At 41.6% G+C, this 69,978-nt stretch overlaps 4 protein-coding genes and 13 non-coding genes across 19 annotated transcripts in view; 13 read left to right on the forward strand and 4 right to left on the reverse strand.

The window, feature by feature from the left end:
• Positions 1 to 2,820, forward strand: part of BTN1A1 (butyrophilin subfamily 1 member A1) — a 6,899-nt gene extending 4,079 nt beyond the window's left edge. Inside the window, exons 5-7 of the mRNA XM_029242763.1 lie at positions 380 to 400; positions 499 to 525; positions 947 to 2,820. Of these exons, the coding sequence (XP_029098596.1) occupies positions 380 to 400; positions 499 to 525; positions 947 to 1,620 (722 nt within the window). The 3' untranslated portion in view covers positions 1,621 to 2,820. The remainder of the gene's footprint in view (positions 1 to 379; positions 401 to 498; positions 526 to 946) is intronic.
• A 2,635-nt stretch (positions 2,821 to 5,455) lies between these two features.
• TRNAL-CAG lies at positions 5,456 to 5,538 on the forward strand. Its single transcript has one exon. It is a non-coding gene; the product is annotated as a tRNA-Leu (tRNA).
• A 5,131-nt stretch (positions 5,539 to 10,669) lies between these two features.
• TRNAT-AGU lies at positions 10,670 to 10,743 on the reverse strand. Its single transcript has one exon. It is a non-coding gene; the product is annotated as a tRNA-Thr (tRNA).
• A 4,602-nt stretch (positions 10,744 to 15,345) lies between these two features.
• On the forward strand, positions 15,346 to 15,418 carry TRNAR-ACG. Its single transcript has one exon. It is a non-coding gene; the product is annotated as a tRNA-Arg (tRNA).
• A 638-nt stretch (positions 15,419 to 16,056) lies between these two features.
• On the forward strand, positions 16,057 to 16,129 carry TRNAV-CAC. Its single transcript has one exon. It is a non-coding gene; the product is annotated as a tRNA-Val (tRNA).
• Positions 16,130 to 16,313: 184 nt separating this feature from the next.
• HMGN4 (high mobility group nucleosomal binding domain 4) lies at positions 16,314 to 25,351 on the forward strand. 2 transcript variants are annotated; one of them, XM_029242855.1, is made up of 2 exons: positions 16,314 to 16,526; positions 23,194 to 25,351. In XM_029242855.1, the coding sequence occupies exon 2, from the start codon at positions 23,272 to 23,274 to the stop codon at positions 23,542 to 23,544; it is 273 nt and encodes a 90-aa protein (XP_029098688.1). In that variant the 5' UTR covers positions 16,314 to 16,526; positions 23,194 to 23,271; the 3' UTR covers positions 23,545 to 25,351. The 2 variants fall into 2 exon arrangements, with proteins under 2 accessions (XP_029098688.1, XP_029098689.1); XM_029242856.1 differs by lacking the exon at positions 16,314 to 16,526 and adding an exon at positions 21,116 to 22,656 and having other exon boundaries at positions 23,194 to 24,969.
• Positions 25,352 to 33,246: 7,895 nt separating this feature from the next.
• TRNAK-UUU lies at positions 33,247 to 33,319 on the reverse strand. Its single transcript has one exon. It is a non-coding gene; the product is annotated as a tRNA-Lys (tRNA).
• An 839-nt stretch (positions 33,320 to 34,158) lies between these two features.
• On the forward strand, positions 34,159 to 34,230 carry TRNAA-CGC. Its single transcript has one exon. It is a non-coding gene; the product is annotated as a tRNA-Ala (tRNA).
• A 475-nt stretch (positions 34,231 to 34,705) lies between these two features.
• Positions 34,706 to 34,779, forward strand: TRNAI-AAU. Its single transcript has one exon. It is a non-coding gene; the product is annotated as a tRNA-Ile (tRNA).
• A 1,126-nt stretch (positions 34,780 to 35,905) lies between these two features.
• TRNAP-AGG lies at positions 35,906 to 35,977 on the forward strand. The gene has a single exon. It is a non-coding gene; the product is annotated as a tRNA-Pro (tRNA).
• A 1,343-nt stretch (positions 35,978 to 37,320) lies between these two features.
• TRNAK-CUU lies at positions 37,321 to 37,393 on the forward strand. The gene has a single exon. It is a non-coding gene; the product is annotated as a tRNA-Lys (tRNA).
• Positions 37,394 to 43,174: 5,781 nt separating this feature from the next.
• On the forward strand, positions 43,175 to 43,268 carry TRNAY-GUA. Its single transcript has 2 exons — positions 43,175 to 43,211; positions 43,233 to 43,268. It is a non-coding gene; the product is annotated as a tRNA-Tyr (tRNA).
• Positions 43,269 to 44,676: 1,408 nt separating this feature from the next.
• On the reverse strand, positions 44,677 to 44,749 carry TRNAA-AGC. The gene has a single exon. It is a non-coding gene; the product is annotated as a tRNA-Ala (tRNA).
• Positions 44,750 to 48,098: 3,349 nt separating this feature from the next.
• Positions 48,099 to 48,186, forward strand: TRNAY-GUA. The gene is given in 2 exon segments: positions 48,099 to 48,135; positions 48,151 to 48,186. It is a non-coding gene; the product is annotated as a tRNA-Tyr (tRNA).
• A 446-nt stretch (positions 48,187 to 48,632) lies between these two features.
• TRNAY-GUA lies at positions 48,633 to 48,722 on the forward strand. The gene is given in 2 exon segments: positions 48,633 to 48,669; positions 48,687 to 48,722. It is a non-coding gene; the product is annotated as a tRNA-Tyr (tRNA).
• A 1,127-nt stretch (positions 48,723 to 49,849) lies between these two features.
• ABT1 (activator of basal transcription 1) lies at positions 49,850 to 54,188 on the forward strand. Its single transcript, XM_029242778.1, has 3 exons — positions 49,850 to 50,107; positions 50,791 to 50,996; positions 51,153 to 54,188. Exons 1-3 carry the CDS (start codon positions 49,867 to 49,869, stop codon positions 51,531 to 51,533), a joined length of 828 nt encoding a protein of 275 aa, XP_029098611.1. The 5' UTR covers positions 49,850 to 49,866; the 3' UTR covers positions 51,534 to 54,188.
• Positions 54,189 to 65,916: 11,728 nt separating this feature from the next.
• Positions 65,917 to 69,978, reverse strand: part of ZNF322 (zinc finger protein 322) — a 13,000-nt gene continuing 8,938 nt past the window's right edge. For both annotated transcript variants that reach the window (XM_029242769.1, XM_029242768.1), the window contains one exon: positions 65,917 to 68,390. In XM_029242769.1, the coding sequence (XP_029098602.1) occupies positions 67,000 to 68,208 (1,209 nt within the window). In that variant the 5' untranslated portion in view covers positions 68,209 to 68,390 and the 3' untranslated portion in view covers positions 65,917 to 66,999. The remainder of the gene's footprint in view (positions 68,391 to 69,978) is intronic.

The raw sequence follows: 69,978 nt of genomic DNA on the forward strand, positions 1-69,978 counted from the left end.
AGGGGATTATAAGGCTCCTGAAGTCAGTGGCACCCAATATGAAGAATAACAGAGGTTTGGGGTACAAGACGAGTCAAAACCAGTTCTAACTGAGAGAATAGACCTGATGTTTATTCACTACTCACCTTCAGACTCTATCATTACTTTTAACTTGGTTTCCCAGTAACGACTAAAGATCTGATCCCAAGCCAGTAGGAACTTCCTGCATATTTCTTAGAAAACAAAACATAATCCCTGTTCTTCATTTATTGATAATGCTTCAACAATCAGGTAGTCATGAAGTAAACAGTTACTCCTTTGTGTGTTTCTTACACCTGTTTTGTCCCCTCCCTCATGCCCACTCTAGAAGGTCACTAAGGTATTTCTGTTTGTTTTCCAGAGAAACTCCTGGAAGAGCTCAGTAAGTTCTATCTTCTTCTAATTATTTCATCCACAAGGTTTTCTCTCTCTTATTATAAAACATGTCAATAACACTCTTTCCCCCCTCCCCCATTGCAGAATGGAAAAAGGCTACACTGCATGCAGGTCAGTGACTCTAAATATCTCAAGGGCTCCGAGGATCTACCTTGCAGGAATTCAAAGTCCTACAGTACTTGGAAATAAAAACCACTAACATATTTTAGTGATGAGGATATAGAGGGGATAGATGATGGCAAATGGCCTCAACGTTTTCCTTGAGGCACACAGAGGGTCCTTGGAAGATGGCTAGAAGACAAGTCCCCTCTGACAGGGTCCCATGGGGCACTGGGGACAGTCAGTTCATACATCACCCTGTGGCTGTGGATGGAAGAGGGGACTAGAGACAGCTGAGCAGGCCAGGCAGCTCTCTTCCGGAGGAGACCTGTCAACTGCTAGAGCAGTGTCCCACTTCTTTGGAGAAGAAAGGATAGTTCTCTCAACCTTTAACATTCACTGATGTTCAGACTCACTTTCTCTCTGTCTCTAGTTGATGTGACTCTGGATCCAGATACCGCCCACCCCCACCTCTTTCTGTATGAAGATTCAAAATCTGTCCGACTGGAAGATTCACGTCAGAAACTGCCTGAGAAACCAGAGAGATTTGACTCCTGGCCTTGTGTGTTGGGTCGTGAGGCCTTCACCTCGGGGAGACATTACTGGGAGGTGGAGGTGGGAGACAGGACTGACTGGGCAATTGGGGTGTGTAGGGAGAACGTGATGAAGAAAGGATTTGACCCCATGACTCCCGAGAATGGGTTCTGGGCTGTGGAGTTGTATGGAAACGGGTACTGGGCTCTCACCCCCCTGCGGACCCCTCTCCCATTGGCAGGACCCCCCCGCCGAGTTGGGATCTTCCTGGACTGTGAGTCAGGAGACATCTGCTTCTACAACATGACTGATGGATCCCATATCTATACTTTCTCTAATGCCTCTTTCTCAGGCCCCCTCCGGCCCTTCTTCTGCCTGTGGTCCTGTGGTAAAAAGCCCCTGACCATCTGCCCAATCACTAATGGGCTTGAGGGAGTCACAGTAGTTGCTGATCCCAAGGACCTTTCTAAGGACATCCCACTCTCGCCCATAGGGCAGGACTCTGCCTCTGGGGATACAGACACCCTCCATTCTAAACTGATCCCTCCCCAGCCCAGCCAATGGGTACCTTAAGGAACACCCCAGCTCAACCGCTTCCCTTCACTCTTACCCCCTTCTCTATCACCCCCTGGGGCTTCATCTGCCAGCTGTACCCAGGCCCTGTTTCTTCCTGTTGGGTAGGGGTTAATTAATCTTGAGAAGGTTGTGTTGCTGCTGATAGAGTGTGGGGTGTAGGACCTTCCTAATCTGTTTCCGTTTCTGTTTCAATATTCAGGGGGCAGAGAAGGGACTCCAACTGCTTCTCACGTTCTCCTGGCTCTTGAGGCCAAAGCCTATAGGAAGGCACTTGAAGCTCGGGGATCAAGATGGGCTTAGGCTGGCCTAGGGTTGTGACAGAAACATCTTGGTGTCCAGAATACGAATATGTACAGGAACAGGTTTTAGGCAAGCAGAAAACCCAAAGGATCCTGGGAAGGGAGGATCCGAGGCTGAAATCCCATAAGGGAACTTGCGGGGGAAGTCATGATAGAAGAAAGTGAGGTGAACCCAGGCCATTGATGGACATCTGGCCTGCCCCTAGAGTTTTAGGGCCTATATGTCAAATTTTTTAAGTCATATCCCCTGGGGTGGATCTGAGCAATTGGCAAGGAGAGTAAAGAAGAGATGAAATGAGCAGGGCTAAGGGATCAGACAGAACGTTTGATAGAGGGGAGAATTTTAGATAAAATTCAAAGGTTGTGTTCACAGCCATGCCTCGGCCCTGTTCCCCTCTCTGCACCCGCGTTTCTCCCTTGCCTGGGGCTCATCTCAACCTCACTTTGTTGACTCCACAAGTCTCAGGTTCTCTTCTTCTTTTTGATCTAGAATCTCTCCATTTCAGAGGCATTTCCAGGCATCATCGTTCAGTAAGATCACCACTTTATCAGCCATTGTCTCAGCCTCAACCCAACATTTGGTTTAGACCCTCCACCATACCTTTAATTAGCTTCGGCCACCACCCACTTCCACACTGCACCACCAATCGCTCTCTCCCCACCCAGCTTTCCTACACGCTGCTTCTGCTCAGTGTTCCCTGAAGGCTGCATCATTGTGTCCAGCACAGCTGGATCGACCGCAGTTGTCTGTATTTGCATTTTCCTATATATGTGTGTCTTGTCTTCCCAATAGACTGCATATTTACCCAGGCCCCAACCTTCCATTTCCACTGGGTTTTCCAGTTTCCAGGATAGATGTCGCCCATGGTCTTAACCTAATAAATAAGTCTGTCTGATTGCTGAAAACAGCATCTGCACCTTCCTTTCTTTATCCCAACAAGTGGAACTGAAACAAAAACAGAGGAAAGAAACCTGCGTGGGAATGCAGTGAGCCAAAGCAGTGTGGTTCTGTTTATCCAAGACCCATCCCCAGACCTGATGGCAGTGGGCTCACCAGGGAAGGGGCTATTGTCCCAGGACTGTCCAGCTACTTACAATAAGGCCACAGTGCCAATGGCTACCCGCCCTTAGCCTCTGGAGGAAATGTTTGGGAAATTTTAGTGGTGATGCCTCATAATTGGAAAAACAAACAAACTTGGGTGATCTTTAAACCACCGTTCCAGAGGAAAGGCCCTTTGGATTCCTACTCTGAAGGCCCTGATAGTTCAGTGAGATGCCCACTTTTTCCTATTTGCCCCAAGCAAGGATCAGGAATAGTCCCCCTCACAGAGGGTCTGACCTTAATGCAAATCAAGCAGTTTACGGGCTTCCCTGGTGGCGCACTGGTTGAAAGTACGCCTACCTATGCAGGAAACACAAGTTCGTGCCCCTGTCCGGGAAGATCCCACATCCCACAGAGCGGCTGGGCTCATGAGCCATGGCCGCTGAGCCTGCGCATCCGAGCCTGTGCTCCGCAACGGGAAAGGCTACAACAGTGAGAGGCCCACACACCGGAAAGAAAAAAAAAGTATTCATTTGTGTTCAAATTGTACTTTTAGAAAGTAAAAAAGTTCAAAAAACAAAGAAAGAAGTTCAAGAAACAAAGTCCGAAGTTCTTTAAAAATACTTGAGAACCTCAAGCAGTTGTTTTGCTAGTTTAATGTACAATGTGTACCCTGAAATGTATATGTAAAATCTCACTCCGAATAGATGGGACTGCCACAGGAACCCCTCTCTGAGAGTAGAAAGAGAACTCGTCATAGGTTTTAATTACTTCTGCGACTTCTCTCCCCTTCCTATTTCCTCATGATCTTCAAGGAAAATGGTTACCAAACACAGTACTGAGCTGGTAGTAGATTCTTAGGAAACATCTGTGTCCACCCCCCTCCCAGGTTTAGCCTCTTCACATGAGGCACTTATCTGATGAGCCCTGAGGCTTTCTTTCCAGCTGGCACCAGCTACCAGTGCCTGGAAGAAATGAACAGTCTTGGTCGTTCTGGCTTTATTTTCAAACCTTCCAAAAGAGAAGAAAGGTGGCCTTGCTGATGCTTTGCCAAAGCCCGTCTTAATCACCTGAAGCAGAATCGGTGATACTGTGATTTTAGAAGCACCAAAAAGGCGTCTCTTCCACCACTGCAAATAATTGTAGTATTTCCAAGGCCTGATTTTCTTTTTTAACCAGAAACAAAAACCTCTCACCCCACAGCTAAAGATCAGACCCAAAACGCAAATGCTACTGAAATGATAGTGATAGACTTCATTTCACACACCAAATGCCAACTCTGGTCAACACGTGTTTGAAAGGGCCTGCCTCTCTTTAACAGAGATTCTGTGAGATAGTTGAGCTCAGACATTCAAATTAAGAGAAAAATAACTGTACAACTTCTATCATCCCTTATCAACAACAACTGTTCCGCGCCATCTCTCTGCATATCCCAATTTATCTATCTGTCCCTTCTGCCTCCAGACCCACTCAGGTCTCCTCAAAATTCCTTCTCAAAACCTCTGAGTCCACTCCCAACTACATGCACATTTACTCTCATTTTAAAATTTAAAATGGAAATAGCCTTTTTCCTTGAATACATATGGAAGTTCATTTAAAAAAATAAAAATGATCAAAATGTCATCACTCAAATATAACCGATGTCAAAATTTGGGTTTATCCTCTCCTTAAAAAAAAAAAACAAAAAAACTATATCTCCATGGTTTAGTTCTAAGGACCTAAACTAAATTCTCTTTGAGGAGTGTTCCATACCAATTAGAAACTCTTTGTGGTACAGATCTGGTAGCCTTGCTGGACATAAACAGAGATTTAGGAAAGCCATAAGAATTAATGGAAGATAAAGCGATACACTTGTAGAAAGTGAAAGGCAGAATTGGTCTTAGTTTGAGGCCTCCTTTTGAGAACAGTATAACATCCATACAGAAAAGTCCACAAATCCTCAGTGTACAGCTAGATAACTCGGAACAAGAAGCAAGACACCCGGACACCCTTACACCGGTCCCCAGGGTAACCCCAGCGGGGAGATTTACAACAGAAAGGACAGGAGGGAGGAATGAGCGAGCGCCCGAGAGGGCTGGGCCTCGGCGAGCACCAAACTTGAATAAATAGCCTAAAACCTCCTGGGAGCAGGTGTCAATTTAAGTAAGGCAACTTCAGCAACGTGGGTGCCATTACTTGAACAAGAATTCTGTCGAGAATGGAGAAAAAGTTCCCTTACTCTTAGGTACCCAGGCCCGCGCCGCCACGCCCGCGGCAGCCTGGAATCGAATCCGCTTTCATGCAGAAGACGCCCCCCGGCGGCCCCGGCAACCCGGCACTTATCCTGCGTTTCCACCCAGGGTCGGCGTCCGGGTCCGTTCGCAAACTTGTGGTTTCGCTTTTTAACCGAAGAATTTCCACATCCTCAGGAAAAAAAAAAAAAAAAAAAAAAAGTTGACTAGCGTTGAGGTAGACACGGAAATGAAATCCGAGCGGTGCGTAGAGACAGCGAGTCAGGATGGCCGAGCGGTCTAAGGCGCTGCGTTCAGGTCGCAGTCTCCTCTGGAGGCGTGGGTTCGAATCCCACTCCTGACAGCTCACTTTTCAAACTATTCAACGATTGTATGTGTATCACATTCTTCCATGTTCACCTCGTGAATTCATCCTTTTTTTTGAAAAAAAAAATAAATTATCCGAAATAAAAAAATTAAAATATTAAAAAAAAGAATGAAAGCACTCTGTACCCAGAACACAATTTAAGATCTAGTCATTGTAATCTCATCTCCTTTCACTGTCTCTAGTTGTCTGTCCCTCTCTCTCTCCTTCACATTCAAGGAGTCGAATGAATGTTACTCCTCAATTATTTATCACTGATGTCCACAGGGCCCTTCATTTGTTTTATTTATTTATGGATTCCTTTTTAATTGCCTTTCAATTTCATTTTTCGTCTCCCACCCCCATAAGAAATCACTGGAAAGATCATCCTTTTCTTTCTTGCTATATGTTTTTGTAGAACATGTATTTTTGGTTTCGGTACATGCGTTTTTAATTTACATAAATGACACTGTGTCATATATCTCATTCTATTTTTACTTTGTCCCTTTCATGCCACAGTTTTTTTTGTGTGTGTGTGCCAGTTTTTCAATCTGTGTTGCTGTGCGTACCTCTAGACCCCATCTAGAACTATTATTTTTAATTATTGCACAGAGGTCTGCAGTGTGTGTCCTCACCCAGGGATGACTCCCAGATTAGGTCCAACGCCCTCCCACCACAAATAAGGGTGCCATCAATGAACATCTTCCTATGTATTACATTATGAAGCTGTGTAAGATTTTCTGCAGGATTGACTTGCAGGTCATGAGGGTCTGACAGTTTACAAATTTTGCAGTTCAGAACAGCACCCAGGACCCAGGACCCAGGAAGGGAGATTTAGACACACATAAATTCATGTTTAGTGACATCTCCAGAAACATCCCTCAAATTCAATTTTCCTGACGTCCAGCCCGCTTATTTTGAGCATTAATACTACAGTTACAAATATTAACCTACAGTGTTTCTATTCTGAACTCAGAACTTGGATAGTGAATATTATTTTTACATAATTTATTGCAAAGCCCCCCAAAATCAAAAACCTCAGGTGACTGGAATTTTCTCCTCTCCATTCCTTTTTTAAAAAAGAAATCTAATCTAATAACAGGTTACAAAGGCAGAAAATAGGGTGAATCTCTTATGATTATTGATATTTAGAATTGTTCTGCCCTCTCTCTCCTCTAAATTCCTCAGAACTCACAGAAAGGTTCATACATACACTGAAAGAAAAGTGAATTGGTATGTCTTAGAAAGATGGTCATTAGCAAGGCTAGAAAAGAACAAACAAATGAAGTTTCCCTTTATTGCCTAGGTGACCACATATTGTCCATTTCTGCCCATTTAGGGTCCCCACGTGGGCCCTGGAAACACGAGAAAGGAGGAAATGGCAAATAGGCACAACTCCTAGGATAATAGGAGAAGCACTCAGAAGTGCCTGGAGGGTCACTAGGTGGGTCCAACACTATTCAGGCTACCTGGGCTCTGCCACTTACGAGCTGTATGACCTTCCAGGCAAATGACTTTGTATCCCTTGCCTTGGTGACCTCCTCTTTAAAATGGAGGAAATAATTGAAACTTACCCCATATGTATGCTGTGAGATTACGTGATTTGGTATATACAAAGTGCTTGGCAAATAATAAAGGCCTGATAAATCCCAGGCATAAATGCCTAATAAATCTTTTTGTTGTTGTAATTGAGCACCCACTGTTTGCCAACGCCTGTGAACAGGACAGGTGCAGCTCCTACCCCGAGGAATAGACATGTCGGCAGCAAAAACAGGTATGGAGCAAGTAGATGAGTGTTGCTACCCAGAAAGAAATGGGAAATAAAGACCCTTTTAGCTGTACATCTCCATAGGAGAATCTCAGCAGCCCAGCTAGAGGTCCCACTTAATCCACAACTTGTAAATTCAAGTTCCATCCATAATGCTTTGGTAATGTATGGTCTTTTCAAAAGAAAACATGAAACACTTGAGACTTATCAACTGTCAAACCAAGTCCAGCTGTGGTTTTCTTGATGCCATAAATCAGCAGTTCCCAACCTTTTTGGCACCAGGGACTGGTTTCGTGGAAGACAGTTTTTCCAAGGAGGGGGGCGCGGGATGTTTTCGGGATGATTCGAGTGCATTACCTTTATTATGCACTTTATTTCTATTATTATTACATTGTAATATATAATGAAATAATGATACAACTCACCATAATGCAGAATCAGTGGGAGCCCTGAGCTTGTTTTCACTTGTCACTCACTGATAGGGTTTTGATATGAGTCTGTAAGCAATTGACTTATTATGGTGTCTGTGCAGTCAGACCTCTCTGCTAATGATGATCTGTATTTGCAGCCGTTCCCCAGCGCTGGCATCACCGCCTCAGCTCCTCCTCAGACCAACAGGCGTTAGATTCTCATGAGGAGTGCCCAACCTAGATCCCTCGCATGTGCAGTTCACAGTAGGGTTCAAGCTCCTATGAGAATCTAATGCCGCTGCTGATCTGACAGGAGGCGGAGCTCGGCAGTAATGTGAGCGATGGGGAGCTGCTGTAAATACAGATGAACTTTACTTGCTCGCCCGCCACTCACCTCTTGCTGTGCAGCCCAGTTCCTAACAGGCCACGACCGGTACTGGTCCGTGGCCCGGGGGTTGGGGACCCCTGCCACAAATTATGAGGATGCCTATGGGCCTATGGTCATCGCCAGACAAAGAAGAATATCAAGATCTGTACACCCCATTCTCTAGTTGCTTCCGCTTACCTGAACTGAGCGTCCTCTTTCTCACCTCTAGGCACACACTGTTCCCTTTGCTTGGAGCACCTCGTCCACTTCTCTCTCCAGCCCACTCTCTTGCCTCGATCTTGCCTACATCTCCTCCATGCTCAGTTTGGGTGTCACTTCTTCCATGACGTCTTCCCCACCTCCTTCTATTTCCACCCAGTCTGAGTTAAGTATCAAAGTGTGGCCTACAGTACCCTCCACTCCCAATGGTGTTATATCCCACTCTACTGTAATTGCTGTTGAACTGTTTGACTCATCCTCCCACCAGCCTCTTTAGGACGGAACTCATGAGCCATGTGAGATTAGCATGGTGCCTGCCACATGATAGGCACTGGGTGGATAAACAAGCATTTGATTGTAAACCATTTCCACTTGTACACATAAATCATTTTCACGATTGATACATGGAGAGTTCGGAAGATTTTTAGGTTTTTGGGAGAGATGGTTAGATTCCTCACCTGGAATATTCTATAACTTCAGTAGCCAGCAACACTACCTCACTGGTACAGATCAGGCAATCTATTGAGGGCCACTTGGCTGGAAGCATCCTTGTAAAGGTATTCCTAGAGCCTGATGGAGTAGAAAGGTGAAGGTTAAGGCAGGTTTGGTGACAGGATGAAGGAGTGGTCTAGTGTTGACATCTATACTGGGACACAGCTGGCCTCACCATTTGAGGGAGGTGTGTAATCCGGGCCTGGGAAAAAGACTTTTTTGAGCAGAAGATAGGAGAATGTGAAAAAGAGGGTCTGTCTTTTGATGAAATAAAATTTATATTTTAAGGCAGGGCAAGAAAAATTAAACATAATATTCTCTCTCTGTGTTTGTTTGGACCTCCTCCCTCATGTGCAGTGTGCATTTGCATTACACGTTAAACAGAGCACTTCAAAGATGGGAGTGACTGCTCCACCATAAAGATCATATTTTCCCCCTTTCTGCTGATGCTAGCGATGTAACTTCTTAAAAGAATAGCGTTCTTTACCAAATTTGTAGGGGGTCATGGTGACTTGCTGCTCCCTTTGTACATGCTTACATGGACTATGTATAGCCTTGGTGAACTTTATGTAAAATGTCAGCAAACATATCCGTACCTTTTGATGTACTATCCTTTGTCTCGAAAATGTATATGACTGTGCATTCGACTTCGAACAGGTGGAACATTTCTCAGAGCTTTCTGAGAATCTGTCTCCCGGTTATAATCCTCAGTTTAGCTCAAATAAAATCCGCTTTTTTTTCTTCTCAGCTTGATTATTAATTGAATTTTCATTGGTACTCTCCATTGCTGTGTGATGCCTATAAAGAAAAGTGGGGAATCAAGCTTCAGAGTGAGTGCAGAAAGTCTCCATAAAAGCAGAATTGTTTCCTGAACTATTCTTCAAAGTGTTGGGACATTGTGTTTCTGCAGACAGAACAGGAGATCACATTTCAACCCTTGACCATCTACATAAAATAATGTGCTCTGAAGGTAAAAGCCAGGTTGGTGGGACTTTCTGGGCCAGGTGGAGGGGGGCTTGGTCTTGGGAGATGAGTAAGAGGGTAACAGTTACAGTGAACTTCATTTCCCTGGTCTTGAGTTTCTATGTAAAGGGGCCCAGTAATGATTAAAACTCCAGACTTCTCTTCCACCTCTCATGTTTCCTTCCTCTCTCTTACAGAGAGTTTGGAAGAAGGCACCTCAGCCCTTTCTGGACTGCTTCTTCAAGTCAGCCTGCATGCTAACAGCTTCAGGTCTGTGTGTTCTAGTGGGCTATCCACTCCGTGGATATGCAATCAAAAGGATGCTTCTCCCTCACAGCTTCTTTTCTGAAATCACGGGGACAAATATTTTTCTCTTTGATTTTCCTTTCCAAAAAACTCTGACCACAAGACCACCTTGTAAAATAGTTATTTACAACTTGCATTGTATAGTTGGATTTTAGTGGCTGCTATGAACTGAGATGCTGCAACCTTCTCAACAACGCATTTATCAGTCATTCCAGAGGCTGATCCTGCTAAAAAAATAATGCCTGTAGATTATGAAAGTGCATCCATTTGGGATTTCCCCAGGAAAAATAATAGAATGACCAGAGATTATGACGTTGCTTATAGTTTAAATCTGGCGACTTTGCCTTCTGCTTTCCCTGGTTCCCTTTTTGCTTGCTGAAAAAACACTACATAAAAATGCAAGAACGTCAAGAAAGATAGAAATTCTTCTGAAAGAAAAACAAATTCATCTTTGTCTCTTCTTTTTCTTTTTTGTAAACGATAAAACTGTCCCCACCCTCAGACTCATATAACACAGTTCCGTGAAACTCCGTAGGGAAAATTTACCCTTAAGATTGATTACATTTTAATCCCCCCTACCATTTTCCAAGGCAGGAAAACCACAAAAGGCCCCGCTGGGATTCGAACCCAGGATCTCCTGTTTACTAGACAGGCGCTTTAACCAGCTAAGCCACGGAGCCAACACGTCTGCGTCGTTGCAAATAGACATAGAAAAGGAATGATCTTAGCTTTTGTTCTGAGCATCTGTTTCTTCATTATTGAGGTTCACGAGCCCCCCAAGATGGTCTCTCAGACCCTAAAGATGAACCTCTGCTTCGCCCCCAAAGACCTAAGAGACCGCGCAGCCATAGTTAAACTGAGACCCTCCGCGCGGGGGTGGGGTGAGGGAAACTCTGGCGCGAGCCTGAACCCTCAGGCGGCGCCAGAGGAGTCTTCCCGGAACTGCCAGGAAGGGCAAGAGTTCAGCAGCTGCAGCTTCCTTGGGTGAATTATGACCTGGCGCCCCTGGAGGAGAGGAAATTGGCCACATTTAGACCAGAACACTTCCAACATCAAGAACGGGTCCCTGCAGGAAGCAAGCTGTGTGTTCTTTATTTCACGGATTTTAATTAAAATTCCAGCTCTTTCTTACCCCATTTGTTTCCGTAAAATTGGGTTCCGCCTGCCTGCTTCTTGCTTAACTAAGTTGCATCTTTAAAAAATTCAAGACTTCATCATTAAAACCTTGTTTGGAAAGAGACAAAGGAGCAGTCTCCTGTCCTCTGCAGCTAGAGGAAGAGAGACGCTTTCTTGTCCGAAAACTTGTCCAAAGGATCTGCTTGACAAGCTGTCAAATTGAAAGCATTCACAAATATTTCTATATTTTCATGGGGACTTGTGTATTTGTAACTGTTCCAAATTCATTCTGTTCTCTGTGAAATAGATCCGTCCTTAGGCAAAGGGCTTTAGTGGAATTCGGAAGAGTTTACAAGTCGTTGCCATAGCTGTGAAAGTAACTTCCCAAATGAAACCTGTAATTATGATTGGCTGCTTGCTTGAAATCTGTTGCCGTTCTGAAAATGTTGAAATGAACATTTCAGTATTTCTGAACTGTATCAATATTGAAGGATTTCTGTGTCTCACTTTAAACCAGCCATTGGCACTAATCTTTGCCTACAAACATGATTTGGGGGAGAGGTTAAAAAGCCCATGACTCTGCTAGATTTCTTTTTCATAAAACGATTGAAAGTCTATGAACTCAACACACAGTCTGATTCACTCCATGAAATAAGCACCGATTTCTTTAATAGTATAAGATTAACCATTGTATTATTAATGTGCTTGGAGCCAAGATAATCATAAACAGCAGAGTCACACCTAACATGATTGACCAAACTGTGGTAGACATTCAGAAAGACAACAGAGCCAACAATATTTGGTCTGGGTTTTTCCTTAGACTGGCAGCTGTCAAAATTTGCACAGAAATTCTGGGAAGTCAAAGGAGTTTTTTAACAAGCCAGAGACAAGTCTTGGGAGAAAAATTAAGACTCAGAGCAATCACTTCCAGAAATCTGGGTGTGACCTGCAAAGACCATGGAAAGGCCCCTCACAATGGCTCTGTTCCACACAACTGAAATTGGAGAAGGTGCAGATCGTGGTGTCATAGACTGCTGACAGTGGAAATGGCTGGCAGTGCTACTATTTTCCAAATGCTTGGGAGAGAAACTGGAAGAATAGTGCACTGTGACCCAGAGGAGGAGGAGAGTCCACCGCAGTAATGACTGGTTTTACATGTCAACTTGGCTAGTCTATAGAGCCCAGTTATTCAATTAAACATTAATCTAGATGTTGCTGTGAAGGTATTTTTGCACATGTGGTTAACTTCTACAATTAGTTGACTATAAGTAAAAGAGATTATCCTCAGTAATGTGGGTGGGCCTTATCCAACAAGTTAAAGACTTTAAGAGCAAAATGGAGGTTTTCCTAAGAAAGAAGAAATTCTGTCTCAAGACTGTAGCATCAGCTCCTGTCTGAGATTTTCCAGACTGCCAGCCTACACTACAGATTTCAGACTTCCCAGGCCCCACAATCACATAAGCCAACTCCTAGAAATACATGTATATTTTCCTACTTGTTCTGTTTTTTCTGGACTCTGTTTCTCTTTCTCTGACTGGAACAACTACTGAAGAAAAGACTGGAAGCTGGAAACTGGAACTCTCAGAAAAGAAGTCCCAGTAGAAAGATATCTAAAAACAAAACGAAAGCACGCCTCAGCTCATGTCAGAGCATGAGCAGAGAAATCTGAGGCAGCCAAAAGAAGCTTTCAAAACCTTCAAGGCAAAACAAAAACAAGAAAAACCCTTCAAAACAAAGGGAGGTCTTTGCAGACATGAGGAGAGCAGATGTGAGCATGGCCTCCAGCTAGCTGGGTTGAAACCCATTTTAGAGGTGCAAGATGGGACCTATGACTTCCAGGGATGCCCTGGAATCTGGCCTTCCCATCCTGGGTATGTGATGAGGATAAAATAGAATCAAGAGGTACCTCAGTTTGCTTCTGTTGAGCTGCACCCCACAGGCCTGCAAGCCCTGTACTTGCCCCACCTCAAGACAGGAAGAAAGAGCTCAGAGTCAGCTACAGAGACATCAGTGGTTTAATGGATGGGGGATCTTACACATCTGAAGCCAGGTCCTGGAGTGACACCCCACCGTGTTCGGTACTTGGCAGTAGCCTTCGCTCCCAGGGGAAGAGGGAGGTTACCAGTTATATGGGGAATTGACATCGGGTTGGCTCATCGGTTACCAGGGAAACCAGCTGAGGAGCATACCCCTCACCACCCCTTTGATAAGCTATCTTGGTGGAGATGTTCTGATCTAAAGATTAGAACAATCAGTAGCTGGGGCCCCGGGTGGGTATGTAGGCATTTACTGATTTGGCTCTACAATTAAGAGGGAAGGTCAGTCATGTGAGTAGGGTGTAGGTGAAAGCAGGCGCTGGTAGAGCAGGGGATGTACAGAGAGCAGAGAACAGCCAGCTTGAGTGGCCTAATCATACAGCTTCATTTCCGAAAATTCAGGCGCGATTGTTCATGTTTCCAGACTCCTCTTTAGAACAGAAATCTCTTTTTCTTCTGATGGGGAGGGGATAGTCTGTAAGCTCGGATGGGAAAATAAATTTTTATTTTGACTAACTTCTTACTGAAATTTTGTATTTTCTTCCATTATGAATGTAGGCAACAAAGCACAGTATATTTCAGTCCTTTTGACTTTATCACTATTGGCAATCACAAATATTTTCACAGAAAATTACAGTTGTTGCAAGTTTCTTAAAATATTATTTATGCTCATTACTGCTTTGAAATTATAGTATTTATTAGAACTCCTGCTGGATGTTATCATTTGGTGCATTAATAAAGGAGCATAAATATTATATAAATTTTTAATAGTTTGATAACATATTTCAATATAATTGTTTTCCCCTTGAAATCTTATCTTTTTAATTTATATTTTAAAGTATTATTCTGTGATGGAGTCCATAACCACCAAAGTTCCTAGGGGTACATAATACCAAATCTGGTCAGAAGACCCCTATTTACTATCTAGGGAGAAATCCCTAACTAGATCTACCTTAATGTTTATGCAGAAACAGGAACATGTACATTTTTCTTAAGGGCTGTTGCAACCTTATGAACTGAAAACAAAGATTTTCTAAACACAATGTGTACATTCTCAACGTCAGGTAGTTTTACTCTGTTTAGTAGCCCTCAACTTAGTTCTTTTTGGGGGGCGTGAAGTAGAAATGAATAGCTTTATTGCTTTGCCAGGCAAAGGGGGCCACAGAGGGCTAATGCTCTCAAAACTGTGTGTCCCCAGCCCTCAACTTATTTACGATGCTCACCAGGCATGGAGATAATGATTCCTTCTCAGAAATATAGACGGGCTGAAAGGCACACATAAGAGATGCTTCCTGAGAAAGCAAACAAATGCTCCTTTTAAAGGTGTCAAATTCTGAAATGTATGTCCTGAGGTAGGAGCAGCATGTGGTGAGGGTGCTTAGCATAGAGTCTTGCTTAAGTAAATATTGGAAACAAAATGTTTTCAACGACCCAAGGAGAGACAAGAAAGAATGTCAGATATATTGTCACCCTACAACGGCTTCCAGTTTCCTACACAGTAACAGCCAAAGCCCATACAAGGGTGTACAAGGCCAGAGGTCATCTCCCGGAGGTCTCCTAGCCCTTGCCGCTCAGCACTGGCCTCTTCGACATTGCTGGAACATCCCATGCACGCTCCCACCTCCACGCCTTTGCCCTGGAGATTTCCCCAGTTCCAGGTCGCTCTTTTCCCTGATACCCGTATTTATTGTTCATAACCTTTCCTGCTGGGCTTTTCCATTCTCTTTCCCGTTTGTCTTTTTTCCTCTAAGTGCTTATCACCATTATTTTATTTATTTACTGCTTTATTATCGTCTTCGCTACGTCCATGCAATCTTCTTGAAAGCAAGGATCACCTGTTTTCTTCACAGTTGTATTTCCGGTGCCATATTGGTTGAATGAATGAATGCATGAACGAAGAGATGGTACTGGGGCAGAGAATGCCAGGGTCTGTACAGACAGACTGAGAAAGCAGCAAAGACGCTAGGGCCCGTGCAGGCGAACTGGCCGCCTGGGGAGTCCACGCGCTGCAGTCTGAGTTAGCCAGGAGGACGGGGCTTTCAGGGCCAGGCGCAGACCCCACAAGGTGGACCGGTTGCCGCCGCCTGGTTTCTGATGAAGGGACACCCGCCTGCTAACTGCTCAGGTGCAGGGCCAGTGGCGCAATGGATAACGCGTCTGACTACGGATCAGAAGATTCCAGGTTCGACTCCTGGCTGGCTCGGAGTACACATCACCGTTTTACTTCTTTCCTCTGCCGACCACCGAGGAACCCAATGGAGTTAGAAAATCCATTACAAGGTGAAGTTTGCCTGGAAGTCTCAGGAGCGAGAAGGCCCCGCTTTTGACCACAGCCAGGGTCATCATTCCTTTGAAGAGTAAATTCCGCGTCCGGCCATGCGGTGGCGCTAGCCAAAGCCAGACTGAGAAATGTGCGTGGGCCCCGTGTCACGCCCAGCCCCACCAACTCATTCCTGCTGGAGGATGGGTTTGAGGTAACCTGGTAAGCAGTGAGGAAGAAATTAAGATCCAGAAGTTCAGATTGAGAAGTAATAGTGAAGGGATTTAAGTCTCTTTTGTTCTCCCCCATCCGGTCATTTCCAGAATAAATTATTAAGAATTTCGCTTCACATCTATACGCTGCAGGGGCTTGGTTTGCGCATCTAATTGGCCTCTCTGATTTGGGAGAGTGGTACACGACGCACGCGCATATTAACCACGCACATTTGCTGGGACGAAGCGGCGGGGGGCGGGCGGGCGGGGCGGGTGGGAGGAAGTGAGGAAGTGGGAGGGAGGGTGGGAAGGAGGGAGGGGCGTGCTCTGTCGGGAGAACTATCAGCAGGGGTGAATAATTTTCACCGAGTTTCCGTAGTGTAGTGGTTATCACGTTCGCCTCACACGCGAAAGGTCCCCGGTTCGAAACCGGGCGGGAACAGCGTTGTTATACTTTTTTTCCCCCCCCCACCTGTGTGGATCTCCTTTAAAACTCCATTTATTTAAAAACTCTTCACGCCTCCTTTTCTTGTCTCTCTTGCCCCAGGCTGTGGTGCTGAACCGACGCTGCTCAAGGTGGGTCCGGAGCCCGCGGCCCCGGAGGCGGACACAAGCATCGCGAGGGGGAGAACCGGGCTGTCCCCGGCTCTGCAAGGCGGCCCGACGCCCGCAGCCCCGGAAGCGCATCCTCGCCTTGCCTTCCTGTTCCCGGCAGCGCCCGGCTCCGGGCGTCTCTTCGCTGGCCCACTGTCCGCGCCGGCCCTGACCCAGCCGAGAGCACCTGCGCGGCAGGCCCGCAGCTGGCAGCCTCGCGCCCTTCACACGGTCGCGAGACTCGGGTGAGTACCTTGGGGGCCTTAGCGTGCGTCTCCGGAAAATGGGGGTCGTTCCGCCGCCCTCCATAGATTTGGGACCCTCCTGCAATCTGGCCCTCGTCGCGATTAGGTGACCTCGGGCCCCCGACATTTCCACCTTGCTTTCCACTCTCCAGAACAACTGCAGTGGCTCTCCTGGGCTTCGAGTGTGAATCTCCGGGAAAAGCGGAAGCCGGGAGGTGAAGATCGCAGGCCCTTCTGGGATAAGTCCCCACAGAGACTCTAGCGCAGAAAAAAGGGAGGCGAGGAGGGGATTTGAAAGCTTTGGGCCAGCAGAGCCGTGGCCTGGAAGAGGTCGTGGCGGGTGGGCTGGGCTGCCCTGGCCTGGGTTCTTTCTCGCCTCCCCTCCCCAGCTTACGAGGTGCCCCCTCCCGAGGGGACACCGAAGGGCCGAGTCTTCCTCCGCTTTGGCCTTCTGCTCTTCCTGTCAAAAAGAAAAAAAAGATCCCAAAGTTAAGAAACGGGGCAACTGTGGATTTTGCGTATTGCCTTGAAGCAGTTAAGAAATGGGGCAACTGTGGATTTGCGTATTGCCTTAAAGCTCGAGAAAGGTCACCGGCAGCACTTGCTTAAAATCAGGACTTGTGCCCTGGTGTCTGGCCTCTTACCGCTGTTTCTGACATGACCTGCTTCCATGTTAATTGGATCTATCAAATGCTTTTCTGGGAAAGAACTCTTGATATAACACCAAACAGCCTCAGGTATATTCTCAGGATCTTCTTCTTAGATGTATTATTATTATTATTATTATTATTACTGTTTCTAAGAGTTAGCCAAGGCCTAGTCTCTCAGATCGCATTGCTCCAGATTCCCTCAAATGACTGACAGGAATGTGATGTTTTTATGGCCATAAGACAAGAATAAACTGTTTACTCTTCCTCTCTCCCTCCCTCCCTTCCTTTCTTTTTTTTTTTACAGGCAACTCGTATAGGCATCCCTTCCCCAGCCCTATTATTCCTCCATTTTCTTACCTTCTCTGAAACACCCATGCTCTTATCATCTTGTAGTTTCCCTTGTTAGCAAGACAATAAGTTTGGCAGGTGCTCAGTGCAAATTTGTCTAATACATTTTCATTTAAAATTCCCTCTATAGGGAGACGCAAGAGGGAGGAGATATGGAGACATATGTATATGTCTAGCTGATTCACTTTGTTATAAAGCAGAAACTAACACACCATTGTAAAGCAATTATACTCCAATAAAGATGTTAAAAAAATTTTTTTAAATAATAAAATTCCCTCTATACCACTCAGAAATACAGGTGAGTTAATGTGGTGCCCTGTGAGGAGCAAGGGTCTTGGGCCTAGGAGGTGATGGGGATTTGTCCTCTCCATCTTTCTATGATGCCAAGGGACAGGAATACTTTAGCTGGGAAGCTGAGTGTGCCCCACGCCAACCTGTTGCAGATGGGTGACTGTTTGAAGCTTATGGCTCTCTCCTTCTCTTTAAACCAGGTGCGTTCTGACAAGATGAAGCAGCAGTCCTACCATTTTAGACACTCTGCCCTTTCTCACCTTCTCCCACTCCCCCCCCCCCCCCCCCCCCCCCCCCCCCCCCCCCCCCCCCCCCCCCCCGTCTCCCTCATTTAACCTCAAATGGAAGCTCCGGGCTGCTCACCTTGTCTGATATTTCCTTTGAAAGGTGGAGAACAAATAGGCCCTGGGGAGTGGCTGACACTGTGTGACCTCTTGCTCCTGTATAGCGCTGCACCTTGAATAGGGTCTTTTGTTTGTTTGTTTGTTTTTACTATATCCTCTATTCTCTCTTTCCTAAGCTTGGTGTTGTAAACTTCTTCCAAGTCTTCACTCCAGCCCCAAGGCACTATCTTGCCATAAATAAGAAGCAGAGAGAAGAGGGTGGCCTCCTGGCTTTGGGGTGGGATTGAGACTAGACCCCAAGTTAGAACAAACTCCTTGGAACCCAGTTCAGTAACAGTCAAGGGAGCAAAAGGACGTTGCTAAAATGTGCCTCTGCTGGGGATGGCATGGGAGTGTGTATTGGATGAGGTGGGATTTGGTCCTTGGATACTGGAGAGAGACTCATGATGAAAGAGAAAAAAAAACATGGAAAAAATATTCTGAGAGCTGGGCAAAACATCAAAATTAATCTAATCCGAGATGCGTCATAGGTCATTGAGATCTTTATACTCTTTCCTTCTGTATTAGTTTGCTAGGACTGCCATAACAAAATGTCACAGACTGAATATCTTAAATAACAGAAATTTATATTCTCACAGTCCTGGAGGCTGGAAGTCCAAGATCAAGGTGGTGGCAGGTTTGGTTTTCTGGCTATCCTTACATGGTCCTCTCTTTCTTTGTGTTGTCTGTGTCCTAATCTCCAGTATGACATTAGTCATATTGGATTAAAACCTACCCATAAGACTTCATTTTACCTTAATCACCTCTTTAAAGGCCCCATCTCCCAGTACAGTCACAGTCTGAGGTACTGAGGGTTAGGACTTCAACTTATGAATTTGTGGGGGGGGCGGGCACGGACACAAATTCAGCCCATTTCTGGGAACAGAGATTGGTGTTTTTTGTATATTATTGAAGCAGTTTGGGGAATTCCCAGAAGTTAACTTTGCAGAAGATTTTAGCACACCTGCGTCTCCTCATCTTACTAATCATTTGCATATTTTTATTGCAGAAGAAATACATCATTTGCTTTTTATTTCTCTATTAGTCTTTTTTTTTAGGCTATTTCTGTCAGTACATTTAAATATATAGGTCTTTTTCTAAAATTAAAAAAATTCAAGTCTTCATAGGTAAGAAAAGGACTTTAAGAAATGGATGTTCCCTCTCCCCTTGAGGCTGTTAAGAGGGATACCTTTCCACATCCTAAAACCAGCAAGTTCATTAAATGAAGAGTTAAACTGAGACTTTCACAAGAATTTCAGTCCAGTTCTTTACAATATGAAGACATGTTATTCAAAAATTTCACTAACTTGTTCTGTTGTCTGTTAATATAGTTTTGCCCTGGAAAGTGTTATTTTAACAAAAGGGAATTATTAGATTCCTAAAACTTTTAAAATTGTTGCCATGTCTTGGGAAAATAACCTCAGTATCTGTCTTGATAATTTCTTGCCTCATTGATAAATCTCTGTATTCCCAAAAGTTATATTACTTAAAAGATTTATCTGCCACTCCTGAAACTAAAATAATATTGCACATCAACTATATTTCAATTTAAAAAACTATAAAATTTTTAAAATAAAAAAAAGTCTTTAAAAAAAAGATTTATCTGCCAGTTAATAATTTTTCTTTTCATTCACATGCATGATGGAATATTTGTAATCCTATGACTTATATATTTTATTACCTAACAAATTTTTTTTTTTAATTCTTAAAATGTATTTGTTTGTTTTTAGTTAGTAGACTTTATTTTTTTAGAACAGTTTCAGGTTTACAGAAAAATTGAGCAGAAAGTACAGAGTTCTCATATATTTCTCCTCCCTCTACCTCATTTTCTCCATTAACTACTTGCATTGGTGTGGTACTTTTGTTACAATAGAAGAGCCAATATTTATACATTATTATTAGCAAATTATTATTGTTAACTAATTATTATTATTATTTACATTAGGGTTCCATGCTGTGTATACAGTTCTATGGGTTTTGTCCAGTGCGTAATGTCATGTATCCACCATTACAGTCAGTAGCATACAGAATAATTTCATTGCCCTAAAAATCTTCCCTGTACTCCATCTCAAATAATTTCTTTTAAATTAACACCACTGTGTGGTGAGAGCCTCTCCCTCCCCGACCTCCTTGGCCTTCATGAAAATGAAATAGCCTTTTATCCCACCAGCCCTTTTTCATTATTTGTGCATCTGTCTCCTATATTTGTAAGGTCAGCCACCTGTTCTCCTGATAAGCTTCCTAAATGTGAGTTTCAAGGAACTAATCTATATTCATATACTCAGATCCAGATTCCAGCTAGTGGCCTCTTTTCCTTGAGTTTATCTTTATTGTCACCTGCTGTGTTTGGGCCTTTGACACGTGCCGATCATGGTTCCCCTGCTTGGGATGGACTGCAAGGGATCCAACATGAAGACTGAGCCTAGGAAACAGACTGTGAGCATTCCCAGGACAGGATATGGGCTAAGAAACACAATTTTGGAGTGAGATGGAAGGAGAATGGTATGGAGTGTCCATTGTTTAGGGAGGTGTGTCGTAGAACAGAAGCTCTCACTTTGGTTTCCTCTCTCATTCTCTGGTAACAAAAAGACCTTTAAGAATATATGCAGATTATTTAGGGTGACCTTATTTATTGTCCAAGTTGGCACACTTTTGAGAGTAAAAGGGAGCATTATTAATAATATACTAGGGCAACAGGCGCAAAACAAGTCACCCAATATTAGACCAAATGATTCTCATGCCGTAAAAAATCTCTCAATATTGCTTTCTTCATGGTAAGAACAGCTGTCTTTTCCTCCCTGTTCCTTTCTGGGCACACCATTACCATACCCAGAGTTGACCTTTGTGATCTCTGGCATCCTTCTCAATTATTTTCTTTGCACATTTTTTTCTTCATTGTGTTCGATTTTGGTAAAACAACAACAAAAAACAACACTTTTGTTCTTTAAGAATTGTCCAAACATTTCTTTAGTGGTGCATTTGGGAGAGAGTAAACTAGGCATAAATTCATGTGATGTCTAGGGAAAGATGTCCTCGGGAGCGAGCAGGTTGGGTCTGGCTGGGTCAGCAGAATTGCAGGGTGTCTCTGTGGCAACCAGGACTTTTGGACCCACCAGTAATTTAGAATATTAAGAGGCAAGGCAAGAGCACAGTAAGGGAAGAGAAGGGCGCAGCTAATTCCTTATTAGCTTTTCAGTGAACTGCTGTTCAACATGAGATTAGAACTGTTTCTCCTCTCAATTTTTAATCTCTGTTCCCAAAGTTCCTTACAAGGTACCAAGGGAAATAATGACTGATTCAAGGCGCAATCCCACTTTGGCTTCTTCCCTCTTCTTTATACTAACTCTCACATCTCCCTCTGTTCCATGAGAAGAAAGGAAAACTGCAAAATTTCCGGAAATTCTAGTCATAGTGGAAAAATGGGGGAAGAATAGATAATGAAAGTAGATAGAAAATAGAAAAATAGATAGTGAAATTATCATATAATCAAATTACCAAGTGATAATTTGATGTTTTCGCACCATTTACAGGTGGTTGCCTTTGTTATCCAAAGAACATAAAAATCAAATCTAAGCTCGCTCAAAAAAAAAAAAAAAAATCTAAGTTTGCTCAAGGACCATGTTTTCCCATTCTATCTAGATGGTGAGTGAGGTCGAGCAAAAACACAAAACAAAACTCTGGAGCAATTTAGAGAAAAGATAATAATTTTTTTTTCTTAAAATAAAACATTGTGGAGTAGGGCAGGGCATAGGGTTACAGAATTCCCTAGGAAACATTTTCAGGGGTGGGGCAGAAGGTGTGAGTGGCTAGTTTTGTCCCAGAGCTTTAAAAAAGTCCCACAGTGTTTGAATGCCAGCCATGGACCTGGGTCCTAATTGTCCAAAATCGAAATAAATCACGTCTATTTGTGTGGCCGTGAATCTGTGCTCGGGGCTGCACACCTTCTTAAAGTGGCTTTTATTCTTGAGCAGACACATAAAATCACTCTCTGTAAAATATAGAGAATAATGGTGTATTACCCCTGTGTTGTTCCCCACCCACCTCCAGTTTAAGGAAGAGAACTCCCATGCCCTGTCCCACCACCATCCTTTTCTTAACTCCCTGAGGTGACTACTGTCCTGATTTTTAAATTTATCTCTTGCTTTTTTGACTACCTACTTGTAGCCTAAACAAGTCATTTAGTTTTACACTTATAAATGGATCCATACTGTAGATCCATTTTGTAACTTGCTCTTTTTTGCTCAACATTATGTTCTTGAGATTCGTCCATGGTTTTGCATATAGCTGTAATCTCGTCATTTCTGCTACTGCATAGTATTCCCTTGCATAGATGTTACCAAAATGTATTTATCTATTCTATTGCAGGACCCTGAATGGTTTCCAGGTTTTTGAAATTACAGGGTTGCTAGAAACATTCTTGTAGGGGTCTCCTGTGCACAGCCCCAAGAATTCCTCCAGGTAAACACCTAGAAGTGAAATTGCTTTAAATAATGCCACACACTAATTTACACACATATAAACACACACCCTAGCAGTGTATGTGTTTTAATTGTTCCACATCTGCTGAATCCTTAATATTGTCAGACAATATAGTTTTCACCAATTTGATGGATGTGAAATGTTATATCCTGTGATTTTTGTATTCATTCCCATATTACTAATGAAGTTGACCTTTTTTTTTTTTTTTTTTGCTTATTCACCGTTCATGCTTTTTCTAAGAAGTACGTATTAACACTTTTGCCCATTGTTTTTAAATTTTCATTTTGTCCTTTTCTCATAGATCTGGAGGAATTCTTTACATATTCTGGACTCTAATCCTTTGTCAGTTATATGTATTATGAATATCTTTTCCCCAGCTTGTAACTTATCTTCTTTTTATGCATCTTTTTGCTATATAAAAATTACTAATTTTAATATAGTCAAATTTGAATTTTAATGTAGTTAAATTTGTCAGACTTTTCCTTTATGGTTTACACTTTTTGTGTCTTGTTAAAGAAATCTTTCTAGGAGCAGTGAGGAAGACAGAAGAACCACTTGGGCTGGTAAAGCCATCTGCCAGGCACTACTGCCACCATGCCCAAGAGAAAGGCAAAAGGAGATGCTAAAGGTGACAAAGCAAAGGTGAAGGATGAGCCACAGAGGAGATCGGCACGGTTGTCTGCTAAACCTGCCCCTCCAAAACCAGAGCCCAGGGCAAAAAAGACCCCTGCAAAGAAGGGAGAGAAGCTGGCCAAAGGGAGAAAGGGGAAAGCAGAAGGCAACAAAGATGGGAACAACCCTGCAAAAAACCGAGACGCCTCCACAGTCCAGTCACAGAAAGCAGAAGGCACCGGGGATGCCAAGTGAAGTATACTTTTTTGATAGCTCTGTACTTCTAGTGACTCTACTGTTTGAAATACTATTTTTTTTAAATCAAATTTTGTAAAAACGTAGATTTTTTTTTTTAAGTTATGTTGTTAGCACACAAGACGCTTTGTTGTTGTCTTTTGTGGAAAGGGCAAAATAACCACTAGTAGAACGTTTCAGAAGCTGGATTGAAATGGGGGAAAACAGAATTTTCTATCGTATTTGAAGATTATTCTTGGTTCCCAGGAGAGATTCTCCGACATTCACACATGACAGCCACTATGGCTCAGAAGCCTTACCATGTGCGGAAGCAAAACTTCATGTCTTCTCCTTTCCTGATGCCATCAAAAACACATCCTTGACTTCCTGAAACCAAGAGTCATGATGCGGCCTTGGCACCCCTAGAATCAGCTGCGTCAGGTAACAATACTCAGGATTTCTAGTGATGACATCAAGATGGTATTGCTCAAAAGAGCCAGGATTCCTGTTTGTAGTTTGTGGATCATCTCATTAATAGTCCTGGAGTTTTTAGTTCCTTTCCTCCATGTCAGAGGTGACCTGTGAAAAGCTCTATATGCCTCATGTGAAATATTCACCCTTTCTGAAAACTTCTCCTGTTCATTGCAGCAACAGACTTTGTTAACTTTTTGGAGAGGGGAGTTTGAAAGTTGTAAGATGTTATGGATTGTCACCCATGTCCTGCTGGAAGTAACTATTTTTGAAAAGTATCTTATAAAGCTGGATACAAGTTGGCTTCATGGGAGGGGAGGGATCATTTCCTACTCCAAGTCATAAAGATATCCTTTACTGCCTTGTAAAAGTTTTATAGTTTTGCTTTTCACATTTGTCTTTAGTCTTCCCTGAACTGATTTTTGCAAAAATATGAGATAGTAATTCAATATAATATTTTTTCCATATGGTAAGTGGTTGTCCCAACCACTTGGTTGTCCCAACTTTTCTGAAAAGTTCATCCTCTCCCCGCTGATCTGTAATAGTGGCTTTTTTCATAAATCAAGTTTCTTTTGTGCGGGGCGGGGTGGGGGGTGAGCTGGGAGAGGTCTGTTGATGGTTTCGATTCTGACTCACTGGTCAATTTGTCTAACCTTGTGGCAATACTATACAATCCTGAGTACTACAACTTTAGAAAAAGGTCTTGATATCTCAGGACAAATACCACCTCCACCTTTAACATCACCACCAAACTTTTCTTCGTTGGAGTATCTTGGCTATATTCTTAGCCAACTGCTTTTCCATATAACTTCTAGAATTAGATTGACAAGTTCCAAATCAAACTAACAAAAGGTGGAATTTTTATTGGATTTGTATTAAATTTATAGATTAATTATAATATTGAGTCTTCCAATCCATGAACATGGTATAATTCTCCATTTAGGCTTTCTAAATGTCTTTCAATAAAGTTTTATAATTTTCTCCATAAACGTTTTCTTTTGTTAATATTTCTGAGGGACTGTACACTTTTGGATGCTACTTTATATGGTATGTTTTTAGTTGCTACATTTTCTGTTTTCAGCTGATTTTTATATTCAACAACCTTGCTAAAACTCATTAATTCTTATGTCTGTGTATTCTTTGGGGCTTTCTACATAGATAACTATATATTCTTTTTGTTTTGTTTCTTCACAGTCATTATACCTTCTTTTCCTTTTTCTAGTTCTAGGCATTGTCTAAGTGCTGGAGGTACAACAGTGAACAAAACAAAGTCTGCTTTCACCAAGCTTATACTCTAGTGGGGGAGGGTGTAGAAGATGCACAAATGTATGTGACAGGGTCCTTTAAATAAACAAGTATAAGTGGGTGCTATTTAGATAGGGTGATTAGAGAAGTCCTCTCTGATGAGATGACATTTGAGCAGAGCTCTTAATGAAGTAAAAGAATAAGCTCTTAATGAAGTAAAGGAATAAGAGACTGACTCTGAGGGGAAAACATTCCAGCAGAGGAAAAAGCAAATGCAGAGATGAGGTAAAAATATGTTTGGCAGGGCTTCCCTGGTGGCGCAGTGGTTGAGAGTCCGCCTGCCGATGCAGGGGATACGGGTTCGTGCCCCGGTCCGGGAGGATCCCACGTGCCACGGAGCGGTTGGGCCCGTGAGCCGTGGCCGCTGAGCCTGCGCGTCCGGAGCCTGTGCTCCGCAAAGGGAGAGGCCGCAACAGTGAGAGGCCCGCGTACCGCAAAAAAAAAAAAAGTTTGGCATACTGAGGAATAACAAGGAGGCAGAAGTGGCTGAATTGGCATGAGGGAGAGTAAGAGTGATAGTTGATATGATTGCAGAGATAGCCAGGGGCCAGAAAATGGAAGATTCTCCACATTGTCACTTTTCTCTGAAAATGATGGGATGCCATTAGAGTTTTGAATAGAGAAACCACACAATCTAAGTTATCAGTGTGTGTGTGTGTGTGTGTGTGTGTGTGTATGGCTGATGCATGGGCAATAGGGTGTAAGGGGGGGGGAGAGTTGAAGGAGAAAGACCAGTTAGATGGCTGTCACAACTGAACTGCTGGAAATTCTACTTTGTCCTGTTATGTTTCCATCCTTCCTCTGCTCAACTATTCCCACCCCATTTTAATTGGTAAATTACAAATATTATCTGTGCTTTCTCTTTGCCAAACAACAGAACAGCATCAAAGATAAACATTCCCTGTTGTCAAGAATCCAAAGTCAAATTCAGGAAAGTCAGCCCTGTGTGCTTGGTGTTGCGATAATATTGCAGGAGCCCCTGACTCTGATGCCAGAGCATGAAAGGGTATTAGGAAGCACTTTCTGAGGCATAATTGACACCTAAGCAGCAAAATGAAAACAGAAGTTGGTCAAGCAAGGGGTGGGTAAAAGACTTCTAGTAAGAGTAGTAACATTTGCAAAGATGTTAAGAGAATATTGTGCATAGTAGGTGTTCCATAAAGTATTCTTGAATCAAAAAAAGTTTAAATGTGTAACCAAATAAGTAATATTGGGCTTTTTAAAATAATAAGGTATTTCTCATTAAGTGCTTATTTGTTTGCCAAACACTGTTCTGCTTAGTGATTTATAATACATGCATGATTTTATTTCCATGACCCTATGAATTGAATCATATTACTGTTCCCATTTTTATATTTAGTGAAACTGAGACAGAGATTAAATAATTTGCCCTGAGGTCATACAGTGAGAGTAAAATTCAGATTAAGACCCATGTCTAGAACTCCAAGGCCAAGAAAGCTCCTCATTGTTAAAAAGATCATTGGTATAACCTCAAAGGTAATCCATCCAAAAATATATATGGTGTTTCTGAGTAAATTAAGGAATTTCCCAAGATACCACTAGGAAACAGTCAAATGTAAGTAATAATATTCTACTAGCTAAACAGTTGTAATTTCCAATGAAGAAGATTAGTAATGCAAGGAAAATGAATTCCAGGGGAAAAGTGGTCATATGGAATTTAGAATTTTAGTGTATCTCTAGCAATATAAAGCTAGAAGGGATATTATTTCTGTACAAGGATAATTTTTTAGACAAATACTTATGAAGTGGACAAGAACAAATTAGGAAATTATAAATTAGCCTTTAAATCTCTCTTGCCCACTCTTCTGATCCATTTGGCATTTACATTCTATTTGTAAATTCATAAATTAACATTCCTGATTTATTAATACTCTGAGAATTTGGGTGTCTGACATGAAACAGCCTGAGTGATCCAGAGTTTTCAGTAATCAAATTTCTGACCATCGGAATTGAGGCATTGGTCCCCTAAGAGTTGGAAAGAAGAGGGAGGGAAACATTTTTCGTATCTGCCCTTGTCTCCTCTTCGTTCTAGTCTCAACAGTGGTCACTGTGCTCCTTGGGAAATGTACGTCATACCCTTGCAGACCCTGCGATAGCTTCCACCCGGGGTCATGCAAATGACCTACAAACGCCGTACTTGAACTGTCAGCAGACGTGGCCAGACGCGCACCCCGACGCCCCGCCCCTGCGGCCGCACGGCGCCGGGACACACTTCCGAGCCCTTCTAGCTCTCCCCGAAGTCCGTGCTGCTAGGAGTCGCCTCGCGCCGGCCCGGCTGGAGGCTGGGACCATGAAGTTCTTTCCCTGGGTTGCTCCTCAGACCCTTCGCAGACCTTGCTCGGGCTTCCGGTCCCGGTCTCCAACCCCGAGTCCCCTTCAGTGAAGTCTGGGCCAAGGTCATTGCCAGCACCCGGCGGTCGCTGCGGGCGCGGGGCTTCTTAACCTTTTCGGTGCCTGGGAGCCCTCTGGCTTCGTGACGAAGCCAATGGAGCCCTTCTCAAATTATATTTTAAAAAGCATTAAAATAGGATAACAAAGAAAACCAATTATACTACAGAAACAGTTATCAAACAATTAAAATAATTTGCAGTATAGTAACACGTGTGCTTCTTCATTAATATATTAAATATTAAACATCAAGACCCGTCTTATAACTGCTGTAACTTCGAAACAGTTAAGTATGAGATATTTGTAACATACTTCATATCTCAAATATGGGGTATGAAAATGTAACTTTTCTTAGTGACAAAGCCGCAGGTACTTATCTTCTGACTGTAGTTTGTTGCCAACATTCATCCGTGAAGGACATGTTAAATTTCAGTTAGAGGTTAGAGATATTAAAGATGTCATTTCTTTTTCCTATCCAAGTTCACCAGTCGCCAAGTTAAGAAAACCTCCAAAAGTGCTTAACACGGTGCCCGGCACAAAGTCCCCTCTTAACATGTAGATATTAGTAATTTTATTATAACTTTTCTCGCATCTGTTCAAATTTCTTTTAGGTGACCATGATGAAGTTAATCAAATGAAATCTTGAAAGAGCACAAAGATAAATCGAGTTCAACCCATTACTTCTTTTTTTTAAATTATTTTTTATTGAGGTATAACTGACATATAATATTGTATTCGTTTCAGATGTACAACATAATGATTCGATGTTTGTATACATTGTGAAATGATCACTACAATAAATCTAGTTAACATCCATCACCTTACATAGTTACAAAAATTTATTTTTCTTATGACACCTTTTAAGATTTACTTTCTTAGCAACTTTCAAAGATGTAATGCAGCATTATTAACTATATTAATTTCAGTTAATAACATAACATATATAACTAAATATATGTTATATATAGGTTACATATATATAACATTCTGTTTATATATATACATACATATATATATATTCAGTTATTTATATATGAGTTCTAAAAGAGTGCTGTCTGCACACTCCTGCTGAGGTATAAAGGAAAGGAAAATGTGAATTTGGTGGTTGTAGGGAGTGGGGGGTTGGCAACTCGAAGAGAAAGAGAGGATGACATGTTTTTAAGGATTAATTCCTTGATTTAGCCAGCAAATATTTTTAGAGCTTCGATTATGTGCCAAGACTACAAGGCAGGCCCAAGGGCCTTGCTTTCACCAGAGAGTGATGATACTCAGCTCCCGGAGGCGGAGAAAAAGCTCTCCCATCTGAAGGAAGAGTAGAAAAAAGCAAAAGTGAACAGCTCCAAAGTTTGACTCCATCGTTTCTAAACCATCCATCCTTGCAAGGAAAGACTCAAAGGCTGCTTTGCCCAAAGGATTTAGCTCTAGGCATGACCTTTGATAAGAAGACCTAGAAAGTGCCCATATCCTTCCACAACCCTGCAGCCACAGGTTAAGTTGAGGTAAGATGAAGCATAAGAACAAAGAAGTAGGTTGTGGGGAGAAATAACACCAGAGGCAAAGCAGTTCAGAAAGGTCTTTCTCTTACAAAGGAGTTCAGATTTTATCCTGCTGATCTTGAAAGTTTTAGCCCTGGGGAAAAGCCAGATCAGATTTGCATTTTACAAAAACCCCTGTGTCCTTGGCTTTTGTATGGTTGAATTAGAAGGAGGATATTGGAAGTGGAGGTTTCCCGCCTGTAAAGTATACTGCTTTATTCAGGCCTAAAAAAGGACTTTCAGGAGGATGAGGCAGAACACATGCCTCCCTTGCTAAAAAAGATAGTTATAAGACAATTGCCATACTCCTCACACGAGATGGCGAGAACTTGAATTTGGGTGGTAGGTTGGGAGCCGAAATGGAAAATTTTTCACAAAATTCCCTGCATCCTCCCTCTTAAGTATTTAAAAGGTAGACTTAGTTAGGGATTGGATATGAAAGAGTGAGGTAAGGGAGGGAAAGGAGTCTGAGAAGGGACCCTAATTCCTAGCTTTGGCATTTATGTGGACAGTTGTAAAACTAACTGAGATAAGGAATATACGAGAGAGAAGAGGAGAGGCGAGAGACTGATGACTGTAAAGAAACGTGAAAGTTCTGAAATTTACCCAACTTGCGAGCTCAGCTTGTTAAGTTAGCCTGCCACACACAGTTTCATGGATGCTGGTTCAACTCACGAGACTCCTGGGTCAGAGACAATGCACAGTTTATTATTCCAGGAATAGCAATAACCAGATTATCAGCATATTTTCTCTGATTCCCCGCCTCCAATTTCCGGAGGGCAACACATGACATCTGTACATTCAGTGGATTGTGTTACAGGACGGAAACCCTAAACCTGGGGATCCCAATTCTTTAATAATGAGCAGTAAACATGCCTGCCTGTTGCTCTGGAGAGAAACATTATCTCTGTCTTCCAACGGTGTTTGCTGTATAAGCATCCTTGAAAACATAATCCAGAACAAAGGACAGTCAGTGCCCCACTAGCAATACATGCAGAAATGTGAGCCATCCATGATGAATTATCTCCTAACAAAGAGTTGTTTTCACTAGCTGAGTTTTGTTTTTTAAACAAAGTCTTCCAAGACTAGATGAGTTGGGTGGAGGGTACGTGAGATTTCAAAAGTGAAAAAGAGTGAGGCCAGTTTACCTTAACAGACCAGAAGCTCCAAAGAACCTCCACAGAACCGTTGATACCTAATTAGTTATTTGTATGCTTTTTCTGTTTTTTTTAAATATATATATATTTTAATAAACAGTAGAAAAGAAGTGTGGTTGACAGTGTAGCTTGGGAATCTGAAGGTTTATCTAACTAAAGTCACCTGCCTAATAAAAGGGTAAATGACCCATGGAATCTTCTAGTAGCTTTTCCCTCTAGGCACTACCTCAAGGTACCTAGGCTTCTTGAATGGAGGATGCAGGTTTTGACTGGAAAGGAAATTATTAGAATTAGTTGAGTTTTTTTTTAATTTGTTTTTAAATTGAGGTATAGTTGACTTACAATAGTATATAAGTTTCAGGTGTACAACATAGTGATTCATAATTTTTAAAGATGATACTTCATTTATAGTTATTATAAAACATTGGTTATATTCCCTGTGCTGTACAATATATCCTTGTAGCTTATTTATTTTATACGTAGTAGTTTGCACCTCTTAATCCCCTACCCAGAACTCATTGATTTTAAGTATTTGAAGATATCCAGGCTAATGGGGACAGGTTTAGAGATCGAGAGAATAGTGTAGGATGGAGATATAATTTATCTGTTAATTTAATCCAGTGCCATTTTGTAACTACCTACTATATAAGCTGCTTGACTCCTGGAATTGGAGTAACATTCTTGGCAAGTCTGTCAGTCAGCCAATCGCATCCAGGTTGCACACAGATAACAATAAGTTGTTGTTGGCGCACAGATAACAGTTAGCTCAGGAAGGCTGGTGTTTCAGCCCACTAAGATCCAAGCTGCAAAATGTAAAAGCTCAAATGATTGTCTTCTCTTTCTATATCAAACCTCCCCCAAAGGCTGCGAGTAGAATCTTTTGACTCTCAGTTAAGTATACATACTGACATATCGGTAAGTCCTTCATCTTCTCAAGAAGTGTAGCAGCTCAACATTTATGATCTTACTGCTTGGCACACTCTCTGAGACCAGGTCGGAATCATCTGGAATTATTCAATTTTGTGATCACCCCCCCTCACCGCTTATTTTAAAAATGTTGTGAGAAACATTTTTAAAATGTTGTGAGAAAGAGGAAAGTTTAATTAAAGTTCGAGGAAGTTTCTTTTCTTTTCAAAAAGCTCGGAGCATTGTAAAAAACAAAACGATAAAAAACCTTGTGGGGTCACAGCCCAAATGGGCTTCCTTACAGACAGAAAAATCTTTCATCTACAGGTGTGTGGCCTTCTCAAAGTTACAAGGTGACAAACGCTGAAAGAAAAGATTTCTTGTGTGACTCTTAACAGCAATAATAATGATGATCACATTGGGCTACTTCTTCTGCAGTATTTTCTTGCTGCAAAATGCTACACTCTCTGAGGATTGGCCTCGAGGCTCTCACATTATGAGGCTCATATGCTGCCTACCATGCCAACAAGGCAAATGACAGGAGTGTTCTGTTATTCTTTTCTAGAGGTTTTATAACTTGTTTGATAATTTTTAATAGCAAAGTAAAATCTTATTTGTCTGTTATCTGCTGGATCCATTGGGATGAAATTTCTGCTTTGGGGAGTTACCAAACGAGGTCTCAATCAAGGGCTGCCAAGTTATGCTGCTTTAGTAGTTCCTAGCAGGGCAGAGATGGTGTTGGTGCCCCTGTGCTCAGGTGACTTGAGGCTTTGGGTCCTCTAGAAGAGTGAACTTGGATTTAGAGGAAAAGGTGGTATAGGCAGGTTACTCAGCATGTAATGGGGAAGAATAATTTACTTTAACCTTTGTATTCTATTGCTTTTGCTACAAGTTAGTCACTAAAGGGATGTTGCCTATAAGCTTAGCTTATACATTACGGCTCATCTCTGGGAACCCTTCCTCCCATGTAATGAGCGTTAAGCTAAAATACCTTTGTTTAGCTCACAGGAAACCTCCTGACCAGACCCACCTGTGAATGGCTGCAGGAAGGAAGAAATTAACGCATCCTAGAACCAGGACTTTGCTCCCTCCCCTTTTAGTGTAAAAGAAGCCTGATTTCTAACTCAGGGAGATGGTCCTTTGGGACACTAGTCCACCATCTTCTCCTTCTGCTGGCTTTCTGAATAATGTCGCTATTCCTTGCCCCAGCAACTCGTTTCTCAATTTATTGGCCTGTGATTCTGCTAGCGGTCTGAGCTTGGACTCGGCAACAAGCACAGTACCCATTGTTCTGTACTGTATGTTACGTTTCATCTTTATGACCACCCTACAGCCCAGTGTTTCTCAATGAGGGAGATATAAAATGAATTTAAGCATGGGTATCACCCAGCATTTTTGAGAATAACATGGAATCTGAAATAGAATGCAATGCATGTGGTAAGTGGTAATTCAGGCAACTTTTGTTCCTGTTACACATGTGTGTATGGGTCCAGATGTAAACTAAACTACAGACTGGTCATGGCCAAAAATGTTTGGAAAGCACTGCCCCTAGGCCATGAATTCTGAGTATGGCACCACCTCCTCTATCCAGTTTACCTGGGCATCCCCAGAGCTGAGCTCTGAGAGGAGCACACCAATGTAGAGAAGAGTGAGCAGTTCTGCACATTGGTTGCTTTTCAAGAAAGAGTTTGGCCTTTGATAATTTGTTACCATTGTTAATGAAACTTTTACTCGAGCTCTAGATGAAATGTTTTGTGCTGTGGCTTCCGGCTAAAAGGCCCTTCTATTTTCTGAAAAGGTCCTAGGTTGTGATAACTATGCCATGCTCAGGGTCCCCTCTTTTTTTCTTTAGGGAAATCGGCTTGTGATTTGAGTTTACCTTCCTTTCTGTTACTATTCTTTAGAGATGAATATACAGGAATAGGAAAAGAAAATGACAACGCCCAAACAGGGACTTGAACCCTGGACCCTCAGATTAAAAGTCTGATGCTCTGCCAACTGAGCTATCCGGGCTCACACAAGGAAAAAAAAAAAAACGCCTTCCACATCAACTATAGTCAATTTATGCATACATTCAGAAGAACGATTTTAGGCATTTCGCCTGTGATTCCGGTTCAGAGCTGGCTATTCAGAAAATGCTTGGCATAGAAACTCAGCCACAGTGAAGGTCTTTAAGGCCGCGATAAAACCATATTACATTAATTATAATGTCTCCCCAAATTGTATCTTTCTCGCTCACTCTAGTTTAGATATATACTATATGTATATAAACACTATATCTCTATGTAGCATATAGAGACATATTCTATAGTACCATATAGAATTCAGTGCAGTCAAAAACTGCAGGTTGGCCTTTAGTTCCTAGGCTTCCCAGAGAAACAAGTCAAATATTCTACATTTGGGCCCAAACACTTTCAAAAGGAAGCCAATCCAATGCTGATGCTTTTAAGGGATAATTAAATCACCTTTCGGCCGCTCTTTGGATACCTGAATATAGGTCTAGGGACTGAGGGAGCGATTTGATTTCGTGGTGGGTCTCAGCTGTCTTTGGAGAGGGGAAAAAAAGGAAAAAGAAAAAAGGAAAGAAGCTTTTAAAGGAGAGTCCCACTCTCTTTTTTCTCGTCAGGTTTCGTTCCGTCTCTAAGTTAAGTGCTTGACAAGGGTCCAATGACTGGAAGGCTTTCTCCACTCGAAATGCCCATGAACGTTGCCCCATTAACCATTTCAAGATTTTGCTGAATAAGCAAAGGAGAATTTAATTTAAGCGTTCAGAAAATCTTAGAGTTGCAGAGGGGGAAAAAAATTCAGATTCAAAGAATTGGGAAGTGCTACAAACACTTTTTCTGCAGGTTGGGGATGTAGCTCAGTGGTAGAGCGCATGCTTCGCATGTATGAGGCCCCGGGTTCGATCCCCGGCATCTCCAGGTCCTTTTACCTACAGAATCAGAAATTGCCCTTTAAAAACATCAATGCTTACTTTGTATCCTCCTCTAATTTTCTCGGTACTCTTTTAGCCACGGCGTATAGAACTGTATACGTAGAGAGGGAAACAAGATACCTTTGAAGTTTTTTAGGATATCTGTAATGAATGAAATTGAAAACGCAGAAAAGCACACCCAATGGACAGATGGCCGAAGAGGAGCAACTTGGAAACTTGCCCAGGATCCATTAGTGAACGGCTAGCTGTGGTAACTGGCCTGAAAACACTCAAAGGGGAGGAGGAGGTATTGTTGCTGAGTCATGGTACTGAAAAGTAGGACAAATGTTGGGAAACGGACGAAGCCTTGTTTGGTGTAGGCGAATCCAGCAGCTCAGATACACAATACTGTTCCTATTATCAAAACATCAAGAACGAGAAAAGTTTCTTGTAAAGGCTTCCAAAAAAGCGGGAGAGTGTGCGGCCGGTTAGCTCAGTTGGTTAGAGCGTGGTGCTAATAACGCCAAGGTCGCGGGTTCGATCCCCGTACGGGCCAGAGTCACCTTTTAACCACCACTGTGATTTAACCGTGAAATAGTTTTGATTACTTTCCAGCCAAACTGTCCAACGACTGTCCTACGAGACAACCTGTGGTATCTCCACAAAAGACATTTTGCCACAAGTCCAAACCAACCTAGGGAGTCCAGAGCACACGTCTTTGAGCAAGACAGATTGCTCAAAATTTTGTCCAAGAGAAGCAGAAAAGCAGCAAGACACCTTAGGAGTTATTAAGTTCATTAGAAGGAAAAACTGTCACCAGTTTGTTTAGTGGCCAAACACTGCCCTCGAAATAGTCTGAAAACATACTGAGATGCGGGGCAAGTGTAAAAAGGCAGTGTTCATGATATCCGATTGCTCAGTTGAGGATTTCTATTCGGTTAGATCATCCCTCACATGAAGGGAGGACTCCCATATTGGGAAAAGTGTTTTCTTGTTACTTTGATTTTTTTAGGTAAGAAAGGACTAAGCCCTTTTCCAGAATCTACTTTGCCGTCTGTCACCAACCAGTTGGTCCACGTTAACCAACACCAGCAGACCCTGTGTTTCGTCCACTTCTCGATGTTACGCCTCTTGAATCAGTCTCATTTCCCACCAAAACCGACTTTCTGAACACTAATTATGTATCCCCTTGTTCCTTGTACAACGAATTTTCTTTATTCATTCACGACCTCAGAACTTTATATCCCGTTGAGTGAATTTTCACTATTTTCCGTGGAAAATACTGAGATCAAGCCAAGAGGAGTTAGGGAGCTTGTCAAAAATGCAGCTTATTGGGCCTCACCCCCAGGGACTTTGACTCAGTAGATTTGAGGAAGACTACAGGTTTCTTTATTTTAAATAAACGCCACCGTTGTTTCTTACAAAGGGTGGATCAGCGATCTCTGAGAAATAAGGCTTTATACAGACCAATCTTCGAAGGATTCGGTTGCGGGGAAATCCAGGGAACTTCTGAGCCAAGTCGATCTGGTTTTAAAACTAGGAAGGGAGGGTAGCAGGGAGACAGAAACAAAGAGAAACAGAGACGGAAAAAAATGTTATATATCCAAGTAGGAAAGAAAAACGGAGTAAATATTTAGGAGAAGTAAATATTTAATCTGTTTAGAAAAACCATTTCTGCAGGTGGCTCGTTGGTCTAGGGGTATGATTCTCGCTTAGGGTGCGAGAGGTCCCGGGTTCAAATCCCGGACGAGCCCAGGTTTTGCGGCCTACACCCGCTATTGAATGTTTTATTAAACTCACTCAAAAGAAATTGGTACATCTGCTGTTAAATTAAACTGCTATATTTTCATGTAGAAATATGTAGGCTGTATATGCACTTGATTCAAATAAGTAACTAGATAACTCTTCTAGTTAAGAGAGACAAGTACTTTTCAGTTTTGGCTCTTACTCAGTTTTGTATCAGCTCTAAATTGACTCTTGCAAAGGCCAAGGTTTCTGGTTATTCTAGAAGTTCGACTCCACGGTTGTGGTCATATGAAATGTATAGGAAACAACATTGTAAAGCAACTATACTCCAATAAAAGTTAATTTTTAAAAATCCAGGTAATAAACATTATATTTTTAAAATTTAAAAAATAGTATAGGAAGACGATGGTCATATCTCAATTCAATGTCACCCATCATTCATTCATCATATCAAAGAAATGGGTTCAAATGGAAAAATCAAATATTGACCTATAGAGTTGGGGTGCTGGAAACCTTTGTACAAGTTATTTCGGCTTTCCTCGTTGCGTATTCTTCCATCATTCAGGAATAGGGGCTCTGCTTCATTATTGAGAAGGGGCACTTTTTCTCTTTTCCCGGAGCGTACTGTTGGTACATTCTTTAAACAGATATTTGTTTAGCATCTATTATAATCAATGAGCTTTTGCAGTCTGTGGTAAACAAAATACACAAAAATCACTGGATCCTATATTCCAGTGGTTGTCAAATATTTTATATTAAAACGCAATTGCAACACCCCTTCCCGCCTCCCTTTTTTGTGTGTGCAAGCCCTGATTGTGGAGAAGGACAACAAATGAACAAGAACAAGCGGCCTGAAAAGGAGGGAGAAAACCGCAGGGAATTCCTTTAGGACTACATTTACACAGCGTGGCAAGAGGGGCCAGAGTTGACAGATGATAGAAACAGGAGAGGAATGTCTCAGTGGGTTACGGAGAAGGCCCAGTGCAGTGTTTTGGTTCGAGGACCTGACCTTTGGGACTGAGCTTGGAGCCACATTGGCAACCAGGCCTGGAGCTCTGGGAATGCCAGAGCTGGGCTCACCCTTAGAGCGTTCAGCGATTCCGACTCTTGGATTCCGGAAGGATTTTGTGGTCTATCAAGACATGTTGGTGAGAATGAGGCGAAGAGGGAAGATGTCGTGAAAGTGAATGGAATGCATGCCAATAATTTCAGACAATGCTTACATTCTTTGCGTTTCACGTCATCTTATATAACAAAAACAGTCAAAAAATCTAGAATCCTATTAATCCCTGTCAGTCCAGGAAGAATTTTATAGTCTCTTAATTCACTGAAGGAAGTTTGCGTGTGGAGTGCCCGGCTAGCTCAGTCGGTAGAGCATGAGACTCTTAATCTCAGGGTCGTGGGTTCGAGCCCCACGTTGGGCGAATAATCTCTGTACCTTTTGCTCGCAGCTACATTTCTGCACCTCCCTCTAATCTCCAAAACAAAGTGCCTCACCGTTGTCAAACGAGAAATTTTAGAAAGTATTGAATTGCGGAATCCCGGTGACCAGTTGTGGTTTACTGGCTCTGTTGAACTATTCCGGCCAGCTCTGACTCCTGCAGCGTTAAGCCTCATCGCCCCCTGGCGGCAACGCACTTCTCTGGCTTATTAGAGCTTTTGTTTGGGTAACTAGAGATAACATGGTCTCTGGTAGGGCATTTAGGCTCCTGGGATGATTCTGAAGCACTGTCCCCACCGAAAAGGGTTTAGGATGCAGGGATGTTGGAAAACGTAGTATGAAGGTGGAGACGATCCAAACGAAACAGTTTGATGGGCAGAGGCTCAGAAGCAGCAATGTCCATGGAGAGTTTTGAGAATGGTGACAACTTTCTGGCCCAAGCAAGTGTCATTATGTAATAACAGGAGACAGATTTTCTATTACCACTACCTCATACACCCTTTCAGCTCCTGATCAACTACACCTAAACAGCACAATGGACCTCCTTTTAGATAGTGCTGTTTCCAAACTTTCTTCCCTTCCTTCGGCAAGTAAAAGAACCAACCAACCCACAACAGGTTGCAACTGCCTGCAAAATAAAATCTAAAGACTTAAGCCTGGTTTTTATAGTCCAAATTGCATTTCTGCCATTCTCTCTTGAATGGGAGTGTGAAGGATAGTCAAGAATAACTTAAAATCAGAATACCAGCTTTATAAATTTATACTAAGAAAAAAAACTAAGTGGCCCAGTGTGTTTTTATTGGCCCTCAAATTTGGGAAGGCAAAATTCATACGAAAGGTTGCCTAGTGTATAATCAGAGCAAAACGAGTTAGATGTTAAAAATATTTATGTCGCTTTGAAAACCTGGTAATGCTGTCTACACCCATTGAGACCAAGAGCCCCAGAACTATCAATATTGTATTGAAAGAATGCCCACTTCTGAGCATGCTGGAGACAGGACAATTTACCACTCTCCATCCTCCCCCATCCAAACCTTCCTTTTTTCTTTACTCAGGAACCTGAATATTGTTAATATATCCCTTGCTCCACGTGATGTTATATTCCGTTTTAAAACTATTCCATATTTTACCTATTTAGATGAATAGCACCTATGGCTGGGCACATGGAATCACATGTTTTAAACTAGGTAGACTCCCTACAGTTTGGAAGTATTGTCAGTATATACACGATGAAACCGAGAATCATGAGTCAACTTAAAATGGATGGACAAGAAACAACTTTCCTAGAAGAGTACACTGAGCCTTGACTGTTTTCCAGGTCTCAAGACATCTTTCAAATTAATTGATGAACGTATTTTTATTAAGCGCCTTTTCCCTGTTGGATACTTAACATGAAAACATGCATATAACATGGGCCGTGCTTTCAAGAAGGCTATCATTTACTTACTGGGTGAATGTAACTGACTCAAGTGAAAATTAAATTCTCAGTTGTATCTTAACTGTCTAGCATTAGGAAATGAAGGTGCTCGGAGTGACTGTTTTAAAAAATAGGTGATGGTGACAGAAACGGAGTTAAGAAATTACCAACGTTTATCCAGTAAAATCAAGGGAACAGAGGCCCTGTATCTGACTCATATGAATATTCTACTTACTAGAGAGAACAATCATTGAAGATTTACAGACTCCATGTTGTGGGTATTAAGCCCTAAGTCTTATTGTAAAGCCTGAACTCTTGATCACCCAGCAGCATTAACTTAATGTTTCGGTTTCCTGGTATGATGAAAACTATAAAGGGATGTCCTAGACAGAGGAACAAGTATTGCTGGTGTTAATAAGCCACATGTCCTGTTGTCAATTAACTTAATGGATTTCTTGTTTATAAACATTTTTTGAGTTGCTTGGAACAGACTGCTTTTTCCCATTCTTATGGCCCTTTGGCTATATTGTTAAAATTGAGTTGACATACTTAAAAATTGCATTTCTGAACTCAAGGCCTGTGCCAACATCTCCAAGGCTAAGGCCATCCTGAGCTTGGTCCTGAGCACAAGCTAACCTAACTCCTTAGACATAACACTTCAACTGCAAAGGAGTCCTTGATTAAAGGTGGTTAAAAAGGGCACAGGTTGGGGGCTGGTGTCTTAGTCTGCTTGGGCTACCAGAACAAAATACCACAGACTGGGTGGCTTAAACTGAAAAATTTTTATTTTCTTGCAGTTCTAGAGGCTGAGGGATCCATGATTAAGGCACTAACTGATTCAATTTCTGGTGAGAGCTCTCTTCTTGGCTTGTAGAGGGCTGCATTCTTGCCACATCCTCAGTGGAAGAAAGAGGGAGTGAGCTTCCAGATGTCTCTTCTTTTAAGAACACCAATCCAACCTTAATTACTTCCTTATTCCAAATACTGCCACACTGGGGGGTGGGTGTTAAGGTTTCAACATATAAATTTGGGGGGGACAATATTCAGTCTACAGTAGGGGGGACAAAAAAAGCAAATCACACTATGACGTTTTGGAATTCAGGAATTTGACACACAGTAACCTCTCACATATTTGTTGAAAGAATAACTTAGTTGCATTGCCTTTAGGATACTTAATCTTTTATATAGATAACATTGTTTAATAAATCTTATCAAATTAACTAAAAAATAAACTTAGTGGCTTTTCCTTAGGACAGATAATCTGAAAGAGTCCACAGACTCTCTATTCCTAACTAGAGCTTGACTGATACTGGCCTGAGCCAGATATGAAAGAAAAGCCAGAGGTCAGTAATTTGGAGGCTGCCTACAAGAACATGTTAGCCTACAGTTAGGTCTGAACTTGGGAGGACAGTCTCTGGAAGAAAAGCAAAGGCAGACACAACTACAATTTTGTGAATACACAGGTCTGTTCAGAGAAGGTTATCAACAGCAAATTGTATAGTCAGGTGTGCTTCAGGAAGTCTTGGTAGTTGAGAAGAGTAAACAAGAGACAGAAGTCAGGGCCTTAATCCTGTTCCAGAGCAGACTTGGAAAGCTGGGGTCATAGGTAAAGGGAAAAGGAAGTATTCTACACAAGAGTATTATCTGCGCCAGCAGCCCAAGGTGACAATATCTCAGGCATTCCAGAAACAAGCCAGTATTATTTTTTGAACATGAAATAAAGAGGAAAATATATGTATGCCAGAACATATTTTCATAATCAGCTGGATTCCAGAGTTCAGAGTCCTAGGACTTTTTCTAAAAGATAAATGTTTACATCAGCAGAATACACTTTTATTATATAGTATGGTCTAAACTACCAACAAGAGAGGTCCCACTAACTTAACTACCAAGCGTTTTGAGTCAGAGCCTTCAAAGCTGAAAATCTTTACCTCCATGATTGACTCAAACTTACTGTTTGAGCTTTTCAATTTGACACCTTTTGGGGACAGAGTTTATCTTATTTGCCTCTGTGTGTTCCCAGCACTTAGCATGGTGCCTGGAATAGTCAGTGCTCAATACATGTTTGTGAATATTAAAGGTCACTGTTGTGTATACGTTACCGAGTTCAAGTTCGCACTGCTTGCCGCATGACAGGTCAATAAATTGAGAGACAAGTTTTGGGGGCACGGAATAGTGACTTTATTCGGAAAGCCAGGCGTCAGATAACATGGTGATCTAGCGTCCCGGAGTACCATCTTATCAGGGGCTGGACGCTAGTTTCTTTTATAGAACAGAGAGAGAGGGAGGGGATGAGGAAGTAAAGTAAAAAGGCCTTAAGTCTTGCAAAAGACCTCCTGGTTTGGGCCATCCTCGGGGAGGGGATGCGTTAATTTCTGCTTTTCTGCAGCCATTCACAGGTGGGCAGGGTCAGGGTGTTTCCCTGTGGGCTGAACAAAGGCACTTTAATTTAACATTCAGGCAGAGGGGCAGGGTTCCCGGAGGCAGGCCATTATGTATGCCTACAGCTATAGACCGAACAAAAGCAATGGAAAGCAAAGGTCAAAGTAAAAGAAACAGATCCAACATTGCAGTCAGATTTTGCTCTTCCCTGTTGCAGTACTGGGGCAAGGCCGGCGGACCGAGAAGATGGAAGACAAACGTGCTCAAGAACCATCTTGCCTGACTTTGGATGCTAGTTTCTTTTATGGAAAACAGAGGGGGAGGTGAGGAGATAAAGTAAAAAAGGCGATAAGTTGTTGCAAATATTTCCTGGTTCTGGCCAGACTCGAGAGGGGATATGTTAATTTCTTCTCTCCTGCAGCCATTCACAGGGAGGCTAGGTCAGGATGTTTCCCTGGGAGCTAAGCAAAGGTATTTTTAGCTTAACCCCTCAGGCATGGGAGGCAGGGTTCCTTGAGACGGGCCATTATGTATACTTTAAGCCTTAGGCAACGTCCCTCTAGTGATTAATTTATAGCAAAACTAATAGAATGCAAAGGTTAAAGAAAAAGAAACATATCCAGTATAGAGTCATATTTGTTCTTCCCTATTGTGGTGGGATTCGAAATTCATCTCCCACCTGCCTCTAAGAATACTGAGGAAGGCGAAAAAGAAAGGAACACCAAAACTTTCCTGCTTCTTATATTTTCACAGTTATATTTTATTGTGTAAATATATGGAAAAGAAGGCTAGATATATATGGAAGAACCAGACGTGATTCTTGACCTACGAGAATTCAAGTTATTCACATACACACACACTCCTCAGAATCCCTCAAATCTGCTTGTTCTTTTCTCAAGGCTCCTTAAGGCCTGTCTAGCTTTCTCTCTGTCTGAATCTTCTATAATGTGGAGTGGGAGAAAAGGAAGGAATGGATCCTTTTTGTAAAAGCGTACTTTTACAAAATGGATAGTACTAAATACATTTATAAATTAGGATAACTTATTCAGTCAATTGGGGTTGGAGAGGAGATAAAATTTTATATTTAATTTATTCAGACTAGCCCCCTCAAAACAGATGTTTCATGAAGACTTGAGCTAAATGGCTAAATTAAGTGATTAGCAACTTGCTTTTAATTCCAATTCAGAAAAAAAAAAAAATCTTGAGCCATAGAGGAGTGAAGACTCGTCTCAATGTTCCACTTTCACAAGGGGCATCGTTTGTCCTATGTGTATGGCTCCACTGTATGACAATGTAATGATTTTTAGTGGAACGTGAAGAACAAAGATTCCTGATATCTGTTGCCACCTCATGTGGATTTCACTTACATGAGAGTAATAGCCATTCTGAGCTTCAGACTGTCACAGAAAATTAGAGTAGACTCACACTTTGTAAAATTAGTGTTTGAATGACATTACTTTCTACCTTGTTAAGATAATTTTAAAAATATTTTAGCTTCCCATCGACAGGTTTTTTCTGAGTTTAGAATTGTCCGGTTTATCTACAGGGACTTAATGTCAATTAAGAACGTCTTAGTATGGTTTTGAAGAGTTTAACCCTGTGCTTGTTTCCTTCCTCCTCCTCCTTCTGTTAATTATCTGTTAAAATTGCAGATTAAAGTACTTCAAATTCTATCTAAGATTGGTTCTTTAAATTCATTCATCACAGTAAAAGACACTCATTGCTAAATTTTTGTCAGTTCCTCATACCTCATTATTTTATTTTCTTCTTGCAAACCAGTGGGTGCTAGCGTTTTCTCCTTGGTCCAGGGCAGTGGTCCTGTGAAGGAGTGCTGGGTTACAAAAAAAACGTGGAGGCCACTAGAGCAGACCTAATCAACAGCACTGGTGAGTAAAATAAGCACCAATGACTCTCCAACCTCGTGCAGAGATGGCATGCTCTGCGGGGGAAACAGTTACTGTGGTTCCTTCGATAGCTCAGTTGGTAGAGCGGAGGACTGTAGTGAGTATATTCCTAACCAGGCATCCTTAGGTCGCTGGTTCGAATCCGGCTCGAAGGAGTTCACGTTTTGCGTCTGCTTTTTTCACCCTCACCCTTAAAAAGGTTTATCTCAGCTATATATATCCTTGCTGTGCATCTTTTTAAGAGTAATCTCAGTGTGCAACGAATCTAATTTGTTTAATTATTATTCTCCGTAATAATTACTAATACGCGATCAAACTTCAGGCTCATAGTTCATAAAGGGCCCGTGCCGCAAAAAAGTCCCGAGCCCCAGACAAGCGGATCAGAGGTGGGCCCCCTAAGCAAAGGATCCAGTGACAAGTCTCCGCCACCCTACCCGGCATCCCAAGACTAGGGGAGGGGCGGCCTGCTAGGAACATAGCTGACCAAAGGTTAGTAACTGGTTGGGCACGGGCGCCCTCTCGTGGTATTAGAGTCCTGAGTCTCTCCGAAGGTTTTGTTTGTTTTTTTCCCAGGTGGACGCTCAACTACTGACAGTCGCCCACAGACCCTGGGGCACTACTCCCACTTCTCCGTTTAATTATGTAAAAGTGATTCTCAACCCTGGCGCAGAAAAGTGGGTGGATGTCAGTATCACCTGGGACTATTTTACAAAGCGCCTTTAGTTCCGGCACTTTGAAGGTGGGACCCAGGCATTGGTAGTTTTAAAAGCTCCCAGGTGATTTTAATGTGTTGCAAGGTTTGAGAACCACTGCAGAAGAGAAAAAATTTAGAATTAAAAATAATAGACAAGGGGAAAATTGATAGAATTTTCTACCCACTTTGGTCTAAACTGGTAGCTCCCTTGCTCTTTGAAAGCGACTCGAGGGCAAAAGAGTAAACAAGAAAAATTGTCCAATTTTCAAAGATAACATGGGCCTTGGTTGCAAATTTTATTAGATAGTCCTGGACTGAGCGTCTCATCAACGCACCATAGATTCCAACCCAAACAAGTTCTCCACTGCAATTTCCCTCCCATAATTGGGCCATATTCTGCAATATTCCAGTATCAATTGGCAGTAGTGGCCCCACCACCCCCGTAGAAACAGCTAGATGACTCCAAAAGAGGACGAGTGAATGTAAAAAAACCAAACCTCAAACATACCTACATATTTTTGGCTCTTCAAAATTTCATTAAGAAATAGAAATTATTTGTTCCAGTTGTAAGAACTTGAGGTGGCCCTCAATAGGTCATACATGTGGGAAATAGATTCTGAGAATAAAAATGTAATATGAATGCATAAATAATTGAAGTGTAGACTTGTAAATCCACCTGGCAGAGACCAATATTCAAATCTTCGAAAGGCGAGAGAAATCTCAAAGAATCCAACCTTCCCTATCCTGTCACTGGAGAGAAGGGAGAGGCCATCAATTAGGAATTGGGCCCTTATGTGGTAACATTGTAGCAAGGTGTTTATTTACAGAAGCATGGAAATAAAGGCCAAAGAGTAGGCGGAACATAAAGCTGGAGAATGCGGGCATCGATCCCGCTACCTCTCGCATGCTAAGCGAGCGCTCTACCACTTGAGCTAATTCCCCTCCCTATTAGACTCCCCTGCCTCCCATACTTTAATATCCGAATGTAATTCAGAACTCGTGGCCACCTTGGTATCTAGTTGGAGTTAGACAATAGGACAAAGTACGGGTTATCAAACAGCCCCTGGGGCGCCACCTATAATCTGTTCTACGGTACTGGATCCTGTTGAGAGAAGACTGCAGGGTGCAGGTGGACCAGGACGTGGAATCCATAGAAACACCTGTCTTCGAAATTGGGCAAGAGTTTAACACTGGAATCATATCTACGGAAACCGGGGACCGGAAGGAAATTGTAGGTACATCCAGGAGGGCAAATCAAGTTTCTCAGGCAATGAGACTAGGCTTTTGGCCATCCCAATAGTTCCTGCCAATCCCCGCACTCCTAAATTTTCCACCAATTGATTCTGCTAGTACCAGAAACAGATTCTGCAGAGTTCCTACAAATGTCCCCTAATCTGCTTTCCATCTGGCTTTTTTTATAGATAAAAATCACCGTCGGTGGACACAAGGTCACGAGGGGGTGTGTGTCCCAGTTATTTTCTCCCTTCATTCTGGCTTCGTAATCCAGATTTCGATCAAGGGTGTACAAGTTATTTTTCTAAGGTAAACACTGATAGAAGTGAATATAATCATGGCTGCATGCTTAGACCTGGATTCCTTGCAAAAAACCGAAAGTAGTAGTTGCCTCTTTTTCTTCTGGGCCTGTGGAGTACTAGGTACCAGGTACTGTGCTTAGGTGCTCGGTACTTCACAGAGCTAGTTCTTCAGAGGAGAACTCTTGAGCATTGCCGGAGACCCATCACTTGCAGGAAAGCCATGTGAAGACCCTTCCCGTCAACTGGTTCTTTGTCTGAAATTCCATCATTAGAAACATTTTTTCTTTTTGGTTTAATGTTATTTTCTAGTCTCAATGAAATTGGGACAAAGTGATGAAATGGAGATGAAACATTTTACTTAAGAAAGTGACTCTATGTCCCTATGCTGTGCAGGCACGCTGCACAGGCCTTTCCAGGACCCTTTTAATGCCCTTAATGCTTGCTCTTCTCTTTTCTTTTTCATTGCAGTCAGGGCTGACAAAAAAAGTGAATAACTTTCTGTGGGAAGAAATTCTCCACCTTCCTGCACCCCCTCCATTTGAGACAAAAGAGTTCAAAACTCAGATGTTCTAAGTGGGTGTGTAGAAACCCACCATTCATCTCAAAACTTGGCTCAAGGTCAGCCTTGCCTTGATTCTCTCCACCGTCTGGGTATTCTCTCCTCACTTCTCCTTGGACAGAATTTACCCAGCTACAGAAGTCAATTTGGCCTCCACTCATTTTTTTCTCCATTTATTTTCCATGATTCTATTAGGGGTGCAAGTGTGGAACTGGAGTGAAAGAAAGTGGACTAATTCCATAGCTCAGATCCATGGATTAAGCTTTGGGATGACTGACTGTGAACTGGGAGCAACTGGGGGCTTTCAACCATGAGCTGGGAGTTCTAGTTTCCAATACATTGGATTAGGTATTAAAATTTCAACAGCTTAGCTTGCACAGAGGTAAAATGAAGATCAAAAATAATATCTTAAAATTCACATGGAAGTTTTCCCAGTTGTTAAACTACTGACTCAACTTTAAGCTCACTGTTCTGGACTGCACTGTGTTCTTCCAAAATCCAAATGTGACTGTATTCAAAATTGGAAAGTAATTAAGGTTAATGCAGTCCTTAGGGTGGGGTCCTGATCCCACAGGATTACTATTCTCATAATGGGAAACACCAGAGAGTTCTCTCAAGTCAGGAAGAGAGCTATCACTGGGAATTAAAGGGCTGTCATCTTGATCTTGGACATTCCAGCCTCCAGAACTGTGAGAAAATAAATTTCTATTATTTAAGCCACCTAGTCTGTGGTATTTTGTCACATCAGCCAGGGCAGACTAAGACACTCATCCTTCTTTAATCTGCCTTGTGATAAAGGAGGTAAACCACACTGCTGACCTACTACATGGCTCCATATTAGGCTTTGCCAAAAAGGAAGCTAGAGGGAGAATGCAAGGTTGGAGGAGGAAGAGGAAAGGTGGACTTGTCTTTTCTGTTTCCTTTCGGAGAGCTTCCTGTTCCGCTAAGTATCATCCCAGGAAGACTTCTGCATCCCAAGAGACGACAATTCTGTAGCAGCAACTGAATCCAGCACCATGCTGAAATTTTACACTTGTTGGCATCTCCGCTATTTTCCACCTTGTATTCAAGGCACAGATAGGAGGACACTTGAAAATGAAAGAGAAACTCCACGTCCTACAGTCTCTCTTCTCCCGCTGCTAATTCTCTATTAGGTCAGGAACACTGAAAGTTACTAGATGATATTTTCTTGGTTTGTCATGGAAAGGGATTTAATTACTGAGTTCAATATGGACTACGTCCTCTCAGTACCCCTAATAGAATGCATTGGCAATTGCCATTTGAAAAAAATTTTTTGGAATTCTTTTTAATAATATCATTTTGTAGAAATAATAGTTTTGTATAAATTTGTAGAAATAAGCACAGATATTTTATAGAGAAATACACTTAATCTTTTCCTTAAGCATATTTCCAAAGAAAGCCTTTTCTCTCCAGATAATTTAGTGTATTCTCCATTTGTGTCTATTTCTGCTTTAGGCACAAGTGTAAGGCAATCTCTGTTGAACCTCGATGTTTGGTGATTTTCTTTGAAAAAAGAATATATTTGCATTTAAATTTTTTAGGGGTTTTTGTTTCACTTTAATTGCTCCACAATAATTATGCAATATAATATGAACCACCCAAATTATTTGTCCAAGTAAGAAAATTCACACACACACTCCACACATTTCATCATTAGAGCTATGAATACACACGATTTCCCATTAGATTTTCAGAAAGGAGAATCACAATGATACCAAAATGCACTAGATATTGCTCTGCTCACAACTTTGGGATCCTCTTCAACCCAAATGTCTGTGTTTACGTAATTATATCATTTATCGAGCCAACCTAGACACTTTTGAGAGAAAAAGGAGAAAGTAATTAGAGAAGACAGCAGGAAATCGGGCGTAATCCAGGGAATTCACCCTAGGTATATAATGCTTAGGGAGGAGGGCATGCGATACCGGTAGGGTTTTTGTTTTGAGATATACACAGAACAATATCCTAACGTCTTAAATGTACAACTCAATGGATTTTACATGTTTATTAAACCCAGGAAACCAACTACCCAGATCATGACATAGAACCCGTTCAGTGCCTTAAAAGACTGCTTAAATTTGATTATACTTTCAAAAGTGAATATGAATATTATCAAAGCGGAAACCATCTGGATAGACATTAGGATTGGGATTCTAAAATAATAACCATAAGTGGTCCTTCGATAGCTCAGTTGGTAGAGCGGAGGACTGTAGGTACAACACTTAGATATCCTCAGGTCGCTGGTTCGAATCCGGCTCGAAGGATAAAAATTTTGAAAATTGTAGACCGAAACAAATCAAACATACACATAAAGTGAGTGAACTCCTTCCGGTCCAAAAGAATAAACTGGACAGTAACTCCGCTTCAAGATAGTAGCTCCCTCTTCAACCCATTTAGGAAAACCCTTTCATTTATGGCTCACTTCTGATTGAGAGAGGAGGCGCTAAGCTGATGAGACAGCAGGAGTGTCAAGGGTGATGGTCCTATCTGTAATGTATCGAAGGGCGCAGGATAATGAATTAAAGCACAACTCTTTATTGTTCAAGGGCATTAATTTTTTAGTATACTCCTATAATCACTACCCATATCAGTTTTAGAATATTTCTAGCACCCTTCATGTTTGCTTCTGAAATAAACTTATAGTCAAAACAAAACTACAGGGTTGAGGTAAAGATTATTTAAAATATTCTAAGACTTTTCTCTCAAAGGCCCTTCGATAGCTCAGTTGGTAGAGCGGAGGACTGTAGGTGTTTGACCATCGGTCATCCTTAGGTCGCTGGTTCGAATCCGGCTCGAAGGACTCCCTTTTTGAAAGGTTGTCATTGACACTGCAGGCCTGAACACGATAGAAAAATTGAACAGTGAACAGTCATTTGTGCTCAGATCTTGTAGGAATGAGTGTATAAACACACAAGCGATCCTCAGGTACGCCCAAGAGCCTGTCAACAAAGGTTGCTTCAGCGAGACAGAAGGTGAGTCAGAGTGTCCTCTTGTGGTGACCATTTCTTCGGTACCTTTAATTCAAAATAACGACTACGCCATTGAGGCATATTTTTGGGTGGCCTACCCTGGACCCCAACACTGTGAAAACAAGTCCTGGAGAGAATAAAGCTCGCGGTACAGGCAGTCGCCTAAATCAGGGCCACGTATACATTTGACAATAGGTATTTGTAACATAAGTATAAATACGAATCCATGCATCAACACAAATGTAAAACAGGCGCCAAATAAGCTTTTAAAAGAAATAATTGTCAAACATTAAAATTTTTTAGACATTTTATTCACAAAATCAAATTTTAAATTAATATTTTAAACTAAAATTTTTTTAACTAAATTAAAAGGTCACAGATGAAATTTTCAAAAATTAAATCTCAACTAAATTTCCAAAACTTATATTTGCAAAGTTAAATTACATTTTCAAAACTTAAATTTAAAATATTCAAATCTCTAAGTTAAATTTTGAAAAATAATTAAAATTTCAAACTTAATTAAAAAATTGAAATTTAAGTAACCTTTAAAAGTTGAGCCATCCCCCAACCTTGAGTCTCACCCGAGTCCCTTGGGTAAAATGCTATTTTGACCGCTAGAACACAAAGAAACCTCCCCTCACTCCCAAAATAGTTCTCCAAAATTTCCGGAAGAGCCTGCTTCATCCCGACCTTTTGCATCTCACCGAGGAGTGCTATAGGGTAAGTTATACTTGGAGCTCTACCTCTCCGGTTCTGCCTCATCAGCTCAAGTTCTCTCACGCTTTGAATCTCCCGGCAGACCCGGGACCCACTTCCGCTCTCTCCTCTAGGCCTAGACTCGCGGGCACCGCCCAATCTTGTCCTTTCCTTTGTCGTCACCCGGACCGACCCCGCCCCCTCGACACAGGCAGTCGCACAAGGTGTGCGTCAGAGGCGCGGCGCTTTACGGCTTCCCTGCTTTACCTACCCGCAAGCATGGAGGCAGAGGAATCCGAGAAGGGAGGCGCTGAGCTGGAACCTCTGGAAGGGAGTGATCAGAAATCAGAGGCAGAGGAGGAACAGGAGGAATCCGAAGGGGCGGCTGGCGGCAGCAAGAAACGGGTAGTGCCAGGTATTGTGTACCTGGGCCACATACCGCCCCGCTTTAGGCCTTTGCACGTACGGAACCTTCTCAGCGCCTACGGCGAGGTCGGGCGCGTTTTTTTCCAGCCGGAAGGTAAGTGCTCAGGCCTTGGCGGTGAGGGTAGGAGGGTGATGCTCGCTGGCAGTGAGCACGCAATGCAGATCCTGTTGCCTCAGCTTGCCCTGGTCCGAGGCGCTGACGGAGCCGGGGACCCGCGTCCGGCTTCTTTGGTAAATCGGTAGCGCGCATGCCTTTAGGAGGCGGCGATGGGATGTGGATAGCGCAGTATATACCTCGCTGAGCCTTAGTTCTCGGATAGCTAATTTTTGGATTTTAACTTCGGCTCCGCCCGCCCATCTTTCCTGAGCCGAATTTACCAGTTTGTTAAATGGGTACAGCCTGAATTTAAATCTCAGTGGTTTTCCCACAAAACTGAACGTATCTCTTTGTCATCGCGGCCCAGGTCAAGAGAAGGTTTATGATCGGCCGTCCCCAGCTCGCATACAGACAGACACTAATTGTAATTGGGGTTGGGGGCCTGTGCGGGTTTTAAAGAGAGCGTTTAGGGCAGACCTGATAAAGGAGTTAACATTTGAGGAAAGGATTGAGTTAGACAAGGGGAAAAGGGTGGACTTCGCAGTTATCCGCTTCCGGGCAAAGACGTTGAGGTGGGACTCTGGCCTGAAGGAAGGTTTGGAGAATTCGGCGAATGGGAGGTGCAGTTGAGCGGGTGCTGTATTGGCCTCCTTGACCACTGCTCTGTCTTTGCTTCGCAGACGGGTTCGTGAGGCGCAAGAAGAAGGCAGCGGCAGCCTCCGCTGCGGGAGGAAAAAAGCGGTCCAAGTACAGCAAGGACTACACCGAGGGCTGGGTGGAGTTCCGGGACAAGCGAGTAGCCAAGCGTGTGGCGGCCAGTCTTCACAACACGCCCATGGGCTCCCGCAGGCGCAGCCCCTTCCGTTATGACCTGTGGAACCTCAGGGTGAGGGGATCGGCTTGTCTGCCGCACCGCTCAGCCTTCCGTCTTCCCAGCCCCAGCCGGCGCACCCCTGTCACCTCTTGTTGGCCCCGGCCCCCCCATCCCCTCTCCATCCCAGATCTGCCCTCCTCAGATCTTTTCTTGTTTTCCCTTCCGCAGTACCTGCACCGTTTTACCTGGTCCCACCTCAGCGAGCATCTTGCTTTTGAGCGCCAGGTACGCAGGCAGCGCCTGAGGGCTGAGGTTGCCCAGGCCAAGCGTGAGACTGACTTCTATCTTCGAAGCGTGGAGCGCGGACAGCGTTTCCTTGCCGCTGATGGGGACTCTACCCGCCCGAACGTCTCCTGGGCCTTTGCCCAGCGTCCTACTGAACAGGAGCTGAGGGCCCGGAAGGCAGCTCGGCCAGGAGGACGTGAACGGGCTCGCCTGGCCAACGCTCAGGACCAGGCCCGCTCCAACAGAGGGCTTCTTGCCAAGATCTTTGGATCCCCCACCCCCTCAGAGAGCATGGAGGACTCCTCACTGGTCAGGAACTCTTGAGGGGCAGGGAGGCCCCTTCCACCTCCTAGCCCAGCCCAGCGTCCTATCTACCTGATAATGACTACCCAGGCAGACATTTTATTGTGTTTCTCAAACCAGGAGTGAGTGCTCAGACATAAAAGTTTTGAAGACCTGTCCTTCCCCCTCCAATTCCTGTACATGCCTCGCTGAGGCATTAGTTCTTACTAGCATGATTATGACTACTGCACGTCTGTTTTGCCTTGTTTGATTCTTGGCGACCTGCCTCCTGCCCACTGGGGCCCTCTAAAAATCCTGTTTTCTGGCCCCAGGAAGAGCCTTTATTTTGAACTAGACTGATAATGGCTAGTCCAGACAGCTGTTTACCCACCACATTACTGGGCATCAGCAATGTCCTTTTTATTTAGAAAAGATTAATAAGGACAGGGCTTAATGGGTTAGAGTGGCTTGGGAGCCACCTTCCAAATGTATTTATAGAAAAGAAAAAATATATATATATATTTTATATGCCTTTGTAGTTTATGGGGGGTGGGGATGGTCATTGGATAAGTTCCAACTTCTGTCTGTGTCCCATTCACTCACCTTCACTCCATCTCCTGGTCTCAGACCCTCCCACTCCCCCCGAATTCAACCTGGACCCTTTTCTATGTATCTAATCAATTTCTTAGGCCATGTTATTAATAGTTATCTAATGCAGCATTTACTAAGTCGCTGTATGAGGACATAGAGTGACAGTGGTTCACATGGCCCTTGGTGTAAGTCTTATAGACCAGGGGTCCCCAACCCTTGGGCCTCGGACCGGTATTGGCAGCACAGCAGGAGGTGAGCGGTGGGCAAGAGAGCAAAGCTTCATCTGGCGCTCCCCATCATGCGCATTGCCGCCTGAACCATTCCTGCACCCCATCCGGCCCCTGTCCATGGGAAAATTGTCTTTCACGGAACCAGTCCCTGATGCCAAAAGGGTTGGGGACCGCTGTTACAGACCACTTAAAAAAAGATAAATGTTTAAGAAGTAAATGCACAGAAGTACTACAGGCATCATGGTAGATGTGTATAAGGGGTAGAGTGGGGCCATGGGAAGACACTGGTGACTCCATCTGCATGTGTAGTCGGGGAGGTCTCCTGACTTCAAGAATGAGGAATATGTGGACTCTTATCGTCTATCTGGGCAGGGCCCAGACTCCTCTCTCAATTGTCCTGTTATTCCCGGCTGGAGTATCCGTCCACAAGGAACGAACTCAAACCGTTTGCCCTGGGGGCCCATCTGTCTCCTGCCTCAGGGTGACTAGACTCAAAATACCAAAAGAGAAAAATCTCTTTTTCTCAAGAAATTGGCCACAAGAGAAAGGGTTAACCTGTATTTGAAACAGCTTCCATGATGAGTATTTTCTTTATCTAGAAGCACAATAAGTTATAAATGTTAAATATATGGGACAGTTACTTATTCACTGTCCACTCTGTGTGGTACCCTGGTAAACCAACATACACGATACGGTCAGGACTGGAAAAGGATGAGCAGAGACTTTGCAGTCAGGTGGCATTAATCACACTCAAGCTCTACCACTACCAACCTGCATGTCCTCTGACAAGTTATTTCTATGTGCTTCATTTTATTTCCTTTACGTAGTAGAAATAACTTTTTAAGTTGTGATTATTAAACAAGATATCAATGCAAACCACAGCATCAGGACAGGGCATCTGACTTCTCAAGAAACATATAACCTATTATTAGGATTATATCCATAAATTTATCATATGTCAGTATGTAGTGAATTCTGTAACAGATGAAGAGAGCACTTTGAATGTCATTGCCTATATAGTAAAGTAAAATAACTAATATTCTGTTGTTTCCAAGAGATACTAACTTTTGCATTTATGTAATCTTATCTGTGCACCAAACTTAGAGACTAAACAGGACTACTACTTATACAATTACATAGATGATGAACTTCCAGTTCAGAATAATTGGTAAATAACTGCACGTAATTTATACATCATGAAGAGATGATTTAATTGTGGATGAGGAAGTAAAAAAAATCAAAATTATTATTTCAGTCTGAAAGGGCAGTTCTTGAGATTTCCCTACCCAGAGGAGGATTTAACTGAAGCTTAAGTCCATTAGAAGGACACAGCAGTTTTTTATTCACCATTGTATATTCTTTTTTTCTTAAAGAGGGCCCCTCAATGTTTTAGAAGTTTCAAGCCCAGCCAGAATTGGCCTATCCTTGCTCTCATCCCTTCATTGGTAGAAGGCCTATGCGATTCTATCATCCAGAGACTGTCTGCATCTCCTGCCTTAATGTTGGGCTGTGGCAAGTGACCCATCATTGCCCTGTGGGTATCGTTTGCAAACAGTATCTTTCCTGTTTTCTCCTACTCTCGTCCTCCCTGCTCTGGAGATTCATGTCCACTCTAGACTGCCCTTCCTCCAAATTTTGTGGTGAAATTAGCATCTGTGTGTGTGGTTTGTGGGAGGGGACTATGAGGGCTATAATGTGCTTTGATCTAGTCTACTTGGACACTAGTACTAATTAAGAACACTGATCAAATCCATATTTAGCCTTTTGCTTTTTCTGGAATACACTAGGTTTTAGATCCAGAGCCTTCATGATAATAACGTGATGGTATATTTACTTTTAACCTAATAACACTTCAATTTTACTGTAGTATTTTATGCTGAATAAAATTCAAATGAAATCAACGGTGCAGATTATTTCAATAAAAATACACAAATATGTCTTGATTAAATTAATTCAATCAGTATTCACTCAGCTAATACTTAATAAAACTTTTACCATGTTCAGAAAATTATTTTGGAAACATCAAATAATCAATATCCCTATTTACTAATGATAGCATTAGCTAACAAGAGTTTTACTTTTCAGATATCTATGCAAAATTATTTTCTAAATAAGTTATTAGAAAAATAGGCAAGTTTATAAAACTTGTGTTTTATAAGTGTTACCAAAAATATGGAGTTCTCATCTTAATACAATCAATGAAGATACAAATTTCAAATTCTTGTTTTTTATTAATCAGGGTATTTCAACTATCTCTAGAGTTTTCTGCTATTCTCCCATATTATCTGTTTTAACTTTAATTTTTTAAAAGGCTGTAATTAAAATGCACATTTTAAAATGGAAATTCTCATATCTTGTTCCCCACAGGTATACAGTTTTTAATAATTTATTTCACCCGCTGGTTACAGCCATACTAATACGCTTTTCCTCATGTCAGACTTGACATGAAAGTCACAAATTTATGTCTTTTACAACAAGTAACAGTTGTTGGCCAGGATGTGGAGAAAAGGGAACTCTCGTGCACTGTTCTTGGGATTGTCAATTGGTGCAGGCACTATAGATAGCAGTATGGAAGTTCCTCAAAAAATTATAAATAGAACTGTGATATGATCAGTCATATTCTATTACATTTGATTCTATTGATTTGAATCTAATCCAAAAAGTTATATGACCCCGATGTTCACTGCAGCATTATTTACAGTATCAAAGATATGGAAGCAACTGAAATGTCCATCCACAGATGACTGGATAAATAAGATGTGGCATACATATGCAATGGAGTGTTAGCCTTAAAAAAAAACCTGAAACCTTGCCATTTGCAACAACATGGATGGATCTTGAGGGTAGTATGCTAAGTGAAATTAACAGTGAAAGACTAACATTGCACGCTTTCACTTACATATAGAATCTAGAAAACAAAACAAATTGAAAACAAACTCACAGATACAGAGAAAAAAAATGGATGGTTGCCAGATGGGAGGACGTGGGGACTGGGTGAAATAGGTGAAGGGGAATAAGAGGTAAAAACCTCCATTTACAAAATAAATAAGCCACGGGGATACAATATACAGCATAAGGAATATGGACAGTAATATTGTAATAACTCTGTGTGTGGACAGATGGTTAGAGACGTCTTGGTGATCGTTTCATAATGTATGCAAATGTCAAATCACTATGTAGTACACCTGAAACTAACAATATTGTACATCAACTATATTTCAATAGCCATTTCTTTATTCTGTCTTCTGAAAATATTTATAACCATAGTGTCCCTTAATTCTTTAACTGTACATCTCAATAATCATAAACGCTAATTTTGGTTTCTTCACTCCTTTCTATTCCCAAAGACTCAGTCACACAGTCATACAAATTTGTTATTAAAACTAACTCTCTCATTCATACAAGCGCATGTTTTTATACCCAAAATCCACAATCCTAATCCTCATATGTTGATAGTTACTATATAAGCTAATTAACCCTTATTTCTGAAGATCCTTAAGTTTCCAGCTCATCCTTTACATATATATTAGTGGCCATTACTGTACTTCAAAAAACTACAGAAACTTCAACCTAACATTCAGCGTGTTCAAAGATGTAATCAACTTACTAAATAGAGTTTAATTTTCCATAGGAATATTGTACCTCACTCAGTCGGCATATTTCCTATTCTTGATACGTGTTAAGTATCGAAACGTTGAAATAAGGCAAAAAGGCAGTTGGCATTGCTTTTCAATATCATACAAAGGCATTGTTTAACAGACTCTCCCAAGAATTATTTAATACAGGGAATGTACCTGTGTTTGTCTATGTGTTTATGTGTGTGTGTGTGTGTGTGTCACTATTCCTGGGAACATGTAGTGTTTCTTCATCCCTTCCAACGATAAGAATTTCTGATCTAAAACTAAACTTTAAAATTTGTTAGAGAGCTTAAAGTAACAGCTGATTAAAACTTCTCTGTATTGTCACACCTGCAAAACTATATCTTGCAGCAACACTAGTGGTCAAAAAACTTGTGGTTCAGTAATTTTCAAGAACATCTTAGACTGTCTTTAGTTATACAAATAGTAATACAAAGGGTTTTATATAGTAATACACCTAAAATCTTAAATTGTGTTAGTTCAATCTTTTGTATTTTACTTTCTTTCGCACAAAAGAAAATCCACATCCAAATGCTTGCAAAATGCTTTCTGCTATATAATCCTGAATTAAGGGCCCATGTATCATTGATCATTACAAACAATGTATCATTAAACACTATATGGCTATACCTAATTACTTCATTAGAGTACAGAATGAGATTGAGCTTACCTGTATTCCTAGTTCCAAGAGGAGGACCTTCCAAGTATAAATTAAATACATATATACATAAACGGAAAACTGGAGAGAGGAGGAACAGAGAAAAACCTCTGTTGAGGAAGATGATTGAATTAGTTTAAATTTTGAGCAAAAATGACACTTGCAAGGGATAAGAGACAGAGGAGAAACCACGTGGAGAGGACAGATAAAAATCTGGACATGGTCAGGGCATACCAAGTATGAAGAGGTCAATTCCTCTGTGGATGCCAGACTAACTTGTATTTTCTCTTAGATATAACACAGCATCCTCCTGCAGAACACAGTAAAAAGCCTGCCCCAGGACAGATGGAAAGTACTCATTTAGTGCCGTGATTCTCACAGTGTGATCCCCCAACAAAGTAGCATCAACATCCCCTGGGAACTTGCAGGAAATGCACACTTCCAGGCACCACCTCTGACCTACTGAATCAGAAATATGTTTTAACAAGCCTCCAGGTGATTTGAATGCTGGCTACTGTTTGAGAACCACTGCTGTAGTTCATCTTCCTGCTTTCGAAGAGGACCCTCTCATGGTATTCCATATAGAGAAAAGCTAGTACCTATTGGAAACACAGGGCTACTTCTGAAAATTTCCTCTGCCTCTTCCAGTAACATTGTTAAAGTTTCAATAAAGTAAATCCTTTACTTCCCCTCCCGTGGATACAATATTCTCTGCTTGCTTTTTTTTTTAGTACCATTGAGTTATGTCACTCTCCTTGTCAGAGACCTCCACAGGCTCCAAACTGTCAGAAAATCAAATGACAACTATTTCTTTTGGGGTTCAGGATACTGCACAAGAGGTTACTCCCACCATCTCAAGAGGTTTCTCCTCATTGTTTTTCAACACAAACCCTGAGAATTCTACCCTTTCATCCCCAAATATTTTCTAATATGAGGTCTTGGCTCAGGTTAGTTCCCTCATGAAGAAGAAGCTTTGTTCTCCAACTCACCCCAACATTTTTAGTTCGTTCCTTCATTCCAGCTCTAGAACAACCACATCACCCTCATGAACTCTATTTCATTTTAATAGATCATATGCTCCCCATTCACTAACTTCAGTCACATGGTATCTTCTACTGCTCTTGGAGGAGAGTGCTGAACTGGGATTTTGAGATCAGATAGGTCTGTGATTGAATCACTGCTCTACTGCCAACAGTGATATTCTCAAGAATCCTCTTTAAAAAAAATTCTATAGTGAGACCAATATCATCCCTTAGCGTTGTGGCAAAGATAATAAAACTCAGCATAAAGCTTAATCCAAAACATACGAACTCAGAAAATATAAGCTTCAACCATCTTATTACCATTACCATACTTTTGGTATTTAATCATATTGTATTAGTTTGCTAGACTGCCATAACAAGGTATCAAAAACCAGGAGGACTTAAACAATCAAAACTTCCTGTCTCACAGTTCTGAAAGCCAGAAGTGTCAAATCAAGGTGTCAGCAAGACTGGTTCCTTCTGAGTGCTGCAAGGAAGAATCAGTTCCATGCCTCTCACCTAGCTTCTGGTGGTTGCTGGCAACCTTTGGCATTCCCTGGCTAGTAGAAAATAACCCTGATGTGTCCTTCATCTTCGCATGGCAATCTTGCTGTTTGTGTCTGTTTCCAAATTTCCTCTTTTTATATGGACACTAGTCATCTGGATTAACACTCACCCTATTGACCTTATTTTAACTTGATTACCTCTGTAAGGACCAAATCTCCAAATAAGGTCACATTTTGAGGTACTGGGACTTCAACATATAAATTTTGAGGGACATAATTCAATCCATAAAACATATATTAATTCTCATCTTTATTTTTTTCCTATTATTTTGTATAATGACTTATTCTCTAAACTAGAGTATAGGCCACTAAAAGATAATGTCATTTAAAAAAGTACTACTTTAATCAAACAGAACTTTGCTTTACACAGAGTTGAATACGTGCTTCTTAGGGGAAAAAAGTGTAGGTTTAATGAAATAGATCCATGAAGAGATTCTCTGAATGAGTTTTAAAGTTGTGTACATTATAGAACAGTCAAATCATAATGCCTTACATTCACATAATATTCTTTAAAAAGAACCCAAGACCTAGACAAGACTAATATTTCTCAACTTTTAAATATGGGATGAATTAAGGTAGGTCAAGTTAAGATGAAAATATATCTACTGCTTTGGAAGTATCTAAAACAGTATAGGTTGTCATCCATTTCTGCCTCCTTGAAACCATGAAGGTGCTAGGAATTTTGAAATTTAAACTTCTTTTTCCAATCTTACCTTCTGGTGTTTCCCAAGAAGAAACAATAGCACTGACTGAGTAAATAAAAAGGCTTAAATTCCTAGGATTTTTTCCCCTAGTTAAATTTCTTAGTCCACAGGGATTGTCTCTTGCCTTTAATTCCACTGGTGAAGTTATCTTCAATTTTTTCCAAGGTCATCAAGGTAATTGCTTCTGTTTCCAGCATAAGCTTTGTTTTTGATACCAGATAGTAGAGAATGATCTGTTTCTTCCATCATTAATATAGACTGCTTCAAACAGTCACCTAATGTCTGGCTTTAACATCTTCACAATTTCTCCTGCCTCTGCCTGAGTGGTTCTCAAACTTAGATACTTACTAGAATCTTTTGAGGAGATGATTCAAAAATGTTTTCTAGTACCTGACCTTTCTGGACTCACTGAATCAGAATCTCTTCGGAAGAAACCAGGCATTGCTATGTTAAAAATCTTCCCAGTTGATTCTATTGTGCACGCTCTCTTCTTCCAAAGTTAACAATGACATCTTGGTCCCTGGATTTCATTGTTCTCTATCCCATGGAAAAACTTGTTCAATAAGCTTTTTCCGTTCACCCCATTTTCTTTGTCAGTTGACATTTTTAGATTAAGCTACTAATAAGCCTCAAACATGCTTGTTCTTCATTAAACAGTTTTCATATAATGCATAGGCTTGCTGCCAGTGATATTTTACTTTACTATGGTTAAGAGAAAGAGAATTATTTGCTAACTCAGAGTCTGAGATGATTGCTGAGTTGATGAGGGATATTCCCTTCTGTACCGCTTTTTTTATTATTTTGGGGGGGAATATTTCAAATGTTCAATAATGGCCACACATTGTCTTAAAATAGACATCACCAGTCACTATTGGCCTCTTTTTCCTTATGACAGGAGTGATTCAAATATTGGGCCTTCACTCAACAGTCATTACATTCTTAGTTCTCTCTTTGTATGGCTCCCACTAAAATTTCCTGCCTGACCCTAATTAGAAATCTTTAAAAGCTCAGATTCAAATGCCTGATACTTATCACAGTTGGACAGTTTGGGGATATGTGTTAGTTCTTCTGATCACCAGGAAATGTGGAGTCCTATCATTTCCATGAGAAGGACCCATGAGAGAAGTCCAGTAAACACTCAGAAGCCCCAGTAACACTATGAGTAGGGATAGTTGGAGAGCTCCTCCCTATAAGTGCCAAATGAGGGATAGATGGAGCCTTACCAAAACTCTACCTACCTTATTTCATCTCAGTCCCCAAATCCACTAAGCTACTTTGTAGCTGATTTAGAGTACTGAGCAAGTTGCTGTGTAACTGGGCTTTATGATACCAGATCCAATGGTGCATCAAGGGTCCGTGTTAAATAGAGATGCTCTATGGAGCCTCTGTCAATTCACAGGAAAAGAATACCTGAGAAAAAGCTCCTCACTCTTTACTGGGCTTTGTAGAGACTTAATGCTGCACAATGGGATACAAAGGATGGCCATGTGACCTGAACTTCCTTTTAGATATCGAGTATCATCTGACTCACGATCCATAAAATTGTGCAAGCCCAGTAGAGTCCTTCATCCATGGATATCTTCCATAGTCACTTCCGGTCATCAGAGAACAGATACCAGAGAGCCTTCCAAGGATGTGAGTTCCATATAAATTCATATTTTGTACAGATATTTATATTCAGATATTTAGATTTGAGTATCTAGAAAGCAATATGAAACACAGTCCAAGTACAGAAAGCACAGTAAACAAAAAACAGGTATGTTCAGTGGATAGCAAGGAAAACTGCCTAACTAGATAAGAGTTTATGGAATATATGAAAATGTTTTCAGTTATAAGTAATATAAATCCAACTCAATAAGACATAATCAAAAAGGACTTCTTTTTTCTCATATAATTGGAAGGCAGTAGCTCACTTCAGCCATGGTTCTTGACCCATCTCTTGGCAATTCTCTCAGCTCTGCTTTCCCCAGAGCCGGATCAACCATGCCTGTGGAATGAGTGGGGAGGAGTTTATATAAGATTTTTCCTTTAGTCTAATTGGGCCAACATAGTTTATGTGGCCACCTTAGACCCATAATGCTAATTAGGATAATGCAAGGTGCTAAATTAGCTTAAACCTGGGCTCACAAACCAAAGGAAATGGTATTTCATGCTTGAAGTTGCCCTCGATTCATCAAACCACACTCTTGCCGCACAACGGAGGAGGGTGAAATGTCAGCTCTAGATTAATTTCAGAAAATATATCTAAAAAGGGATCAAATTTTAGGCTCCTTAAAAGCTCGGTTAGAAAACGTACAGTTGATGCTATACATAATGGAAAGTAATCTATTTAAGGTTGCATAAGACAGTGTAAAAGGCAGGTGAACCTACTGAACTGAGTAGGATGGAGAGAAACAGGATAGATAATAGAGATTATTGTAAAAATCGAAACTAATAAGTTTCTGGACTAGAGTGGTTATAATAAGAATGCAAATGAAGCAATAAGGGTGAGAGACATGAAGAAAGTATAACAGGATCTGGTGACAGTGGAGAGAAAAGAAAGAGTCAGAACATGATACCCTGACTCAGCAAAGGTGGTGCCATCAATCTTAATGGAAAAATTGGGACATGGGTCAGTGGTTGGAAATGGAAATGAGTTGGATTTTACATGGTTTGAGCCTTTAAGAGAAATGACTCAGGATGCTGGAAAATTAAAATTAGCTCTTATGGAAATGAGAATTTGGAGGTTATTTACATCTGAGTAAAAGACATACAATACAGATGAATACATTTTCTAAGAAAAAGCAGGTAATCAGCCCCTATGCTTTATAAGATTAGGAAAAAAGCAGCCAACATAGGTGTCAACAGAAAGAAAGACAGGTTGAGTATCAGTACTATACTGTATTGCTAAGGACAAAAAAAAGAGGCAGGCAACTGATGTGCGGTGTTGGAGAGCACATCATCCACTTTGGTTCAAAGGTCGCTAATGATCTTTGAGAGAATACCTAGGTAGGAAATTGTGTAAAGCCAGATTATAGCATGATAGGAAATGAACACTTAGAAATGGAGGCAGTATAGATTTTAAGCTGGTGAATTCTGGAAGGGGGGAAATTAAGAGAAACACTAGCCTATTAAGGGCAACCTAAAGTTTAAAATAAAAAAAGGGAATGAAAGGGCATCTATACATATTTGAAGACATGAGGGAAAATCTCAATGAAGGAAATAAATGAAAAAATCTGGAGATAAATGAGGAAGGTTTCAGAGGTTGTTGAAGAGAATGTGCTTGGCATGTTAAGGAGTCAGGATGTTTATTCCTTTGGGAGAAGAAAGGCAGGATAAAGAGATTTGTTTTGAAGTGGTCAGGAGGCCTCTACTAGAGATTTTTCTTGTTGGAGTAGATGATCCTATGCAGGGGTGGTGGGGTGGTGGTGGCTGAATAGGGTTGGAGAATGAGGGCTGAGAGTGTGGGCTTATGACATTGACAGAGGAGAGAAGACACGTCACTGCAGCAGTGACTGTTCCAAACAACTCCCTTATCAGTCCCCTGCTCAGTCAGAAACAACTGATGTGGTTTAAATTGCCTGTTGGTAAATCATGATATGGCCCTACTGCCCCTGAACCAATTGCCCCCATGTCTCCCAAAACAGTTCCAACTTCCTCTACCTGCAAGACTGAGGCTCCTCATCTAGACGAGATGCTGGATTCAATAGTGAGGAGGTCCACTTAGAATTCCATATAAAAGACTTCTCATTTTCAGATACATTAATGCAAATTTCTGAGCCAGGCAATTAAGACCAAGATTCCTGGATACAAGAGGGTTGCAGAGAATTTGAAAGTGGATATAAAAGATAACAGGAGTTACTCCAAGTCTTTTCTTTTCTTCACTAATTACCAATTATCTGATGTTATCAGTTACTACTGAGAGTTGGATTCCTATACCCCTATTTTTAGTGTCCTGTGCCAGATGGAAAAAGGATTCTCTCTGCAAGCGTTAACTGCCTTCAGCCCCCCTCACTTTAAAGTCCAAATCTCTGCATGGGTAATGACACAAGCTAATATTTTGGGCAGGAAACAAGAAAGCTTCAGTTGCATACAAGTCCTCCCCAGCCCGTCAGGAAGCAATGTGAAGAACTCTTTCAAGAAACTCTTGTGGCATATACGTGTACTGGGAGGCACCTTTCCCTTCTTCTACCCGAGTGTGGCACCATTTCTCTTCTAATTACTTGCAAGGGATATGACTAGTGTTTTTCCCAGAGGTATTTCTCGCCACAGCCCAGCTAAACGTTGGGATGTAGCATCACTTTAAGCGGGGGGGATAAGCATGAAGGCCACAGGCCTTATTCTAGCCACACCACTTTATGTCAAAAGAAAAAACAAAACTTGAAATTGTACCATTTTCCCTTCCCCTTTTCATCCATCCAAATTGTCTTAACTCTTATTCTTTTCCCACAATGAGAGCCACTTAAAACGCTGGGACCTATTCTGTGGCAGAGCAAATAGATGTAAACTGGGGCAAACTTCATAATGGGAGGTAAATCAGTGCCACCATTTTTACACCATCTCCTTTGCCCCGCTCCAACAAATGATAAGGTGACAAGAGGTAGAGCTGGAGTCATACATGAATTCCACTGGGAATTGAAAATTCAAAATTGTCCTTTATTTTGAGGGTGTAGACAGACAGTTTTGTTGTTTCTGAATTTTAGTCCCAAATACGGTCAGTTTAAGCTATTACTCCTCCCTGTACTCCGTATGTAATGCAATGGGGAGGCTCCAAAAGGATCCAATGTCTACAGCAGAGCAAAGACAATAATTCCTTCCAGGTTTCCATTCATTATTTGCCTTAGCATCAAAAATTCCTGGAATTCTTAAAAAAAAAAAAAAATCTTGGAATTCTAGAGATGGTTCAATGGTTATCATCACCACCAGGCCAAAGGGTCACATGAATATCCACTTTATTCCTTTTCCCCCCAGCTTTACTGAGATATAACTGACAAATAAAATTGTAAGGTATTTAAAGTGTACACTATGACAGTCTGATATACGCATACACTGTGAGAGGATTCCTGAACATCTGCTTTATTCTAATGCAAGTGTAGGCGAAATGCTTTTTCTTAGTACAGTGGAGGCAAAAATGGGAGTTTTCAGAACAATGCTTTTATTTAAGAATTAAGGGAAAACAAAAACATTAAAGCATAGGAATACATTGACTGAATACAAGTGTCTCGTTTGGTCTGAAATCTAGAAAAAGTCACTCTGACTACTTACCTGAGGTAGATTTAGGTTGGCACTGTTTCAAGAGAACCTCCATCCATCCCAGAAGTTACCTTCTAGTTTTGGTTACAGGCTCCCAAGTGGTCCTTTCCAACCTCAGGTTATTCTATATGAGTAATACCAACACCTTTTCCCCCCATGGTTAAAAGCCCTCAGACCTGTTTCATACCCCCAAAGTTCTCTGTCTGAGGGATGGTCCATTCTTAATTTACTTAAAGACTAGAGACAGTTACCAGGAAGATTAGTTGAAAGAAGGGGCAAGTCACTGCCCTGCCAAAGATACAAACTCTGTTCCCTTCTCCAAGTTCTCTCTAATGACTAACAAGTAGCCATGAGGACTAATTTTCATCACCACCAAGCCATACACCCAATACTATTTTAAGAATTACAATTGTCAAACATATACTAGTGATAGGCATGATTTTCACCAAAGAGAAACAAATACATCTTGTGTGTTTTATCACACCGAGCAACTTTTTATGGTATAAGAGCTATTTATGAAAATTACTAAAATACATCAGATCAAATAAACTTCCAGGACATGTTTTCTAAAAGAAGAAAGAAAAAAACACCGTAGAATCAGATTCCTTATTATCACTATGAGCTATATCCCCTGACCCTAAGATTATCAAGGTCAACAACCAGTCATCAGGATCAAAGCTCACAGCCATACACAAGGTGGCAGTGCAATAGTTGGCCACCGCCATGAGTCCGAACACCAACGCTCTCTGGAGTTCAGGATTTGCTAAGATAAACCAGAGGACTCAAAACTTATTCACCAAGCCTACAGTCCCAAATACTGTAGAAGTTTTAAGTATTTATATTAAATGTCGTTTAATCGGAGGGAAGAAAAAAAACCTCAGAAGTGTCCACTTACAGGTCCCTGGATTAATTAGAGTATTTCTGGAGAATATTAAAGGTAATCATAATTATCCTGTTAAGTTGGAGATAAGTGTTTATCCTTAAACCTCTGATGAATCTGCCAACTACTTTTCCCTTCTAGCATTTAGAATCCTACATTACAAGCGAAATATATACCTTATATTGTGGTGACTGCAGTCTTTTCCCTGGGAATAAAAAGTATTCTCTTTCCTTGGCAGAATCGAAGTAAATGAAAGGCATGTCATTATGTGGCTTGATTTGCTATAAACAGCAGGATGATGGAGTGGAAAAAAAACACAAAACACCAGCTTTTGAGTCACGATTCTCAAAATCAAAGTCTAGCTTCTCCATTAATAATGCATCATTATGTGTTTTACTCTGTGCCTACTCAGGCTTAAATCTTTCTTTCAGTTTTCTCTTAATTATTTTGCAAGGAGCTGATGAGGATATCTTACCATTGAAAGAAACATGATAAATGAAGTCACAAAAGTATGGGTACTAGCAAAAATCATAACTATTATCCGGGAACGTGCATCTCTGAGTTGAGAAGAAATGAATCTCTACAGCTGAAACTGCAAATACCAGTAATAATCTGAAAGATTTTAGGGAAAGGAAACTTGTAAGGGTATGCCTCAACTCACAAGTAAAAAGCTGAGTATTCTACCTCGTTATGAGGTTGGCCCTCCAAAGGGGAAGCCTTGGGAAGAGTTTTGATCTATGATAACTACTCCCTAGCTGCTTAGTTCTTTTCACAACCAGCAAAAGGTTCCCATGCTGCTATCAACACACTAGTCCCCATTCCAGCCAAGACTTACAAAATCGACAGAGGCAAAGTAAATGTACTTCTTTCCCCCAACAGTAACACATGCCACACCTTCTATCTCAAGGTTACAGTCCTTTCCTTTATTGGAGTTCCAAATTTTAAAAACTGAAAGTAAAGCAATCATTAAGTGGTTCAGATAAAAGAAAAGCATCTTTACCTGAGTTTCCCATCAGGCCTACTCTGACCTGCCCTAGCTCCTTCCAGAAGAAGTTTCTGGGTATCTAAAAAAAAAACAGTTTACATATTGACTCATTAAAAGTCATCTCTACTGTATGAGTCAACTATTAGAACAGTTCTTCTCATACCTATTAAATGTACACAGTCCACAGTTAGATCTCTTACTAGAACAAAATTATCTGCAGAGTAGGTTCTTTGGGGCGCAATAAGGTAGGGATTTCCTGCAAGGCTTTTTTTTAGACTCAAGGTTATTTATAGGGTTTTTCACTTATGTGAGTTCCCCAGTATACCACAAAAACTGATCACTGACAGAAGCTTTTCTCATTCAGAGAATTCATAAGGTCTTTCCTCAGATTGTTTTTTTTTTGGGAGGGGGCAGGTGCAAACCCAAGAAGGCTCTCCACCTAATGCTTTTGCCACCTTCAAGGCAAATATAGAAATTTTCACCTGTATGGCTTCTCTGATAGGTAAGAAAGTCATAGTTCTGTTAGAAGCTTTCTTCACACTTGTGGGGGTCTCTTCCCAGTGGGGTGTTCTGACGTCCAATGAAACGTGTACACTCTCTGAAGCACTGTTGACACAGGGTATTAAAAATGCTGTCCACCAATGTGAATTCTCTTGGAATGAGAAGAGGTGGCCATTGCTAGAAAGCTTTCTCACATTCACCAAATTTGTAAGGTTTCCCACCTGTAAGAATCCTCTTGTGGGTGATCAGATACAAGCTTGGACTAAAGGTTTTCCCAAACTCAGAGCATTTGTAAGGTTTCTCATTGGAGTGGCTGATACGCTTCTGTAAGGACAGCTCTCTGGGCAAACCATTTCTCAACTTCCTACAATTGCAGATTCTCTGGTCCCCAGTGAAATCTGAGCTCTGAGGAAAGTCTGAGATTTGCTTAGAGTTCTTCATCTTAAGGAGTTCTCTTACACTGTAAATACATTTTTTATGGCATTATAACTTCTTGTCTGGTCAAGACATTTGTGAGGCTTCTGATGCATGGGGAGGGCTGAGCTCAAGACCTTTTTCACCCACATCACAGATATATGGTTTTTCACCGATGTGGATTGTCTGATGTTGAAGAAGTGCTGAGCTCTGGTGAAAGCTTTTATCACAGACACCGTATTTATAATGCAGCTCCTCTGTCTGAGTTCTCATTTTCTGTTGGGCAACGAAGTCCATGCCCAGGAGGAAGCCACTCTCACATGCAGACCACTGATGTGGTTTCTCTTCCATGTGAATTCTTTGATGCACAATAAGGTCTGAACTACAGTTGAAACTTTTCTCATATTCCAGGCATTTAAAAGTGTGAGTGTGAGTTGCCTGGTGCCTGATTAGGTTGGCGCTCCGAGTAAAACTTCGCATACATTCTAAGCATTTATACGGCTTCTCACCTGTGTGGACTCTCTGGTGTACAATAAGGTCTGATTTCTGGCCAAAGCATTTCTCACAGGCACCACACTTATAGGGCTTCTCCCCAGTATGAACTCTTTTATGAACAATGAAGGCTGAACGGTGTCGGTAACTTTTCTCACACTTATTACATTTGTAGGGCCTTTCACCAGTATGAGTTCTCTGGTGGCTAATAAGATCTGATTTCCCACTAAAAGCTTTTTCACACTCCAGACACTTAAATGGTTTCTCACCTGTGTGAGTTCTTCGGTGTCTTATGAGGTTTGTACTTCGGCTGAAGCATTTGTCACACTCACTACATAGATACGGTTTCTCGCCTGTATGGCTTCGCTGGTGGACAAGCAGATCAGAGCTCTGACCAAAATTCTTGCCACAAATGTCACATGTATAGAATTTTTTACCTGCATGTGTTCTCTGGTGTCCTGAAAGGGCTAAGTGGTGCCAGAAGCTCTTCTCACATTTGCTACATTTATAAGGTTTCTCATAATTGTGGATCCTCTGGTGTGAAATAAGATCTGAGCTTTGGATGAAGGTTTTCTCACACATATCACATCTATAAGGTTTCTCCCCTGTATGGGTTCTCTCACACATAATAAGAGCTAAGTTTTCACAGAAGTTTTGCTCACGTTCAAGGCACTGGTATATATGATCATCTATTTGAGTAATCTCATGCACATGAATAAAAATCTTTTTACCCTTCTGAGGGCATACATGATATATTTTCCTTTTTTGAGTTCTCTGATTATACCTCTCTTCTGAAGTGTACATTTTCTATGGCTCTCTCCTAGGGAGTTTTCCACTGGTCTTCCTGACCCATCATTTTCTTCACAGTCATATTCTCGATGAGAACTTGAAAGATACATCTGTTTTAGGCCTTTCAGTCATGGGCAGCTCCTCTCTGCAAGTTTCCAGCAACATATATACTAATTCTTTACTTGGTATTTCCAACCCTGTGAGACAAAGAAGAAGTATTATTTATATTCCTTTAACTAAGAAAAAATGCTCAAAATTAAAATTGCTGCAGAAAAGGCAGAATTTCTGTATCAAAGTCCACAAGTGCTCTAGGTTTTACAGGGATTGAAAGCAGTTACTTTTCCTCTTTGCTAGTATAAAACCAATCAGCAACACATACAGGGCAAGTACCAGAAAGAACTGTTTCTTTAATGAACTCAGGTGATCTCAAAACCAGAATTCCTCCTCTTCCCTTGGTTCAACTGAATAATCAAGACGCCTAATAATTAGTACGCCTGCTCATGAAGAAAACAATCCAAAACGGGCTATGAATATCTGTGCAGTTCTTTCTATAGTAAGGTTTGGAAGAAAATGGTTAATGATCATTAGAATTCCCAGTGCAAAGAGAGAGAAAGTAAGTTTCTATGACTATCATCCTAGCTGTGTGATGTCAGGCAAGTTACTTAATCACTCTGTACATAGTTTCCTCATCTATAAAACCGATTAATGATGGAAATTATCTCACATCATTGAGTTGAATAATAAATTAATCACGATCTATCTCATGGTAAGTACTCTGTGTTAGCTATTATAATAACTATTATTATGGTAAAGGGGCCTAAGAGTCTGCTTTGATATGGTTGTATGAGCACAAACCTTGCTCAAAAAGAAAAATCCCAACTTACTGCTGATAAAAAAAAATAGGATGACTTTGCTTCCTATTTTACTGAGAAAATCTAAGGAAGCCAAAAACCAAAAACATAAAAAAAACACTTCCACATGCTCCCACCACATCAACCAACCTCTTCCAAGGTGGTCATGCACTCTCCATCTTTCCTTCTGTTACCACGGATAACAAACTTCCCCTGCCCAATCTAAGGACAACCTGTCCATTGGTGTACTGGATTCCACCCCTTTTTGCCACAAAGACATCACTCCTGCAATTCTATCCTCTCTCTCCTGCAGTATCAATTTGTTCTTTCCTACTGGATCACACTAGTCAGCAAACTAGCTGTTATGTCTCTCCTAATACCAAAGCACTAACAAGAAACTTCTCTCAACCACCTCACGCTCGAGCTATTGTCTCACTTCTGCTTCTCTTTACAGCAAAATTCCTCAAAAGAAATCAATCTGTTTATTGTCTTTAATTCTTATCTTCCAAGGTTTCTGGAACATACTCCAATCAAATACCCTCACCACTCCACCAAAACTGCTCCTATTAGAACCTAGGAGTCCCTAGGAAATCTGATTCCTAGTTACCACTCTGACACACTTCCCTGCTCTTCTCGTGTGTACTGCACGCTAGTCACCTTGGCCTCCTTGCTGTTGTTCAAACAAGCCAGGTCCATTCCCATTTCAAGGTCTTTGTGCTTGTAGTCTCTCCCTGCTAAAGTGCTCTTCCTTTAGATCTTCAAAGCTCCCTCTCTCACCTCACTCAAATCTTTGGTAAACTGTCATAGTCTCAGTAAGGCCTGACTGACCATCCTATTTTAAATTACGACACACCTCCACCCCAGCTGACCCACACGTACAACACTCCTTCTCTCCCTTCCTGTTTTATTTTTCTCCATTGAATGTAAGCCCCTA

Source organism: Monodon monoceros, unplaced genomic scaffold (genome assembly GCF_005190385.1).
Source record: "Monodon monoceros isolate NGI ecotype Baffin Bay Population unplaced genomic scaffold, NGI_Narwhal_1 Super_Scaffold_3, whole genome shotgun sequence".
In the NCBI taxonomy this organism is placed as follows: domain Eukaryota; kingdom Metazoa; phylum Chordata; class Mammalia; order Artiodactyla; family Monodontidae; genus Monodon; species Monodon monoceros.

Excerpts from the sequence above, each read along its gene's own strand:
- HMGN4 (XM_029242855.1), top strand. The coding sequence starts at position 23,272 with ATGCCCAAGAGAAAGGCAAAAGGAGATGCTAAAGGTGACAAAGCAAAG.
- ABT1 (XM_029242778.1), top strand. The coding sequence starts at position 49,867 with ATGGAGGCAGAGGAATCCGAGAAGGGAGGCGCTGAGCTGGAACCTCTG. Across the intron at positions 50,108-50,790 it reads CGTTTTTTTCCAGCCGGAAG|ACGGGTTCGTGAGGCGCAAG; the intron begins GTAAGTGCTCAG and ends TTTGCTTCGCAG. Across the intron at positions 50,997-51,152 it reads ATGACCTGTGGAACCTCAGG|TACCTGCACCGTTTTACCTG; the intron begins GTGAGGGGATCG and ends TCCCTTCCGCAG.